Here is a 72,089-nt window from a genome sequence, read left to right as displayed (position 1 = left end):
TGAGAGGGCTTTCCTTTCCATCCGCCGTTTGAGGGTGCGAAGTGCTGGGGGATAATTCTCCAGCGCGGAGGCTCAAGCATAGTGCCCAGCAAAGCGCTCGGCAACTGCGTTTGTGTCAGTAGATAACATGCCATTGATGTTAATGCCAGTTACACCTGTTGGTGTCTGATAGCCACAAACACGTCTGATCTTCATCCAGACTTGGTAAGGTGACTTATAGAACCCAATGGTCGAGACGTACCTCTCCCACCATTCCTGTTTCCGTCTTTTTATAAGGTGGCGAACGCGGGCACAGAACTGTTTAAAAGCTATTGGGTGCTGAAGGGAAGGGTTCTGCTTATGTCGCTGTAGAGCTTGCTGATGCTCTTTAATGGCCTCATTGATTTCTGGGGACCACCAAGGTACTGACTTTCGCTGGGGACACCCTAAAGAACAAGTAGACGTCCAGGGGAATGGCACTGGGGGAGTGATAGGAAGATGGGAAAGTTGTTACTACCACACAAGTCATTGTGGGCTCTCCAGTGGACAGATGTGAGAAGTCCTGGGCAGCAGAGGGATAAATCAATGGCCGGGTAGGTGCCATGAACCACACTGAAATGCGTGGGGTCCCCGTATTTAAGAGGCAGTAGTTGAGCTGAGACAGGAAAGTTCTGACATCTCTACCTCGGCCGGTAAGCATGATGCCACCCCACAAGGGGTTATGGACATTAAAATCTCCCAAAAGTAGGAAAGGTTTAGGGAGTTGATGAATCAGTGCAGCCAATGCGTTCAGGGGTACTGCACGATCTGGAGGAAGATATATGTTGTAGACAGTAATTTCCTGTGTCGTCCTTATCCTGACAGCCACATCTTCAAGAGGGGTTTGAAGGGGCACAGGTTCACTGCATACTGAGTTCAGGACATAGACACAAACTTCAGCTGACACTCTATTATAGTCGCAATGGTTCTTGTAATATCCTCTATTGCTGCGGAGGGAAGGGGTCTGCATTGCTGGGAACCACGTTTCCTGGAGGGCAATGCAGAAAGCAGGTGTAAAGCTTATTAGCTGCCGTAGCTCAGCCAAGTGGTGGAAGAAACCGCAGCAGTTCCACTGGAGGATGATGTTCTCATGAAGCTGGGAAGGCATGAAGCACACGAGGAGGCACGTTACACCTCAGGGTCACCTGCTGCCACTGATTGAGTAATTATATCCATTCCTATTGTGGATGAGTCATCAGTGAGATCCAGGTCCTCAGGGGCACTAAGATATCCACCTCATCCTCAGGTGCAGAATTGGTAGGGAATGGTGGTTTTGGGGCCACTGGTGGGTCATTTTTCTTAGCAGACTTCTTTGTTTGCTTGGCCTCTCGCTTCTCTTTAGGGGCTTGCTGGGAGGACTTCTCTGAAGTAGCTTCAGGCACAGAGGAAGACCGTGAAGTTCTTCGTCCAGCAGCTTTTGGTTCCTTTAGCCACTGGTGAGTGTCTGCTGTGGCATTAGTAGAGGCCTTGGGAGAGAGGGTCCCTTCTGCACAAGAGGAGCTGGAGGAGGCTGTTGTTTCTCCGGCTGGGGAGAGGGGACCGATGTCCGTTGTGTTTGGGGAGACCTTGCTCCCAAAGTAGGTACTTTGGGAGCAATGGGAGGAGATTTTCCCCTACTGCCAAGGAGGTGGATGTATTCTGGAGGCCCAGACGGCCCACTGTTTGTGGTACAGAGTGTGGTACTTGTGATGGCGATGATAATGTAGCTGGAGCATATGTGGACGTCAACCGAACGGGGTGTAATCGTTCAAATTTACGTTTAGCTTCTTGGTAAGTCAACCGGTCCAGGGTCTTGTACTCCATGATTTTCTGCTCCTTTTGGAGTACTGTGCAGGTTGGTGAGCAAGGGGAGTGCTGCTCTCCACAGCTGATACAAGTGGGAGGAGGCGCACATAGAGGATCTGGATGCAGTGGACGTAAGAAGTCTAGACATGTGGTACTGGAAGTGCAGCAGGAAAACATGTGCCCAAATTTCCAGTACTTTAAGCACCGCATAGGGGGAGGGACTTATGGTTTAATGTCACAGCGGTAAACCACCACCTTGACATTTTCAGGCAATGAATCACCCTCAAAGGCACCAGTAGCAACCCTGTTGTCTTTGAGTCTCCTATAAATGTGCCGGATGAAATGAACACTCCATCGTTCTAGATTGGCGCGGAGCTCGTCGTCGGACTACAAGAGGAAGTCGCGATGGAAAATAATCCCCTGGACCATGTTGAGGCTTTAATGGGGAGTGCCGGAAATGGGAATATCACCCAGCCAGCCACAGGTGAATAATGCCCGGGATTTGGCTGGGGACACTGTCTAAATCAAGACTGCGCCGCTTCTCATCTTGTACAGTGCTGTCACTTCCCCACACTTATCCTCAAGGTGTTCAACGAAAAACTGAATCTTTGTAGGTAGAAAGGAGTCTCTGTCCATTCTGCTACAGACTAAATACCAAGATAAATATAGCTCTCTCCTTTCTGTAGCCCCACGTTCCTCCCATGGTGTAGTGAGGGAGGGAAACGATTTAGGGTCATATCTGTCAGCATTGTACTTGATGTTGCCCTTCTTAGAGACTGCTGGTGCTGTACAGTCACCAACAAGACATGAATTAGTCTGCTGCATTGCGGATCATCCGCCCTCATGCCACCCACTCCGATCAGGGGCTCTCCCCACGGGAACTACCCAGCCACAGCAAAGGTCACCTAGCAAGATGGGCATTACCGGTAGTCCTGATGCCCCAGGAAGACAGGCATCTACTCCTTGGCATATATGGGGAGTTTACAGCTCAGCCATCAGCAGTGTGATCCCTGTGTTGTCAGGGGGCTACCACCAAATGGGTACATGATGGCCCCACCACAATGGACTGGCTACCACACTGGATATTGGGCGCAGAGAAATACAATATTGGCATGGGGGTGAAAGAGGACAGGAGACAATGGAAGAAGATGACATACCCTGGAAAGTGTCCTCATCCTAATAGTTGAATTGCAGGTGGAGATGCAAAGCCATGACAAGAGGCTCAGGAGATCGAATCTAAGGGCACTATGGATAACGCATGCACCAAATATGGCGTCCTTCCCCATATGGCCAGCACTTCTGTAGAATTTGGAAAATGGCAAGTCAAACCATAAAATGGAACCTGAACTTATAGGGCCGAAAAGTGAGAGACTCCTTTTAGTTGCCTCTTATGACAGCAGGGATACTTCAGGCCTATTCTAACCTCCGGACCCACAGGTGGAGACAGATTCACTAGATACCCCCTATCAGTTTACTGTAGGTCACTGTGTTATTCTTTAGCATTCACTAAATAGGAGAAGAGAAGTTTGTGGCACAACTTGGCTAGAAGAAGGGATCAGTTGGTAGGACATGTTCTGAGGCATCAAGGGATCACCAATTTAGTATTGGAGGGCAGCGTGGAGGGTAAAAATCGTAGAGGGAGACCGAGAGATGAATACACTAAGCAGATTCAGAAGGATGTAGGTTGCAGTAGGTACTGGGAGATGAAGAAGCTTGCACAGGATAGAGTAGCATGGAGAGCTGCATCAAACCAGTCTCAGGACTGAAGACCACAACAACAACAACAAATAGCCCCTAGCAGGAAAATAAGCACCAGATCCCGCTTCTACCATAAATTTTTATTTGCATTATTGGGTGTCCTTTCTGCCAACTAGAGTGTAGCTGTTAACCTTGTGTGACGCTAGGTTTCCTTAAGTTTTTTATAGTAAATCAGTTATTAGCTAGATGGATAGGAACTGTGTCTGTTGTGTGTGGATCCAGGAGGAGTTGGCCAAAGTCCAAACGCAGCTTGAAGCTTTGTTGGTCACAGTCAACAAGCTCCAGAGTGCCACCTTGAGGTGCGGTGGGGATGTGATGCCTGGGGCAGCCTCTACTGTACTAGATGTGCAGGGGGGGGGGGGGGATGTCACAGCTTTCTGTTACTGAGCCCACCTCAGGTGCAACTGATTCAGCTGGCCCACTCTCACCTCAGTGTGGGTAGTAGACTGTGTCAAGGTCTCGAGCCTCTAGGCGAAGGCTGCATGTGGGAAGCAGATCCCATGCACTTTGCTAATAGATTCAGTGTGCTATCTGATGCTGGGGGGGAGGGGGGGGGGGGAGGCTGAGCCGGATCAGACTGCACCTTCTGCCAGGGATAGTGGCTGCTCCTTCAGCAAGGTCCAGACAGGCACATGGGGGTAGGGGTCTATTAGTTATTGGGAGCTCCAATGTTAGGCGGGTCATGGAGCCCCTCAGCAACATAGCGGCTAGGGCGGGGAAGAAGTCCAAAATTGGTGAAGGCAGCCTCCATCTCTCGAGGAGTGGAAGCCAAGCTGACAATCTGCAGCATCGTACCCAGGGTGGACCAGGGTCCTCTGGTTTGGAGTCGAGTGGAGAAACTAAACCAGAGGCTACGTTGACACTGTGATGAAAATGGTTGTAGATTCCTCGACCTACGCTATGGGGTGGAAGGTTGTAGAACGCCCCTCGATAGATCGGGGGTGCACTACACACAGGAAGCAGCTACATGGGTAGCACAGTACTTGTGGCGTGCACATGGGGTTTTTTTAGATTAGGTTCCTCCCCATGGGAAACAAACCGCTGGGCCAAAAAAATTACCAGTTCATGACACTGATGTGGGTGTGCCAACTGTAAAAAATTGTTAGTTCACCTAAACAAGTCATTCCAAAGGATTTAAATATGCTTAATCTCATGTTAGTAAATTGTTGAAGTGTCTGTAGCAAGATTCCCGACTTAATCTCCGAAATAAACAGTAGCAATGCCAATATTGTATTAGGTACCGAAAGCTGGACTGAAACCAGACATAAAAAGTAGTGAAATTTTGAACTCAGATTGGACAATGTTTAGGAAGGATAGGACTGATGCTATGGGAGGTGGTGTGTTCATTGCAGTTAAAAGCTGTTTAAACGCAGTTGAGATTGATACTTCATCGGACTGTGAAATAGTCTGGATAAAGCTGTCAGTCAGACAAGGATTGACCATTGTATTAGGATGTTTTTATAGACCACCAGCATCAGCAACAAATGTCGCAGAACATTTCAGGGAAAATCTTGAGTAGATAGGAAGTAAATATCCAAATTATCCATTAGTTATAGTTGAAGACTTTAATCTAGCATCCATTGACTGGGAAAATTACACGTTTATCACAGGGGGCAGAAGCAAAGATTCGCGTTAAGTCATTCCAGGAGCGCTCTCAACATACAACCTCACAGACCTCATCTTTTTGAGGAAGTTAATCTGGAAGAAGGTATTAGTCAACATAATGTCATTGTGGCTTCTATGTCGGTGGAAATTGCAAAAAAAAAACAGCGTAGTTTTCTTGTTTGGGAAAGCAAATAAAGTGTCATTAATGAATATCTTCATAGTCAGCTCCAAGCATTCACTGCGGGACACAAAGATATTGAGCATCTTTGGTCGGAATTGAAAGGTATTGTCCACCATGTGCTAGAGAAGTATGTGCCTAGCAAAAGTATAGGGGAGGGAAAGGATCCACCTTGGTACAACAACTATATTAGGAAGTTGCTGAGAAAGCAAAGAATTTTCCACAGTCGTTTTAAACGTAGTCACTGCCCCGGTGACAAACAGAAATTATGCGAAATGAAAGCAGCTGTCAGAAAGACAATGAGAGACTCTTTTAACAAATTTGAAAGCAATATTTTATCTGCAGGTTCTAAAAACAACCCCAAAAATGTTGGTCGTACGTAAAATCTATGAATGCTACAAATAATTCAATGCCTTCTCTTGCTGACAGTACAGGTAATGTAACTGATGATGATAAACAGAAGGCCGAAATTCTAAACCTAGCTTTAAAAAACTAGTTTACAATAGAGGACTGCAGCACCATTCCCCTTTTCAATTATCAAACAAACGAAAGGATGGCTGACATAGTGTTTAGTGTATCTGGGATTGTAAAACAGTTAAGATCCTTAGACAGCAGAAAGGCATCTGGCCCATACGGTATCCACATAAGATTTTATGTTGACTATGCTACAAATATAGCTCCATTCTTATCCACAATCTATCAGAGATCATTGGAATGGCGGAAAGTTCCACGGGACTGGAAGAAGGCCAAGGTCATAGCAATCTATAAAAAGGGTAGAAAATTGGATGCACATAATTACCGGCCAATTTCACTGACATCGATTTGTTGTAGGATCATGGAACATATTTTGTGTTCAGACATAATGACCTTTCTAGACTCTGAGAAGCTCATCTGCAGAAACCAGCACAGTTTTAGGAAACAGCGGTCATGCGAGACACAGCTGGCTCTCTTTGTGCATGATAAACAGGCTCTAGACACCGGCTCCCAGGTTGATGCCATATTCCTCGACTTTCGAAAGGTGTTCAACTCAGTTCCGCACTGTCGCTTGCTCCAAAAAGTGAATGCTTACGGTCTATCTGATGACCTATGCAGTTGGACAGAAAGTTTTCTAACAGACAGGGAGCAGTATGTCATCCTGAATGGGGTGACTTCAACAGAAACAAGTGTAACTTCAGGTGTGCCCCCCAGGGCAGCGTAATAGGTCTGCTGCTTTTTACAATTTACATAAACGATCTGGTTGATGGTATTGACAGCGGCATTAGACTGTTTGCCAATGATGCTGTAGTCTACAGGAAAGTAATATCACACGAAAGTTGTGAACAAATCAATGAGGATTTGCAGAAAATAAATGCGTGGTGTAATGACTGGCAGTTATCTCTCAATATTAGTAAGTGTAACCTACTGCGTATAACAAGGTGAAAATCCCCATTAATGTATGAGTACAAAATAAACAATCAGTCTTTGGAAGCGGTAACATCAGTCAAGTTTCTGGGTGTGACTATTTAAAATGATCTCAAATGGAATGATCATATTATACAAGTAACGGGTAAGGTGAACTCCAGATTGCGGTTTATTGGTAGAATCCTGAAGCGATGCAGTCCTTCAACAAAGGAAATAGCTTACAATACGTTAGTTCGTCCAGTCTTAGAGTATTGCTCGTCTGTATGGGACCCTTACCAGCTGGGTCTGATTGAAGAGATTGAGAAGGTCCAAAGAAGAGCGGCAAGATTCGTGACATTTAGCCATCGTGAGAGCATTACGAATCTCATAGAAAGTTTGAAGTGGGACACACTTGCAGATAGACGACGCACTAAACAGAAGGGCTGCCCACTAAATTCCGAAATCCAATTTTCACCGAGGACGTAGAGCATACATTATTATTAGACCGCGGATTTTAGGTAAACACCTATTTTGTTCCTGAGTTCCTATTTGCATAAAAATGTGTACTTATGCATTTCATGACTATTTACACTTACTAGCGTTAATTCTATAGGACCTAAAAAAGCCTATTTTGACGTTAGTGCCTATTTCGGCTTTAATATCCTAAAAAGTGCCTATTTCATCATATAAGACAGTGGCTCCAAGCTTTTCCACACTACACGACAAATGGAAAAAAATATTTTCTGCCCAGCGTGCAGCATGGTGGCTAGTTGATATGCGCTCATGCTTCATATTTGCCTAACACTTCGGTCTTTTTTTATATCGCTATCCCTGTTAATACCAAATACTCTTTATAGGTGTTTCATTATTCACATGTAAAAAATAGATCACGGATCATTAGGTTAAAACCTAATTTATTTCCTAAGCTCCAATTTGCATATAAGTTGGTACTTATGCGTTTCATGACTAACTAAACTGAATACAGTTAGTTCTATAGGACCTAAAATTGCGTATTTCGACGTTGACGCCTAATTTTGCCTATTTTGGCATCAAAATCCTAAAAAGTACCTATTTCGTTAATCTGACATAGAGTTCTTGTGTTTTCAAAGATTAGAAAAAGGAAGTAAACTTAGGGCTTTACGTCTCGTTGAACGCAGAGGTCGTTAAGAGACTGTTTACAATTCCTTTGCTTGCCTTACTACCAACAGCACTCGGCACAGTTGAATGGTCATCAATCCAAGTACGCGCCGAGCGCAACAGTGCTTAACTTCAGTGAGAGAATGGGAACTGGTCAAAGATTTGAGTTACACATTAGAATCGAACGTGGGAGTACTAAATGTTATAATTGAAAATATTTCGTTCGTACGATTCTGGCCAGCTGTGTATTTTCGCAAAGAAACGGTTTCATAGGCCTTAAGCTGAGCATGGATTAAAAAATCACAATGCTAATCGTAGACATCCTCTATAGCTAAATTACTGCCCTTCGCGCATTTTCTCGCTGCTGTCTACAGGTAGTCCTATCAAACTACTCTGTGTCATGAAAGGTATTATACGTGAATTTTCTGGTTCGAAAAATAATTTGCCAGTAGTGAGATGTTTTCATCTGAAGCACCGATAGATTCCATTCACTTGTTCAGAAGGGGCGGCCATCTGTCAGGTACCATATGTCCAGCAACGAGTACGGTACTTCCCCTACCGCTCCCATGCACCGCAGGGGGGGGGGGGGGGGGGGGGGGGGCAGGTAATTGTTCACTTTTTCCCAGCGAAAACAAATCAGTACATTGTGTAGAGACTGACGTTTTAAGTGTTACTGACGTTCTAAGTGCAAAATAAATTCTAGTTTCTGTGTGAGGATACTACACCATGCCGAAAACAGCTAGTTCAAAGTCTACTCATATAAGGCAGTGGCTGCAAGATTTTCCACATTATAAAACAGATGGGAAAACTATTTTCTGCCAAACATGCAACAAGGAGGTTAGTTGATGTTTTTCTTAGACTTCTTATTTTCCTGTCACTTAGGATTCTTTTTTATCGCTATCCTTTAGTAATACGAAATACTCTTTATATGCGATTCTAAACTGCATTTCCCTTTTCTCTCGTATTAGGTTTCGAGTGTTAAGAAATCTCACTTAACTCAGCATGGAATCACACATAAAGCTAATGTTGAACGAAAGTCAAAATTGAAGCAAACTCTTTTAACCAATAAATCTGGTGAATCCTCCGGAAAAAAAAAAAAAAAAAAATATCTGCAGTGATTTGTGTCATGCACTTGTGGCACCAAACATCCCCTTTCGGGAACTAGAAAACCCTATTTTCAGAGGTTTTCTTGAGAAGTACTGCCAGCAGTCTATTCCTGCAGAGTCAACTTTACGTAGGAATTATGTGGATTCAGCTTACAATGCTGCATTGCACAGAATCCTAGATGATGTTGGAGAATCTTGTATATGGATTTCTGTGGATAGACTACTGACAACCTCGGCTGTTACATTGAAAACCCGATTAATGGCAAGCTAGATCCAGATGCTCCATCCAGGGCTCATTTGATTCACTCAAAACAGCTTGCAAAAACTAACCAACAAACAATAGCACAGTTTGTGAACAATGGGCTTAAGGTGTTATACCCAAACGGAATGGATGAGAATAAGGTGCTTCTGGCCGTCACTGACGCTGCTGCATATATGATAGCAGCGTTTCAACTATTAAAAGTATTCTACCCATTGATGCTGCACGTAACTTGTGTAGTGCATGGGATCAACCGCATAGTAGAGCAAGTAAGGCTACAATTCCCTAAAGTAAATAAAGTAATATCTATGATGAAGAAAATTTTTGTTAAGGCACCATCAAGAATACAGGCATTCAAAGAAAAGCTTCCAGATGTCCCATTGCCACCAGAGCCTGTTGTCACCCGCTGGGGCATGTGGCTGATAGCAGCAGAATACTATAGTACACATCTCTCAGCTGTCAGAAGGTGGTTGAAAATATACCGGATGATGCTGCATCCGTAAGTGCAGCAATGGAGTTACTCAAAGATTCTTCTTTAAAACGGGACTTATCTTACATTACGGCCCACTACACATTTATGGCAAGAATAATTTCACAATTAGAAGGCTCAGGGAGACCTATCTACGACAATATTTCTTTGCTTGAAAAAGTCAAAATGAAAATTAATGAAGCACCAGGTGAAGTAGGGGAAAAAGTATGGGCAAAAATGCAAACGGTTTTGCAGAACACTGGCCTGAAGGAGTTGTGTGCAGCTGCCGACATACTTAGTGGAAAATCCAGCACTCCTGACTGCAGCATTCCTGTCCAACATGTGCCGAAAGTGAAGTACACCCCTGTCACATCTGTTGATGTAGAATGTTCTTTTTCAGCGTATAAATTAATTCTGACTGACAAGCGCCACAGTTTTTCACTAGAAAAGATTTTGGTTATTTATTGTGAAGCCAACTATGGTCAGAATATGTGAAACTACGAATGTATTAATTAAACCATTGCCACATCTTTTTTACGGAGATCTTTATCTTGCAGGAACTCAAAAATATTTGGAATTATGTCCAACATTAATGTTGTAGATTGCTGTGCTCTGTAACTGTGTAAATATTCATTCTCCTTGTTTTAATGACTAATAAGATGTTCATACCGTCAACACTGTGTATTTTAATTTATTTTTATTTTCTCTTCATCATTTTTATTATAGCCTATTTTAGGTGCCTAAAACACACTTTTTTACAACCTAAAAATCCATGGTCTAATTATTATCACCAACTTTCAAATTGTGTAATGATCATCATTCAAACATAAGGGAAGTAAGAGCTCGAACTGAGGCGTTCAGACAGTCGTTTTTCCCTCGCGTGATCTCCGAGTGGAACAGAGGGGGGGAAATACGACTTTGGCGCGAATTGTGCCCTCCGCCACACACCGCTTGATGTAGATGTAGATATGGCCCCATGGAAGGGACAAACTCCTTGACTTCCTTACACATTTGAACTCCATACATCCCAACATCACATTAACTATGGAAATTGAAGCAAAAGGGAGATTACCATTCCTGGATATCATGGTCAAGAGGAGCACTGATGACACCCGGGACCACTGTTTGTATCAGAAGAAACACACTGACCTGCATTTGCATGCACACAACTGCCACCACCCTTCAGAGAGAAGTGGGGTACTAAAAACACCAGTACATAGGGTGCGCACCATCTCAGATGCTGAAAGTCTGCCCCAGTAGCTGAAATGCTTCAGAATTGCATTCTGAAAAAGAAAAAACAGAATGGCAGATTAGGCATGCTCTCTGCCCTACCACAACAGTCCAACCTGTGGAAACAGAAGAAGTCACAGAGGAAGAGGCAGCCACTGCCTCTATACCATAGACTAGTGCACTGTCAGGAAAAATTGGAGTAAAAATTGTCTTTTGCTTGCACAATAAAGCAGCAGCACTCCATCCTTAGGCCACAAGTGGCCCGTCGGGACCATTCGACCACTGTGTCATCTTCAGCTGAGGATGCACTACTCAATACAACAAGTGCATTATTGGGAAGTATCAAAGATTATCTCTGTTTGTGAAAGGACAGTGTATACCAGATTCCGTGTCAATGCGGAAAGACATATATTGGGCAGACAGTGCACACAGTCAAAGATTGTTGCCAAGAACACCAGAAGCACACGCAACTGACATATCCCAACAAGTCAGCAGTTGCAGAGCACTGTCTGTCCAAGAATCATGTGATGGGGTATGAATGTACTATGATCTTGGTGCAGACTTATAAATACTGAGACACCGTCATTACAAAGGCCACAGACATTCGCACCAGGACAACGTCATCAACCAAGATCGCAGCTATAATTTTGGACCAACATGCCTCCACGACGACCATTGTGTGGTCGCAGACTGTGGAGGGAATGGCTCACAGGAGGGGACATAAGTCGGCTGCACAGCCTCAGGAGCTTAGTTTGTCAGCATATTTTATGAGGGTGATTGTTGAGTATTGTGCCCGTTGGCCACAATGAAGCGGACTGTTTGATCACGTCTGAGGAAAGTTGTGGTGAGGAGCACATGCTTTTGTGGGTTCGACTAATGACACAAAAGAATGAACAATAGAAAATAGAATTAACTACACAATTAACCATTAAGTTCAACCAAGAAATGGATAATCTAAAAATTAAATTTAACCTGGAAGTTAACAATTTGAAAGTAGTCATGAAAACTGAATTTAGTCAACAGATCACAAATATGTATTCTGAACTATATTCAACTCTATTCATGAATCCAGGGAGGAAAGATCTCAAATGAGATGGCCAAACTGAACTAGCTCGTAAGTATTGTCTGTGTAAGGAAATCATAAGAGAAAAGTATAGAATTGCAAGCAATAGTTTATCATGTCACAAAGAATTAGAAAATTTTAATTCTCTAAGTGCAATACAAGCCAGTATCATTAAAGAGCATTCATACTATGGGAAAGATCATGGGGCAGGGGGGGGGGGGGCGGGGGCGGGGGAAGCAGCTTTTATTAGGAAGGTTGGAATATGTACAGGGCTGTTTGCAGGAGGTTGGCAAACAAGACTGAGTTTCATATGCAACCAAGACCATGTATTACAGAGATAGTAGTATCAACAGTGAACAAAGCAGAACTAAAATGGTGGTAGACTTTTCAAATGTTAAGGGGGAGAGCACTGAAGCCAGAAACCAGTAAAAACTGGTTGCAGTGTTTCTGCCACCTTAAGGAGACTCAGTCACATTCACTGAGTGAATGTGTATATAAGAGACAAAATCATTAAAATACTGATAATCTGTAAAGATATGCTCAAAATGTAACTTTTTTTACACCATGTACATAAAATGGACAGAATTTCTTCATGTAATATACATGATGGGAAAAAATACAAAACAAAGTTCAGCGGGATTTCAACATGGGTGATCCTCAAAATATCCTGATTTTTATCAGGCATATTTCAGTACACTGATAAGCTTTGGTTGTGAGAACTGATTATGTGCTATAATCCAATTAAAATTACTTGACAGTTGACATCTGTCACTTGCTACTAGTGTTGTCACATCCGCTGCTGACTACCGCTCGGTTATACAGTTATACGTGACACACACACACACACACACACACACACACACACACACACACACACACACAGTGGGTCACTTCACAAATGCTATTAATGTGTAACACGGAGAAATGTTGGAAGTGGCCACTGTGAGGTATGAAGGAGATGCGAGATGCTTTATCGACAGTTCATTTTAAGTGGCCACTGACTGATCTGTGGGAGATGACACGTTTTGTAGCCCTGAATTAAAATTAATATCCTAACCCAAACACAGACTAGTGATGTGCAATGTATCTAACAAGGGAACCTCCCCATCGCACCCCCCTCAGATTTAGTTATAAGTTGGCACAGTGGATAGGCCTTGAAAAACTGAACACAGATAAATCGAGAAAACAGGAAGAAGTTGTGTGGAACTATGAAAAAAATAAGCAAAATATACAAATTGAGTAGTCCATGCTCAGGATATGTAACATTAAGTACAGTACAACCTCAGTAGTGCCGTGGTCCTGTGGTTAGCGTGAACAGCTGTGGAACCCGAGGTCCTTGGTTCGAATCTTCCCCCGAGTGAAAATTTTTATTTTTTATTTTCAGACAATTATCATAGTTCAGGCACACACACACACACACACACACACACACACACACACACACAATCAACGTCGTTCTCCAAAATTCCAGGACATGTTCAGATTTGCTTGGACATATGCAGGATTTGACGGTCTACACATGGAAAATTTTGAAAACGTTAAAAACATATGTTTTGACAGAGCACAGGGAAAACTGTGCGACTGTTGCAGTCATTTGTTGCAATTTATGTGACAAATTCGTACGTTTTCATCACTTTTTTGGGAGTGATTATCACATCCACAAGAAAACCTAAATCGGGCAAGGTAGAAGAATCTTTTTACCTATTCGCCAAGTGTACAAGTTAGGTGGGTCAACAACATATTCCTGTCATGTGACGCACATGCTGTCACCAGTGTCGTATAGAATATATCAGACGTGTTTTCCTGTGGAGGAATCGGTTGACTTACGACCTTGCGATCAAATATTTTCGGTTCCCCTTTCGTCTACTAATCACACGGTTTTGCGGTGCGGTCGCAAAACACAGCCACTAAACTTATTACAGTGAACAAAGACATCAATGAACGAACGGACAGATCATAACTGCGAAAATAAAGAAATTGAATTTTTCACTCGAGGGAGGACTTGAACCAAGAATCTCTCGTTCCACTGCTGCTCACGCTAACCACGGGACCACGGCGCTCCTGATCTTAGACTGTCCTTGATGTTGTATATATTGCACATAGACTACTCAGTTTGTATATTTTGCTTATTTTTTTCGTAGTTCCACACAACTTCTTCCTGTTTTCTTGATTGATCTGTGTTCAGTTTTTCAAGGCCTATCCACTGTGCCAACTTATAACAAAATCTGAGGGGGGTGCGATGGGGAGGTTCCCTTGTAAGAAAACAGCGATCAAATGGTTCAAATGGCTCTGAGCACTATGGGACTAAACATCTGTGGTCATCAGTCCCCTAGAACTTAGAACTACTTAAACCTAACTAACCTAAGGACATCACACACATCCATGCCCGAGGAAGGATTCGAACCTGCGACCGTAGCAGTCGCGCGGTTCCGGACTGAGCGCCTAGAACCGTTAGACCACCGCGGCCGGCAAACAGCGATCAACAATCTGTGGCAGAACTAAAATCATGATAGCTTTGTTCACGGTATTTAAGGCTAACCTCTATGCGCAAACTCGTAGCCATCTTCTGCAGCAAACATTTATATTTTGTAGTAAAAGCAAACTGTAATTTCTAACTGTCGTTGGTTACCTGAAACTATCCTCACACTGGTTACATAGGCCCTGCCAACCAATGAGCAGTACTTGCTGGCATTTGGTTGCAGATTATAGGTGGCACAAGCAAAGTCCAAACAAAAAAAGGATGGTAGTAAGAATAATAGGAGTGAATAAAAAGGTCAGTATGATGATGAAAATGACGTGGCAAAGTATTAGAAATAAAAAAATTACATTTAAAGCAATTAACTGAATAAAAATGATATAATGTTTTCATGGCAGTGTAATGGCATAGCATAGCGATCAGCGCATAAACGTACCATGTAGAAGATTGAAGGTTCAAATCTCATCCAATTATTGTGCAAAATTTTGAATTATTACAAAAGTTGATTACACTGTTTTCAAGATGTTAATTACATATAAACTTTTATATGAAAATCATCTTTTGTATATCATTGCTTCGAAGATATTCCTTCTAAACCTAATACAACAATTACCTTTTGGAGAGTATTTCACCCCTTAAAAGTGAAATTGGACACACACAAAAAAATACGTGTTGCATTACTTTGCCCCTCTACACACTCGTCAAGTATCATCGAGTTTCTTTATTTACACTTGGGACTGTTCCTCTTTGAGTTCTTTTCAGATAAGTGGAAAAAAAATTAATATGTTGTTATGAGCGGTGATCAGAAACTGGTGTTAAAAGGCCGATATTCCTGAAGTTTCATCTGTTGTAAGGAAATTAGTAGTGTGCAGTCATTCTGATATGTGATTGGCAACTGTGCAGCCACCCACCATCGACAGCACTAATTGTAGGTAAACACAAATGGTGACTCCTTTGAATTACTGGTTTTGTGAAGAAATACACTCAGTTATTTGATTTCTGTGGGCAAAACATCTAACAGCAGCTGAAATTCACCGGAAGCTGGTACAGATTTATGGAGAGACTAGTGCCTCATCTGCATATTGCAAAAAGGCGTTGAAAATTTAGGGCCGGTAGAGAATATGTCACCGACGAGGATCGCAGTGGCCAACCCAGCACAGCATCAACAGATCTGAGCACAGTTTGCGTGGAGTATCTGATTCAGGACAACAAGAGGATCACATTGCAGAATACAATGGTAGAATTGGGAATGTCGTTCGGAAGCATCTGTTTCACTGTTTACAACAACCGACATTAAGTTCGTGCCTCGAAGTGCTCCACAAGATCTGTACAACCTATATAAGAAGAAATGGATGGGAGCAAGTCTGAAACTTTCGCAATGGTTCTCCAGAGAAGGGAATAATTTTCTTCACCATACTGCCACAGGTTATGAAATATGGATCCACCACTACACCCTCAACAGTAAGTGATCATCAGTGAATTGGAAACAACTTTCTCTCTCAAGACAGAAGATTACGGTGACACACTCTGCTGGAAGGTGATGGCCACAATGTTTTGGGACAGTGTGGGTGTCACTTGTGGAGCTTTTGGAAACAGGGAATACAGTAACCACTGACTGACACTGCATAACCTTCACGTGACTGCGTGAAGCAATCGGGATGAAATGACCAGGTCTTTTCACTGAGGGTGTCAGCTTTCTTCACAACAATGTACGACCACCTACAGCCAAGAAGACCACCAAACTGTTGAAGCCAGTTTTGCTTCCTACGGCCTGGACCTCGCTCCGAGCGACTTTCACCTTTTCCTCACTTGAAGGAGCACCTGGAAGGCCGATAATTCACTTCAGATGAAGAGATGAAACACTTTGCAACAACATGTACAGACTGGAGTTTTACCAGGAGGGTATATTCAAACTCCCACAAAGCGCCACCCCACAAAGTGACTAGTGCTTAACCAGTGTGAAGGCTAAATCGAAAAATGACCTAACGTATGTACTATCAGTTGACTGTATTGGTTGAATGAAAAAATTTACTTGTTTCACTGCATGCTTTGTAACCCTAGTTGCTGTTCACACCTTGTACTAAAAGCATGTAGACAGTCATATGAGAGCATGAGAAGGCCAAGACTTTTGTAAACATACATACAAGTTTACAATATGACAATTCGCCATACCGGGGTCCAGTCAAAATGTTAGCTGTATGCTGTTGCCTGCATCAGTTTAGATGACGAGTTATGGTGGATGCTCTCGCTGCATCAATGACACAGCAGAAAGTTAATCTTTGTTGTAAAGCATCACTAAATAACTGACGCTACTTGACCTTGTTAGTAGATTTTGCTAAACATAATATACCAAAATCTTGGACACACAAAATCCACCACTATCCTGCTCACCATACAATGAGTAATTTTAAAAGATAGTAAATAACTTACAAAGCATGTGACTATGCTGTTTTAATAATGTACAATTAAGTACATATACAGGAGGTCCATAATTAAAGTTTCAATTTCAAAACACTATAGAAACAGACCCACTGCTCACAATGATGTAAAATCTAAACAGCATATTACTGATGCAGTGGGAAACGTCATGGAATACAAAAAAAGCTTGGGATTGAGATGCAAATTACATCAGCTGTCCTGTTAAAGTGCATGACAGCAAATTGTCTGCAATCAACAGCTGAGGCACTGCTGGTTAGGTAAGCCCATACATGACGGAAACAACTTGGATAGAAAACAACTTTTCTCAATTTTCCTGTTGTCAAAAATCAGATAAAATGCAAAATTACCTCAGTTTTTAATAGACCTATGGTCAAAGTCCACATAAAAAGCATAATGACATCGGTTTCTAATCGTCATGAGACAGGCTCAAGACGTTCACTATGCTGTCCACAGTTTTCTGACACAAACAGAAATCAAGAAACATATGTTTCACAACAGACTGGAGTGTCTTGGGTGTCACGTTCAGAATGTGTTGCACATGTATACCAACAATTCAACTGTGCTCAATCAGATAACACTACAGCCAGCAGTAACAAGGGTTAAGATTAGATGTATGGAAATGACAGCTGATAATTCTAGCATTTCTGAAATGCCTCTGCAGCAGCCACTTCACTGGCTGTACAGTGTGCTTCGGAACACTATCTTGCATAAAAATGATCCTACTCACACATCCATGCTGTTGAAGGGTTGGGTTGACACTGGTGCAAAAAAGACTCTCGTAGTGTTTACCAGTTATGGTACAGGTAACAGGACTCATCTCCGCCCAAAAAATACAGCCCTATGATAAACAATTCTATCGACCCACACCACAACTGTCACCTCTGCAGAATGAAGTGGTACCAGTTGATGTGTGTGGGTGCAGATTTTCCTTTGCCCATATTTTGTGATTCTGTGTATTGAAATGTCCTTGGCAATGGAATGACCTTCATCTGTCTACAGAACGTTCTGTGCCCATACATTGCCCACTTCCACATGAGCACGAAATAGCCAGCAGGTCAGCATGAAGCAGCTCATGAACATGTGTGATTTTGTATGCATAGCAATGCAGGATGTTGCATACAACTTCATGCACAGTGCCTCCAAACAACATTTGCACAAATCCCCATGCATTACATGTTTGCACACCTTCCTACAATGCTGCGGCCGCACGTTTGACAGATGCTTGATCAACTGCTTTCCTCCCTATGCCACATTGAACTTCAAAAGAATCTGCTGTTCAAATTTTGTAATCATTTTTTCCTGACTCTTAGTAGACATCGGACCAATTTTCTTTTTTCATACTGAAACTTTGATTATGAATACCCTGTACATGTTGAGTGTAAATAACGTAATCTACAGATCTATATGTAATTTGACACGGCATAACTACTTCTGCCTATATTGCTGTAAGTGTGCTAGTGGGGAGGTTCATTAACAGAAAGTACAATTAATTACTTTCAGGACATGAGAGAGATGTATATAGTCAATATAAGGCTCGTGAATGTTTAATTATTTTTTGGCACAGGAATAATATAAACTGATCTTATACTTGTAAATGACATTATATGCTTTGTGTTCTATTAGACATGTGACCAAGCAAATGACAATGTATTTAGGATAGAGGAGATAATGATTTAAAGTCAATAACTATGTTCTGTCTTGAAATGAAAAATATGAAAATTTATTTCCAAGTCTTTTTAAAGAACACTGTGTTAATGTGCTTGCATGGAACAACTTATGTGGAGGGAAACACTTAATACATTACTTTAGTAATGAGTTTAATAAAAACCTTACGATAATCTTTAACCTGAAGTTACATATTTATTAATATGTAGGATCTAGGCATTAGTGATAAGTAACACTGGGGCAGTGAAAACGGTATGTGGTGCAACAGGAAAATTAGCAGCGGTCACACCGGTATTTTTGCCACACAGTAGATACAGATGAGAGAGCATTATAACGTCTTTTTGTTATCTATTGTGGATTGTGATCTACAGAAGTATTTGTGTTTCTTATGTAAGACAACAGGAATGAGAGCACTGCAATACACCAACAGCAGCATCTTTGTTGCTGCTTCAGGGATGCTGTGCTTACCAGTACTGCGACTCCGGTGATGGCAAGAGATGGGAGGAAGGTGCCGCCGCCAACTATTGATCCGATCTGAGTCTCATTATAAAATTGATACAATAATTGTACTTAAATGTAAAATCGATGAAAAAATGTAATTCCAAATGTGCATGTAATGATAATGTGAAATGGTCTGTATTCTGACAACCATCAGCCAATATCTACCGTATAACACTTGTATGTTATACGACAACAATAAAAGTGTCACAATGTGAAATGTGTTTTTCTTCCTACTCATTCAAGAAGTATAATGAGATTCTTTAAAGTGTGGGAAACGATTTAAAGGCAGTTTACCTGCTGAATTACGTCGATTTTTCAACATCAGAATGAAATTATTTTACAGCTTGTGACTTGGTTGAAAACTGAAATCTAAGCCTGAGATTAAAATCAAAGCAATCTTCAAAAATAAACAGCATCTTTGACTTACTGCAAAATCAACAATTTCACAGGGAAAAAAAGAAAGCAATATTTCTCCAACTTAGTCTCTCTTGATGAAAAAACCTGCTAATTAACTACATTGATTTTAATTCAAGATTTAGATGTGGGGTTACGACCTGTCGAGAACAAATCCTAGCACAGCCAGGAAGATTAACTATATAAGTCATTTCTCCAAACTTTGTATGCTTGAACCAGGGATGTAATACTACAGCATCTAAACTGACCACAACAGTGGAGCATAGGTTTGCTGGTGGTTTCAATGTGAATGAAACTTAGCAATGTTAATCAACCATGTCAGGTATCTGTCCCTGTGTGCACTGTGCCTCATGAAATGCATCTGACTGACATGAACTGTGCCTTCAAGATGCTTCCTGGATGATAGCTGCAATAGAACTCATTCACCAACAGTCTGAATTAACAAGAAAGCCCTCAGCTGCGCAAGATAGGAACAAGGGTTTGAGAGAACTGGTATTCCATTCTCAGACCCCAGTTTCTCAACTCCCTTGTATGATGGAAGTGGGGTCCACATAGAAAATTAACAAGAGCAGCTGAAGAAAGATGACAATTTACATTGGTTCAGGAGGGCCCTATAAACACATAGTAAATAAATTTCCAGTTACAATATGTGATGAACACCTCGCACTGGCAAAATAAACAGTATCACAAGAAAATAAAATATGTAATCCTCTCAGCTACAAAGAAGATTCTAGAAGTCAGAGCAGCCCTCTCTACATTAATAAAGAAAGGAATAGGAAGTGAAAAAGAAAAGATATGCTGCTCAATAGGTGTGATAATTTCTATACAATAATGTACTTCATTTACATCATTATATTTAGACATCATTACAGCACATATTCGTTGTTTTTGTTATCACTGCTGTAGTAGGGAGTTTTCAGTCTGAAGACTCATTAGATTAAACTCTTCACACTAGTCTGTCCTGTGCAAGTCTCTTCACCTCTCTGTAAATATTGCAACCTACATACGTTTGAACTGAACTCTACTCAATCTTTGGTCTCCATCTACAATTTTTGTGCCTCACACTTCCATACATTGCCAAATTGACCATTCCTTGATGGCTCAGATTGTTAGTTTTCTTTTTATTCACTATTATATACCATGAGCATTTACTTCAGCTGTATTAAGATGTTGAAAAACATCTCTGATTATTTCACACAATAAGCATTTACATGATAAGATTGTTAACTGTGCAATGATGTAACATTTATTGGGTATATTGTGTTCAAGTACAAAATATTAATAATATCATTATTGAATTTTATGTGATATATTAAGCAATATTATAACATCGGTTCTGTGACCGAAACTCTATATTTTTCCATAAAATTTTTATTTTTTAGTGTTACCACTCAACAAAGCTACAGTTCATGAAAATTATATACAATAACTGTGAGATTTATTTTCTCCATATATATATAAATATCATTATTATACCTATATATACATATATATATATATATATATATTTCAACTGTCAAATAAAAATGAAATTATATATTATGTGATTGATTTGTACATTTTATAAATCACTATTATATTAAAATCTGTTTCTGTTCTATAAAGATAGGTAAATCTACCACCTTTGTCACACACTGATATGAGACAATGAAAGATTCTTGGCCCTTGTGGCGATATACAGGGTCCCAGCAACCCCCCCCCCCCCCCCTAAAAAAAAAAAAACATCCTGACAAGCTTTAGGGACAGGCTCAGTATACCAAAGCAAGAAAAAAAGTCTAGTAAATGCAGGCTCTAAAGCACGAACTATAACAGATGTGAGCCCTTATTCATCTTCGATGCTATGAAACACATCTCTTCTGCTGCAAGCTCTTTGGTTTTCTTATTTTGCGAGGAGGTAGTATTGATCAAAACAAGAAAAATAGCTAGTAAACATGGGGGGCTCTAAAATGCAATCTTTAACAGCTATGAGCACTTTTTCAGTACAAGAAATGTGTTTCACACTAGTGAAGATGAACAAGTGCTCCTAGCAATTACAGTATGCATTTTGGACTCCATGTTTATCAGACTTTTTTTCCTTGTTTTGGTCAGTACCTCCTCCCAAAATATAGAAAGCAAAAACCTTGCAATACAAGAGATCTATTTCATAGTATTGAAGATGAACAAGTGCTAATACCTCTTAAGGTATGCATTTTACAGCCCATGTTTATTAGACTTCTTTACTTACTTATGTATCAGGGACCTGTCCCTAAACCTTACCAGTGTTTTTTTTTTTTAGGACACCCTGTATACTACTCCAAAGGAGTGATGAGTATCCCTACACCTCCTTATCAACAAATGATAATCGCAACTGAAGAGTTACAAAATTTGGTGTCAAGTGTAAAGGTACAGGAGTTGTGTGGGGTTTTTACTTTTATTTTCATGTGGTGAGCCATGCCGAGGGACGACACACATCTTCAACACGAGATGGCAATTGCAGCAACTTTGTGAGAGGAAATATCTGCTCCTCCTGTACTAAACAGTAACTTAAATGCTAGAGTTTGAAAATGTTCTTACTGACGTAAATGTCAAGCTGGATATAACTAATGCTAAAGTATAACTTAATTACAGACCTGAATTTCAAATTGAATACAACTAAGCCAATAAGTCGGAAGAACATATTTCTAAGACTCAGACTCAGGATAAGGCTCAGATAAATCAAAAAATACTAAAATTAAAATCCACTATACAAAAGTTAAAAGGCGGCTCACAGTCTGAGATAATCAAGAAGCGTGATTTAGTGAGGAATGAGGTAAATGAACAGCTGAGCAAAGTAAATATGGATACAAAACAAATTAAAGAGTCCACTGATAAAAAAATTTAGCACAGTACAGAAACAAATTTCAGACACTAGTACGTGACTATTCAGGAGGGGAACAACGGAATTTGTCTTTCACTAATTTATGAGGAAAGTCTGTTTTATCCATTGTTGTTTTGCTGGTAACTGAACAGATTGATTTTGACACTTTCGATAGTCTCTTCAATTGCTGTTCATGTTGCGTCACTTGTTTAACCAAATTCTTTAATACTTCCAGTCTTAGATTGTGCATCTTTTCTATTACGGGTTTCAATTTTTCAAATTCCTCTAATTCACTGGCCAAATGGCATTTCATGGCCTTTGCCTGTGAAAAAAAATTAGTAATTTTATACTGCAAATACAAAATATATTCAATCTCTAATAACTAATTAAGACAAAGAGAAACTGGAGAAACAGAAAGTGAACAACTCAAACTGTAGTAAGTAGCTGTACAGATTCACAAAAAAGTAATCTGGATTGATTTAAAATGACAATTTATTGCAATAATTCCAATTTTATATGAGCAACTTTTCTGTAAGTAAAAAGGGAAAACAGCAAATAGAAATACTTCCGTTGTACACAGTAATGTGGCAAATTAAGAAAATTATTAAAAAGAATCCAGATGCATGTACATCCTGTCTGAAACTGACAGATCAGACAACAAAATCAAATCCATATGAAATATTGTTGAAAGGGAGACAGGGAAAGCAGCCACAGAAGGTTACATTTCTGTTAAATGGAAAGGGAGCATTGTAAAACACAGTTCATTTTTAACATATTTCTAGTAATTACTACTTAAAAAAGGTAAGAAATTGATATGAAATAGTCCTGAAGGAAAAACAAAACAGTCTTTGAAGAAGCAATACAGATGACATGACTTTACATGTGGCAAGGGCCTAATCAACCATATAACTGCTCTTGGGTGCATTCCTTGTTCATTTGTGTTAATGTTTACCCTAACTGTGTCCTCCTGGATGCTATCTTGCCACCTAATTCTGGGTCTTTCTCTTCCTCTAGTCCCATATTTTATTCTGTGGAATGCTTTCTAGGTAATATATTCTCCTTCGTTCTTGCTATACGGCCTGCCCAGTTAGACCTTTCTTTCTTTAGTACTTAATAATATTATGGTGTCTGTACAGTTCTCTTAATTCTGTATGTTTCCTCATCCTGCATTGCACAGCTCTCTTAACTCTTCACGTTTCCTTTCCTCCATTCCATTTTATTTTCATCATATACAGATCCCAAAATTCTTAGTATTTTTAGTTTGAATATTAACAGTTTTTCTTGATCTTTTTGTTCAAAATACTAACTCTTTACATCGATATAATGTTACCGGTATAACAGTCAATTTGTACAGATGTTGAAGTTAGTTGTAAGTGCTCTTTTCTCTTTTAAAATTTTGCTAAAGCTAAAAAGTTTTTTCTTTACTGTTGTTAGACAGGCATTAATTTCAATATCTGTTCTGTTATTGTTACTAAAAAGAGTCCCTAAGTACTTGAAGTGGTCATTTGTCATGAAAGTGAACCTACCTACAGCTAGAGGTGCATCACATTGGATTTTCTTACTTAGGATCCGATATTCCATCTTTTCTTCATTGACATTTAACCTTGTTTTCTCAAAAATTTTGTAATAATTTTACAGTATACTGATTAATTCTGTTCCGGAACAACTTATTAATGCTACACCAGCTGTGTAGGCAAGTCTAGTTATGCGCACCTCCTGCAAGCCGGATCCCTTGTGGATTAGTTTTAGTAAATTTTCTGAGAAAATTGATGACGTTTTATGCGTGCCTCCCACACATGTAGCGTCAGTCATTTTTCAACAAAGTGAGTGTAATACAAGAGCTGAGGCTCATACACTGCCAGTACGGGTTCAAACCCTGCCTAAATACCCTATTTTTTTTAAATCACAAATATCATTGCATAGTAAATGTCAAGGACAATCATTCAAAAATAGTAATTTTCACTATAGTGATTTTTTAAATCACAAATAATATCATTGCATGGTAAATGTCAAGCACAGTTATTCAAAAATAGTCATTTTTGCCATGGTAATTTCATTTACAAATCTATAATTATTGCACACTTTCATCAAGTATGTATTCCATTTGTGGTTCGTAGTTAAAATTCCAAATATTTTGACAGCTCCAAAGAGTTCTCAACAATGGACGAACTATTAGCAACTGTGAAAGGACTCATCCCTAATTTTGACACTGATTATGTAACTAATACTAATCAAACTGGCTGCCAGTACAAATCTGTGAACAATAGATCCCTTGCAGAACAAGGAGCGAAAGCCGATTTTAACAATGGTAGTCTCCTTCACAGCACAATATATCACCGCACCAGGAAAGATATTCCCTTCAGTTTTCTTACGTATGCACAAGTCATCCAGGAAATTTGGTGGGATTGTTCAAAAGAGTCGACTTGACTCATAAATTAAAAAATGTAATTGTGACTTGCTTGAAATCAGGGAAGTCGATGGAAGTGCTGCACGAAGGGTTTGTAAAATTTGTCGTTCTTCTGTACATGGGACACAAAAAATTCCTTTCCATTATTGATTTGTGTGGAGGGCCAGACTGATTAGACACTTGAAGATGAAATCTTTGTTGATGAAAGATAACCATGCACCTACACTGTAAAGATTATGCCTTCCGAATGTTCTCCATTCTGCCAACCATGGAATGTTTAGTTTTACACATAGGTTATAATTTTCACGAAAAAAATTCAAAATGCTCCAAACTTGCTAAATAGTAGACTAATAGAGAAATCGATTTGAAGGAAGATTCCATAAAAATACATTCTCTAGCTCTGCATCAATTTAGTGCACCTACTTCCACAGGAATGATACGAGGGTTGTTTTTAAAGTAAGGGCCGTTCGCGCATACAGTCCCGTAGTTCGCGCGGATGCCACAACAAGCCACCGCGCCACTTGCCGGCATCCTTCCCATTCACACTGATGCAAGTTGCAGCTCTGTAGCTGACGTGTACGCATCACTGTGCTACTTTATAATGTTTACGATTATTGAATCGCCAGCCACGTGTGAGATACGGTCAGTGATACGTTTTTTGACCGCGAGAAGCCTATCTGCTGCAGAAATTCATTGTCAGTTAACAGAAGTTTATGGCTTGAATGCAATGAGTGAAGGTAAAGTGCGTCAATGGGTTAGAGTGTTTAAAAATGGCCGTCAAAACGTCCATGATGAAGAACGCTCAGGCCAGCCCTCTGTGATCACTGATGATTTGGTGGCTGCAGTCGAAACAAAGATTCGTGAGGACAGAAGATTCACAATTTCCACTCTTTCTTTGGAATTTCCACAAGTTTCAAGATCGGTTTTGTACAAAATTGTGTCTGAAAACCTAAACTTTAAGAAACTGTGTTCTCGGTGGGTACCCAGACTCCTCACAGAGGACCACAAAGGGAAGAGATTAGCCACTTCATTGGACTTTTTGATTCGTTACGAGGAAGAAGGGGATGACATGTTGAGTCAAATTGTCACTGGAGAGGAAACATGGGTATCCCATATCACTCCCGAAAGCAAGCGACAATCGATGGAATGGCGACACACAACCTCACCCGTCAAGGTCAAAGCCAAACAGACGCTGTCAAAGCACAAGATTATGGCAACTGTGTTCTGGGACTGGCGCGATGTTTTGCTAGTGGACTTTATGCCACGAGGAACGACAATCAATTCAGATGCCTACGGTGCAACTCTAAAGAAGCTCCGCAGAGCAATTCAAAACAAAAGGCGCGGCATGCTGACAAAAGGAGTTTTGCTCCTGCACGATAACGCTAGGCCTCACACCTCTCAAAAGACTCGGGATTTGATTGATTCTTTTGGCTGGGAAGTTTTGGACCATGCACCATACAGCCCCGACCTTGCTCCTAGCGATTTTCACCTTTTCCGGCACCTGAAACACCATCTTGGCGGGCAACGCTTCAATGACGACGTTGAAGAGAAAGCGGCCGTGAACTCTTGGCTGTCGGAGCAGGTGGCCGAATTCTTTGAAGAGGGAATTAAAAACTTAGTTGTATGGTATGACAAGTGCTTAAATAAACAAGGCAACTATGTAGAAAAATAGGTAAAAGTGTGTAGAATCAGAAAATAAAAGTTTTTTTTACAAAAGTATTTGTATCTTTTTTTTAAAATAAAAACGGCCCTTACTTAAAAAACAAACCTCGTACAACGTGGTTTGCACTGAAGTTAATCTAAGAAATGAAAATACTTTTTAGTTTAAATGAACTGTGGTTTTTGGTATTACTCCTGAATAATCTGTGTTCCTACAAGACAGTAGCTATCATTAAATGTATGTGACGCTCTATGAATTTGTATTTCGGTTGCTTCTGCAACAAATACCATCTGGAACTTTGTTCTAGCATAGCATGGGACAGTTAGTAAGATGATTCTGTTATCTATTCTGTAACAAACCAAATACAAATTTGAAGAAAATTTGCTGTAATGATTGATTTATTAAAGAAGTTATTACAGCAAAATCTACACTATTTAATGATATTCTGGGCAGGGTTTGAAGCCGTACTGCCAGCATGGTAACTGTGGAACTTAGTCCCTGAACTATGTTCACCTGCTCACAACGTTTTTAATGTTACAGACATCGGCAGAATGCATAAAATTCCAACAACGATTTTCTCACAAACTAGGGACTGTCACATGAAAACCAGCTAGCCCTCAAGAGATCTACAACGAGACTCATGAAAAACGTGATTAACAGGTCTGATGGTCCCTTAGTAAGACTATGTCAAATAAAATAGGTGAAATGATATCCTCTCATCTTAGTACACCTTAAAATTGTGTGTGTATGCTATCATGGGCCTTTTTCAAATTTATAAATGGTAATGTGTGTGTGTCACTCTTGCACCTGCACATTTTGTAGCACTTTTCTTACTCTGAAATTATTTACATTCCACCAAAACTTTCCTTACCAATACTTATTTTATTGACAAGCAAATCAGCGACACTTGTATACATACCCTGGTTAACCTAGTCATCAGACAATCTAACTCTTTCTCAAGATTTTCAGCTTCTTCACTTGAATATTGAACTTTCTGTGCATTATCTTCAGGTAGCAAAACACCATTTGGAATTCCAAAATTCGAATCACAGGCTATCTGAAATAAATATATTTTGTCAATTCATTTCAGAATAAACATAATAAATTCTTATAATGGTATGAAATAATTTTAGTAAAGCACTTTAACTCCAGTAGTGTAGCTGATACTTCTTCACCCTGATGCAAGTGCTATCCCTGCATAATCAAAGTTAAGACTGTAGATGACAAATTCTCATAGAAAGCAGACATTAAGTCACCCAGTAAAGAGTCTGTTTAATCTATTCATTTAAGTCCCATAGTAGTTTATTAAGATAAAATCAAATATAATTTTGACCATGAGTTATGACAATTTAAAGCACTGAAACATGATTTGGCAACTTTGTTAACAAACATACGCAACTTTGTGATACAATGGCTGTGAGGAATGTCTGAAACTTCTCCTTCTTGAGGGACCCCCCCCCCTCCCCCTTTTTTTAACCTTAAACCCCCTTTAGGTTTCTTCTTGCTATTACAATTTAAGACAACCTGTCGTTTACTGACAGCTACTTTTAAACATGTAATAAGTTAGCCTGTGTCCATGGTTTAAGCGTCTGCCTCACAACATAGATGATGAAAGGGATCTTGGTCTCTCTCTGACTGCAGTTATGGCTTCTTTTCTCAATGACAGGCCCCTATCCTGCAGTGCCTTTTCAATTCTCTCTTCACAAATGCGTCCAAGCTGCCATATTCCTTCTTTATCTTCATTGAAGTCAGTGAATAATCATTTGAGATTTGCTGGACACGTTCAAATCACTACAGATCTAGCTTTTGGATAGTCTCCTCCTGTGGTTCTACAATTAATTTTTTCTGAATGGTTGTATTTTGAATCTCATCCTCCCTTGCCTGCTTATCTCCTATTTCTCTTCTCTGCTGTGTGAATCTCTCTCTCTCTCTCTCTCTCTCTCTCTCTCTCTCTCTCTCTCTCTCTATTGGATGGGGACTGGTAAAAGCTTGTGAGCAACACCAAAGTCAGCATACATCATACTATTGTTAACACTGTGACTTTCAGTTTTTTTATTCTTTTCTGACTGTTTTCCAATTCTAGCACTGAAATCTACAGGAATCTTACCTGATGCGTTCTGCAGATTTTCACAGGAACTTTTCAGCTCTCTCTGCCACTAATGTCATAAAACAATATGAAACATGCCAGTTCTTCATTTGGATGCACTCTAACAGTGTGAAATTTGTCCACTCTTCGATAATATTGAATCTGATAACTCCACTTCTATGAGATGCATGTCATTTCTCATTGCTTTTCATTTTTGTCATTTGTTCTGTCTCTTTCAGACCTAAAACTACAAACAATGTGGCTCTCTCAAAGCCTCAATTTATTTCCTGATACTGTCCCTATATTCTATGTTCCATCCCTCAAAATTCTTGTCAACTACCATGCTGGTATTGCATTTATCTGTCCATTTGACTCCATTTCTTTTAATATTTATTGATTTAGGTATGAGAAACAATAATAATATAATAATAATAATAACAATAATTTTATTGTTATTCAGTCATTACAGCAATAGACAACACCACACATATTATAAAATACAAATGACACTTGAAAATAAACAAAAAGATTGTTATTATTGTTACATTATTATATTAAGTTAAAATCTTCATTTATGTCACAGAATGGGTGGTTAACTAGCCAATCATACAGTATTTCTTTGAAATCTAGTATGGGTAATTCTTGTACAGATGGTGAAATCGTATTAAATAATTTGTGCTCCATGAGTTCGTAACTGTTCAGTGATTTTGAAAGTCTGTGGTATGGGGGATAAATGCATCTGTTCCCTCTTGTACTGTAACAATGTACATTCCCTCTGTGTTTTGCATCTGGTAACTTCTATTTTGTGTAAATTAAAAGATAGTACATGTATGAGTTTATTACAGTCATGATCTTTTGTTCACAAAACAATGGTTTACAGTACACCTTATAAGACAAACCAGTAATTACCCTCATAGCTTTTTTCTGCAGTATTAAGATGCCATGCACACAACTAGAGTTCCCCCATAAAATAATACCATATGTTAATATGCTTTGGAAGAAAGAGAAATAGGATGTTCTAACATACTTTCCAGGTACACAGTTAGTAAGTCACCTTATCAGATAAATTGCTCTTGACTGTTTACCACTAATATCTTGTACATGTTGACCCCAAGATAATTTATCATCTAAATATACCCCCAAAAACTTAACAACAAGGATCCTCTGATAGAAGCTTGTCTTTCGAGCTAAAAACCACGTGTTGTGTTTTATTGTCAGGCACTGAAGAAGCCTCGCATGCACATGCAAAAGACATTTAATAAAAACAGGCAAATTCAGTTGCAAAAGACGGAATTGTTATTTTCTATTGGAAAAAACATAATTGATCTAAGCAAAGTTGAAGCCCTGTTCACAAACGAAATTGAACAAAAAAACTGAACAAAAGAGGAGCAATACAGAAAGTGTTCAATGAATTTAAAAGTATACTCTTGCTATCGATGTGACGAAAAGATTTTCTGTTCTTTTCTTCACATCTTTCCTCTCTAGCCACATCTTTCAGATGAACCCTCTGTCCTTTGGAGGCAAGGAATTGCAGATTTAAAAAAAGGGGTGGGGGGGGTGGGGTGGGGGGAGACTGGTGATTTATAGTCTGACATTTGACAACTGAGCTACCAAGTCACACATTAGTAAAGGACGATAACTAGCTTGGACAAGAAGAGAATAGAAGCTTTCGAAATGTGGTGCTACACAAGAATGCTGAAGATTAGATGGGTAGATCATATAACTAATGAGGAGGTATTGAATAGGATTGGGGAGAAGAGAAGTTTGTGGCACAACTTAACTAGAAGAAGGGATCGGTTGGTAGGACATGGTCTGAGGCATCCAGGGATCACCAATTTAGTATTGGAGGGCAGCGTGGAGGGTAAAAATCATAGCGGGAGACCAAGAGACGAATACACTAAACAGATTCAGAAGGATGTAGGTTGCAGTAGGTACTGGGAGATGAAGAAGCTTGCACAGGATAGAGTAGCACGGAGAGCTGCATCAAACCAGTCTCAGGACTGAAGACCACAACAACAACATAGGAATATTATATGAGAACAGATTACTAGCCACCTAAAAGAAGAAGCATTAGCAATAGACAGGCAAGAGAAAAATAATTATGACTGCTATGCTTTTGGATAATTTACTTGGATGCTAAAACACACATGATTTTTATGTTACTCAGATTGTTTCTGGGATGGGGAAGGAAACCAGCCATATCATTTCAAAGGAAACATCCCTGCATTTGCCTGGAGTGATTCAGGTAAATAACGAAAATCTAAATCAGAACGGTTGTACTTCGGAATATGACAATAGTGTCCTATTCATTGCGCCATTTCACTCAGGAAAACAATTTGAGTTGTCATAATTATCATCATCAGCCACTGCTGGATATAGACCTTAGTATTCCTACACAAATACACCACTGGCGTAAACAAAAATTGATATTCTTAAGGATGAGATGCACACTAGATCAACACAACAGCAAGTGTCAGTTTAGAAGCAATGTCCTTGAAGTTTATATGTGATGCACAGAATCTTCTTCCAAAACACAACTACAATCAAGGCACGTTAAAACATGTGAAACTGTGATACGTTATTAATTTAATACTGCATGTTTTATGAGACATTTCCACACAACACCACAACTCTGCACCATCTAATAATACACAATAAATTGCACAGTGACTAACAGCTCAACAATGAGCAATGAAGTTCATGCAAACAATCACGCTACGAAAAATGTTCATTACAAAACAAAAATCAGGCAGCACTAGTTTATTTTGATTTTAAAATAATCTGTATGGGCTTATGAAGTATTGTTCAGTTATAAGAATGCCTATTTGACTTCAACAGTATTAACATTGCCCAAGATGCTATTACATAAATAAAAAAAAAGGTTCTTTGGTTAACTCTGGAGATGGAACTGGAATTTCCACAGGAGTATACAAACACAGGCAAAAACACACGGAAATTTTGAATTTCTTTTATCAAATCAGACAAGAAGTTAAGAGATGCTCTGAGGCAAAGATCTCTGTGTGCAAAATTTTCAAGTCATATTATTTTAATACCACAACAAAGAAGGCATGTGCCCAAATTAAAATGCTTTCTTGCATTTTTTGGAGAAAAGAGACAAAAATACATAAGAGCTGCCATAAGCACTGCGTGAAGTTGTGATGTTTGCAGTTTGAGAAGCAGTTAACCTTGAAACTTCACAAACATTATGCAGTATGGTCTGAAACTGCATGTTGCTGTTAAGGGAAAACGAAATCTCAGGTAGTTGCCAGACTAGATTGGTGGGTTACATCTCTATTAAGATAATTATGTTTATTTAAAAGTTTAATTTGGACAACATGCTGTAAACTTAGTTCATTTTATTTAGAAGAATAGTCTTCTTTAAATTTCCAAAATGAAAAACCTCACATAAAACAAAATTACAATCAATAAATATAAAAAACATAAATAATTTCGAGGCGCTGTTTGAAGAGATTTGGAATACAGAGAAGATTCCGGAGGAATGGAAGACAGCATTGATTCATCCGTTACATAAGAAGGGTGCCAAGACAAATGCAAATAACTACAGAGGTATCTCATTGTTATCAGTGGCCTGTAAGATCCTATCCAAGGCACTACAAAACAGGATTGAAAATCAGGTAGAGAAAGAACTGGGTGAATATCAGGCTGGGTTTAGAAAAGGAAGATCATGCAGTGAACAGATATTCAGTCTACTCTCCATAATACAACTTCGCGCACGCACATCGAAAAATCTAGTAATTACATTCATAGACTTCAAAAAAGCATATGATTCTATTGATAGACCAACTCTGATTAACACATTAGAAGAATTTGGGATTGATGATAAAAGCAGAAGTCTAATCCAGGACACCCTTACGGGAACAAAATCGCAAGTGAAGTTTTTGGGTAGATTGTCACAGCCGTTTGTAACTGGAACAGGTGTTAGACAAGGGGATGGGCTCTCCCCGCTGTTGTTTAACATTGTCCTTGAAAAAGTGGTCAGGGAATGGAGAAAGAAGATGGCAGAAGCTGGAGTGAAAAATGGGATAACGTTAGGAAGAAATAAAACAAAAATTGAATGTCTGGCATTTGCTGATGACATGGCAATATTGGCAGATGACATCGAAACAGCAAAGATTCAGATAGAAATGCTGCATGAGATCGCTGAGAAGACAGGTCTACAAATATCGTATGAAAAGACAGAACTGATGATACAGGACAAAACAGACCCAACACAGACATTGCAAACTAAATATGGAATAATTAAGAGAGTTCATAAATTTAAGTATCTAGGGGAATGGATTACACTGACAGGGTTACCAAATGTTTCACTACAGGAAAGAGCAATAAAGATGGAAACGGCATACCAGCTATGCCGAAATGAATACAATAAAAAGTCGATCTCCATCAATGCCAAGCTCAGGCACTACAATGCGGTAATAAAACCAGAAAGTTTGTATGCGATTGAATGCATCCCACTGAACAGAAAACGTCTGTTGGAGAAATTGGAAATAAAAGAGAGAAAAATACTGAGAAAGATCTTAGGACCTAAAAAGGATGGACAGGATTATAAATTGCGATCCAATAAAGAGTTATACGAGAAAATTGAAAAACTGACAACATCCTTTAAAAAGAGAAGACTGAGTTTCTATGGGCATGTCAAAAGAATGGCACCAGAAAGAACGGCAAAGAAAATCCTGGAATACATGGAAAGCAGAAAGACACAAATTAACTGGCTGAAAGAAGTAAAAGAAGACATTGCAGAAATGAACATTATACCAGAGACAGTTTACAACAGAATGGAATATAGGAATGCCATCAACAAAATACAGGGATTCAAAGACCGAACGCAATCAAAGAAGACGGGAACAACCTGGTCGCAAGAACGTAAAGAAGCCCACTCAGAAAAAATGAAGAAGTACTGGGAAGAACGCAAGAAAAAGCACAAGAAATGACTGATGCTTAGCGTAGTCCAAAGTTGACTGTAACGAATAATAATAATAATAATAAAAAATGAGGTCAACCTACCACTCATCTTTATGTGTGGCACAGAAATTTAAGTAACAGCTCAGAGACATTACTATATTGACAGCAAAAAAATTGCAACACCAAGGAGGAGTTGTGTGTGACATACACACATAGTAGGGGTGTTTCTACATCTGAAAGATGATGTTTAATCAAATTTCACACCAGTCACATAAGAGTGGCACTAGTGGCACCACTATGAGGATGCAAATCAAGTTTGCTTTAAATACATGCTGTAATGGTTGTGAGTGTTAATCACCTATGAGATACGACACAATGAGTTGAAATTAGTCAACAATGCCTTTAAGGCGACAAAGACACAATTATCAACAGCTCACCGAGTTTGAATGAAGCTGTGTAACACGGCTACGAAAAGCTGGATGTTCCTTCTGTAATATAGCAGAAAGATTTGGCAGGAATGTACATGACTGCTGACAGTGGTCATCGCAAGAAGACAGGGCTCCAAACAGCCACGCGGCACTACTGAGAGGGAGTTCAGCATATGGCTCCACCGAATCATACTGCATCTCCACCAACAGTTGGCACTGCAGTGACAAAATGAACTGTTGTAAACGGTTACTTCAAGGACAGCACTGAGCCAGATGCCCTGTAGTGTGCATTCCATTAACCACCACCATTTGCACTTCAATGGTGTCAAGTGAGAAATGATTGCAAGGCAGGATGGAGGTTTCTTGTGTTTCTGATGAAAGCTGGTTCCACCTTGTTGCCAGTGATGGCTGTATGCTGGTTAGGAGGCCAGTTGAGGGCCTGAAATCAACCTGTCTGTGTGCTAGACACATGGACCTACACCTGGAGTTACTGTCTGAGGTGCGATTTTGTATGACAGCAGGAGCTCTAGTCGTCATCCCATGCTACCTGACAGCCAATTTGTATGTCATTCTGGTGATTCGACCTACTGCCTGCCACTTATGAAGATCATATCAGTATTCCAGGGGATGTTTTCCAATTGGACAATCGCCCACATACCGCTGTTGTGCTCTACAGAATGTCAACCTGTTGCCTTGGCCTGCTCAATCAAGTAAATATGGGACATCATCAGATGACAACTTATTGACCGACTAAGTGCAACATGCATGGAATTCCATCCCACTAGCTTACATCCGGCACCTGTACTACACAATGCATGAATGTTTGCATCCTTGTGTTCAACATTCTGGCAGCTACACCAGTTATTAATGTAACAGCATTTCACATTTGCAGTGGCTTACCTCATGCTTACATTAACCTGTGATCTTGCAACAGTTAATCACTTAAATACGTTAACTAGACAAATGTATTCCCAAAATTTAATTACTCTACACTAATTATTTTTTAGTGTACCAATTTTTTCCATTAGTGTATTTTTCAAGATATCTCTAGTTTTTTTATCTAGCAGCAGTAAATACATTCACATGCACAAAGCAGATACCCCAAATGCCCCCACCCACGGGCCATAGCAACACTGGCTAACTATGAGGAGTGCTCAGGCTGACAGTGGTAGGGAAAGAGGTTTGCAGTGTAGGACTAGGAAGGGGTAGAACTACAGGAGAGGAACAACTGACTATAAGGGAGTTGGGAGGATATTAACAGAGTTTTGCGCCATTGAAACTGAACAAACATGGAAAGTGCTGGATGTACAATCCTGTCTGTACAGTTGAGAAGAATAGGTGTTGCATGAAGAAGTTGATCCAAACGTCACAGGTTGGTTGGTTCAAATGGCTCTGAGCACTATGGGACTCAACTGCTGAGGTCATTAGTCCCCTAGAACTTAGAACTAGTTAAACCTAACTAACCTAAGGACATCACAAACATCCATGCCCGAGGCAGGATTCGAACCTGCGACCGTAGCGGTCTTGCGGTTCCAGACTGCAGCGCCTTTAACCGCACGGCCACTTCGGCCGGCAACGTCACAGGTCCTTACTGAACTAATTAACAGGTCCTTACTGAACAGGTCCTTACTGAACTAATTAACATTGTGGCGTGAACCATTTTCAGCAACTAATGGGCAAGTTTGAGGTCAGCCACAATCTGAAGATAGCTATTCTTGAGGACGAGTGGTGGTTAGTTGTCACTCCTACAGCTCAGACAAGAATACAGCACAAAATGGTGAGTGGGTGTAAAGGAAGATATCGTATCTGGGTCATCCACGACTAGTGTGGTGCATAAGTTAGATGGGTAATATAATACTATTTTAGACAGTGGGGTTGAGCCCATTTCCTAATGACACAAAGAGGCAGCTGAAGTTTCAATGAAGGAGGTGATCAAGTTTTTCAGGTCCTGGATGATTTACGGTGGTAAGAGGACTACTGATTGGTGACTGGTTAAGAAGGACGATGGATCTGTTGGTATCTGTGGCAGGGGAAAGCTTTTTGGACATTCTGGACAGGACATTGCCTGCAAAAGCTATGGCATGGTTATCAGTATACTTTGGTAACGCTTGCTTCCCGTTTCATATACAGTATCTACAGGAACAACAATGGTAGGATAGGGACTATTTACTGACAAAGTGACAGTATTCAAAATGGAGGGACTGATGGTGATTTGATATCAACAGAGCTGCTTTCTAGATGTTCATCTTCATATAATACATGGTTCCATAAAAATAATCCAGTTTCTTCAACAACTATATCAACAATATCCATGGCATTCTGGTAATATCACCATTATCTGCTCCTCGGAACTATGCAGGGGGCAACTATCTCCCAGTGTATCTGCCATTTTTGCAAATCCCCCAACCCTAAAATTCCGCTATTCCCTGGCCACACACTTACCCTCACCATTTCCTCTCCTATCGTTTTCCACACCATTCATCTCCTGTTCCAACCTTGTACCCCCTTCTTCTCTGTTCGGTCCCCATTTTGTTACTACCACTGAGAGCCACTTGTCAGCCCTCCATCTCCCATTACCTCCATACCCAGCCCTTGCTCATACACCTAACTTCCTCCCTGTTGTTACACTCACTTTATTTCCTCCAAACCTGTCAACCAGAGCAACCACTCAGAAACAGCACATATGCTCTAGATATGTGTGGGTACATCTAGCTGTTTATGTTGCGCACTTGAGAGTACAAAGAAAGAGTGGTAACTTGTGCATATCGGACCACTTCTTTCAAGTCTGACTATTACTGTGAAAAATGCTGAATTACATCATTAAACTGTAGGCTCCCCTATAAGTTCGAAGGTCGGAGGACGGCAAGGGCATACCACATCCAGTAATACAGCACTGTGGTGTTCAAATGCACCTTTGGGTTGAAGAAAACTTTACATGTGCCACGCACCAATGAACTACAGGTGAGTGATTGCCTTTTCTCACTTTGTTCATTATTTTTATCCCAGAATTTTTATTATTGTAATAAAAATGAAAACTGCTGCTCATTAGCAACAGACAGGAGGCAACCTCTGAACTGGAGGTTTCTTCATTTAACAAGAGTGAGAAATGTCAAAAGGAAGACTGTTAAGGTATTACTCAGGGAGCATTAATTTCTCTCATCTTATCCTCCTGTGTCTCCCTCGATCTGGGGCCCTGGGTGTCTTTCATACATCACCACCGAATAGTCATAATTTAACCAACGCTTCATCCTCTTTTCTGAAAGGAAGATGTACTAAAAGTTTGTCGATTAATATTCCTTGTCTTCCGCTGAATGGACAGCTGGATGAACGCTCATCCCCCCCACCCCCACACACACTATTTCTTTTCTTCCCCCAGCTCTTTTCATTGTGTGTATCGTGTCATAAACACAGAATCTGAATGTAAGGATGAAGGTATCCATCATTAGATTACATGGATTAATTTTAATTAAACTTCTAGCTCCAATATTAACTCCATCTATCCACTCTTTCTGCAAATTTATGATTGGATTGGCGTGACAGAGGTAAAGGGACCAAGCTATGAGTCCCTTCATTCTATATGCATCAAGGCTGGAAGACTCCGTAGAAAGGAAGGACACAGCAAACAACAAAGAAACAATAAAACCAAGAGAGAGGAGCAAGTAGAAGTGAGAAAAGTGTAAGAGGGTGGGCAAACTACTCCAATCACAAGACAGTTGGAGGCCCACACGACATGTTATGCACTGGGAAACACACCCTCTGCACGCGACTGGCACTTCCTCACCTTCCATTATCACAAGAAAACTTGCAACGAGGACATGCTGTCAAAATCCCAAGAAACAGAACAATGACGATGAGGCAGTAATGCAGTGACACATGGAAAGGAATACAAAGAATTAAAAGGGTTGGAAGGGCAGGAGCCAGACCAGATCACCAAGCACGGACAGCCACGGGCCCGTTGGGTCTGAGAAGGCTATGATGCAAAACCAATCCGTGGCCTCTGAGGCCAATGTACCCTACCTCACAGAGAGAAGTAGAAACCACTTTCACAGGCAACACATAAAACCAATTCATCTGTTGTTTTGGCACCATAGGAAACGTGTCAGCAAGTTAAGGTTTCACCATCAGGTGGCCAAATTAGGGCAGTCCATTAGGATGTGGGCCACTATCAGGCGAGCACTACATTGATGGCTGGATGCATCCTCATGTCATAGAATGTGGCTGTGGGTCAAGCGAGTGTGGCCACCATGGAGGTGACAGAACGGTAGATTCCCTGCGAGAAGTATGCTCGAAAGACTTGAGACATGCACATGATTCTCTTTGTTGCCCACAATTTCTTCTGAGAACCAGACCACAAGAATTGGTTGGGCTGTCACTGTACAACACTTCTGAACCTCAAAAAGCATCAAAAATGACCAGGAACAAGTGGTGAAAAACCATGGGGGTCAAAAGATTCTTTTTGTCCAAAGGACATGTCAAGAAAGATCCAAGGATGAGGTACGCACCATGGGAGAGTATGCAATTGCTCCTGTACAGGAAGCAATAATAGGGGAAGCTGGAGTTCGGAGTAGACACACTGTATGTGAACTGCAGTCTGCAAGTCTGCACTACAGCTGTTGTTACTGAGGCAGTGAAGAGTATTGAAGTGTAACTAGCACACTCACTTAACATGGTGAAGATGAGAAAGCCCTGTGAACTGGGCACTGAGACCATTTCCAGAAAGTGAAAGATATTCCACCATATTGAGCAACCGGTCGTTGAGGTCAAGTTCCAGTTGCAGATGGACATTACAACGGTGACAGACGTGCATGATGTATGTCTTGGCGTCTGAAAACCGGAAGTCATGGGTGAGAGCCCAGGACTGCATTTTTTGTATGACACCCTGCAGTTGGTATTCAGGAACACCTACAGCGGAGGGACAATGTTGTTGCTGTTGTTGTTGTTGTTGTTGTTGTCTTCAGTCCTGAGACCGGTTTGATGCAGCTCTCCATGCTACTCTATCCTGCGCAAGCTTCTTCATCTCCCAGTACTTGCTGCAACCTACATCCTTCTGAATCTGCTTAGTGTATTCATCTCTTGGTCTCCCTCTACAATTTTTACCCTCCATGCTGCCCTCCAATGTAAAATTTGTGATCCCTTGATGCCTCAGAACATGTCCTACCAACTGGTCCCTTCTTCTTGTCAAGTTAAGCCACAAACTCCTCTTCTCCCCAATTCTATTCAATACCTCCTCATTAGTTATAGAATCTACCCATCTAATCTTCAGCATTCTTCTGTAGCACCACATTTCGAAAGCTTCTATTCTCTTCTTGTCCAAACTATTTATCATCCATGTTTCACTTCCATACATGGCTACACTCCATACAAATACTTTCAGAAACGACTTCCTCACACTTAAATCTATACTCGATGTTAACAAATTTCTCTTCTTCAGAAATGCTTTCCTTGCCATTGCCAGTCTACATTTTATATCCTCTCTACTTCGACTATTATCAGTTATTTTGCTCCCCAAATAGCAAAACTCCTTTACTACTTTAAGTGTCTCATTTCCTAATCTAATTCCCTCAGCATCACCCGATTTAATTTGACTACATTCCATTATCCTCATTTTGCTTTTGTTGGTGTTCATCTTATATCCTCCTTTCAAGACACTATCCATTCCATTCAACTGCTCTTCCAAGTCCTTTGTTGTCTCTGACAGAATTACAATGTCATCGGCGAACCTCAAAGTTTTTATTTCTTCTCCATGTATTTTAATACCTACTCCGAATTTTTGTTTCCCTTACTGCTTGCTCAATATACAGACTGAATGACATCGGGGACAGGGTACAACACTGTCTCACTCCCTTCCCACTGCTTCCCTTTCATGATCCTCGACTCTTATAACCGCCATCTGATTTCTGTATAAATTGTAAATAGCCTTTCGCTCCCTATATTTTATCCCAGCCGCCTACAGAATTTTAAAGGAAATATTCCAGTCTACATTGTCAAAAGCTTTCTCCAAGTCTACAAATGCTAGAAATGTAGGTTTACCTTTCCTTAATCTTTCTTCTAAGATAAGTTGTAAGGTCAATATTGCCTCACGTGTTCCAAAATTTCTACAGAATCCAAACTGATCTTCCCCGAGGTCGGTTTCTACCAGGTTTTCCATTCGTCTGGCTCTCCCAAGGCCGTCAGTTGTTCCAATGGAATGTTATCTACACTCGCGGCCTTTTTTCGACTCAGGTCTTTCAGTGCTCTGTCAAACTCTTCACGTAGAATCGTATCACCCATTTCATCTTCATCTACATCCTCTTCCATTTCCATAATATTGTCCTCAAGTACATTACCCTTGTATAGACCCTCTTCCACCTTTCTGCTTTCCCTTCTTTACTTAGAACTGGGTTTCCATCTGAGCTCGTGATATTCATACAAGTGGTTCTCATTTCTCCAAAGGTCTCTTTAATTTTCCTGTAGGCAGTATCTATATTACCCCTAGTGAGATAAGCCTCTACATCCTTACATTTGTCCTCTAGCCATGCCTGCTTAGCCATTTTGCACTTCCTCGATCTCATTTTTGAGATGTTTGTAATCCTTTTCGCATGCTTCATTTACTGCATCTTTAAATTTTCTCCTTTCATCAATTAAATTCAATATTTCTTCTGTTACCCAAGGATTTCTGCTAGCCCTCGTCTTTTTATCTACTTGATCCTCTGTTGCCTTCACTACTTCATCCCTCAGAGCTACCCATTCTTCTTCTACTGTATTTCTTCCCCCATTCCTGTCAATTGTTCCCTTTTGCTCTCCATGAAACTCTGTACAACCCCTGGTTTAGTCAGTTTATCCAGGTCTCCTTAAATTCCCACATTTTTGTAGTTTCTTCAGTTTTAATCTACAGTTCATAACCAATAGATTGTGGTCAGAGTCCACATCTGCCCCTGGAAATGTCTTACAATTTAAAACCTGGTTCCTAAATCTCTGTCTTACAATTATATAATCTATCTGATACCTTCTAGTATCTCCAGGATTCTTCCATGTATACAACCTTCTTTTATGATTCTTGAACCAAGTGTTAGCTATGATTTAAGTTATGCTCTGTGCAAAATTCTACCAGACGGCTTCCTCTTTCATTTCTTACCCCCAATCCATATTCACCTACTACGTTTCCTTCTCTCCCTTTTCCTACTACCGAATTCCAGTCACCCATGACTATTAAATTCTCGTCTCCCGTCACTACCTGAATAATTTCTTTTATCTCATCATACATTTCATCAATTTCTTCATCATCTGCAGAGCTAGTTGGCATATAAACTTGTACTACTGTAGTAGGCATGGGCTTTGTGTCTATCTTGGCCACAATAATGCGTTCACTATGCTGTTTGGAGTAGCTTACTCGCACTCCTATTTTTTTTTATTCATTTTTAAACCTACTCCTGCATTACCACTAATTGATTTTATATTTATAGCCCTGTATTCACCTGACCAAAAGTCTTGTTCCTCCTGCCACCGAACTTCAGTAATTCCCACTATATCTAACTTTAACCTATCCATTTCCCTTTTTAAATTTTCTGACATACCTGCCCGATTAAGGGATCTGACATTCCACGCTCCGATCTGTAGAACGCCAGTTTTCTTTCTCCTGTTCACGACGTCCTCTTGAGTAGTCCCCGCCCGGAGATCCGAATGGGGGACTATTTTACCTCTGGAATATTTTACCCAAGAGGACGCCATCATAACTTAACAATACAATAAAGCTGCATGCCCTCGGGCAAAATTACGGCTGTAGTTGCCCATTGCTTTCAGCCGTTTGCAGTACCAGCACAGCAAGGCCATTTTGGTTAGTGCTCCAAGGCCAGATCAGTCTCCCCACCAACGGCAAGGTCCACGGTTCATGCGAGGGGGGAAGGGGGGGGGGGGGGGGGGGGGGAGACAATAGTAAATGTGAAAATCATCAGTTTACATGGAGGGCAACAGTGTTGACCCACAGTTGCAGCTAAAACACTGAAAGCTACTACACAAGGGGCACACTCAATACAGAGCCCTCGGGTACCCCATTCTCCTGTGTATGGTGGGTATCATGGGAAGCATCAATGTGAACCTGGAAAGCACAGCATGACACATAGTTCCAGAGAAAAATCCAGAGCGGGGCCCCGGAGGCCCTACCCACGGATGAAAACAAGGATGTGATGACACCATGCGGTACTCTAAGCCTTTTTCAAGTCGAAGAAGACAGCAATAAGGTACTGATGTCAGGCAAAAGCTGACTGGATAGCAGACTCCAGGCAGACCAAACTATCAGCAGTAGAATGGTTTTGGTGAAAACTGAACTAGGACAGAACAGAAGACCCAGAGACTCAAACGTAGTAACAATGTCACTGGCTCATCATATGTTCAAGCAACTTGCAGAGAACATTAGCGAGACTAATTGGGCAACAGCTGTCCATCTTAAGGGCGTGTTTACAGTTTCAGTATCACAATGCTCACACTTTCTTGACACTGAGCCAAGAAATCACCCTTGCTTCCGATACAGTTGAAAATGGCAAGGATGTGGTGTTGGCAATCCAGTAAGTGTTTGAGCATTTGGCTATGGATGTGGTCTGGCCCTGCAGCCCTATCAGGGCAAAGAGCTTGGTCACCGATTTCCCAATCACCAAACAGAGCATTATATGGCTGCACATGACATGTTGCAAAAGGTAAGTGAATTTGCTCCAGCCCGTTTGAGGATATGAAACACAGGCTGATAATTCTCAGACACAATGGCTCAAGCATAATGTAGAGTAAAATGTTTGGCGACAGCATCTGGGTCAGTGTAGCGAACACCATTCAGGGAGATACCATATACACCTGTGGTGGACTGGTGTCTACAGAAGCATCAAATCTTTTCCCAAAATTGAAAAGGAGGGGTATGTAGTTTAATGATAGTAACATGTTTCTGTAATTTTATGAGGTCGCAGACCCAGGCACAGAGCCAATTAAAGGCAATGAGGTGCTCCATCGATGGATATTACTTATGGCACTGGACAGCCCCGATGGAGGGATCTCAAGGAATGGCAGTTGCTAAGTCTGCTACTGAAAGAATGGCTATGGTTGTGCTCTCACCAATCGCATCAATACCCCCACATGGTGGTGTGATTATGGTGACGGCAGAGGCAAAGGCATCTTGGTCAGCACTTTTGGAGCCCATCTGTGTTGACACCCAGGTGACTGATACTGAGGAAGGGAGGAGACGATCCAAAATCACTGACACAAAGGTTATCATGGATCGTCCAAAAGATGGAGCGGAAAAGACCAGGGCTGCAAATGGAAAGATCAGTGGCAATAAGATGTGTGAGGGGGCACCAGTATTCAAGAGAAGGACTGAGCTCTGTGCCGAAGTTTCGATAGCTGTACCACAGCCAATTTTCAGTAGCTTTACTGCAGCCAGTGGTTGTAGTTTCATCCCAAACAGTGTTGTGGGAATCGAAGTCACCCAAAATGAGAAAGGGTGGGGGAGCTGAGAAATCAATGCAGAAGACATGGTCTGAGACACATCATCATAGAGAGGGCGATATACGTCACAGATGACAAAATTCAAAGACCATCTCACACAAATAGCCATAGCCTCCAAAGTCTTATCAAGCTGCATGGGTCTGCTGTAGATGGAATCCAGAATGCAGATGCAAACTCCATCCAAGGCCTAGTTTCCAGAAGGGCAACGCAAATTGGTATTCAGTGGGGATGTGAAGGGATCATGGAGGTAGGTCATGCCCAAGGATTACCTGCTGCCACTAGGAGGGGGGGGGGGGGGGGTTATCCAGTACCATAAACGTCACCAGGAACTCTGCCTTGGGTACTGTGGTAGTGTCCAGAGAGCTTGATGACACAACAAAGTCGATAATGTGAATTGATACCACAGACATTAGCAAGGGCTTGCTGCAATCTCAAATGAAGACCTCACCCCCATTTCAGCACAGCAGTGCCGTTGCACCAGAGGTCAAGTACGCAAGAGCTCAGCCCAGTTCGTGACCTCAGCTACAGCAGTCTCAAAACATAGTGTAGGTCCAAGTTCTTAAGTTTCTGATGAGGTGTGCCTCAGCAAAGTTTTAACATTGTGCATCAAGAGAACAGTTTGCTAATTAGTGCATCAAATGATGCTTTGCTAGTCAATGACAGTTTTAAATTATCCAGTACTCCTGTGGCAAAGGAGTGTGTCAAAGTTAGGTAAATCTTTTATTCATCTATGTAATTATGTGAATTAATATTCATTTGTTCTAGTTTGATGAGCCTTCTCCCAGAACAATCAAAGGAACCACATTCATGGCTGGTCAAAAGTAGTTTCATCTGGTCACAACAGGTACAGAGTCAGAGTCTCGTGGCACAATAACCACTTGAACCTCCTCTGTCGAAGTGGGCTTCTTTTTGTCCCACTTCTCACTGGATGGTTTCAGTGTCTGTGACAGTTTGTCTGCCATAGTTTCAGGGACAAAAGGAGGAATATGAAGCCCTATGACCAGCAACCCATGGCTCCTTCAGAGGCTGGCTGGTATCCGGTTGCAGATCAGCAGAATCCTGGGAAGTATCCAGGAGAGGTAACATTGCAGGTCACATCCCTCAGGGTTGTAGTAATTCTTTCCTTCAGAAGAAATTACTGAGACCATGCAAACACCAGTGAAAGAAAGTTTACATTCCTTTATTTGCGAATCATCTGCATGGGTGCCACTAAATCCAAATGGGGGCTCGCCCCACGGGTGCCACCCAGCCACAGCAATCTGGACAGTTAACCACTGCCTGCTATCCCTGCTCACTGCATGGTCAAGGGGTTACCTCATTGTAGGTACTTGATGAACAACACCCCTCCCCCCCCAAAAAAAACAACAACATAGGATGGCTACTGTTACTGTGTTGGGTTCATTACTCTATCCAGAAAGGAAGGGTGCCAAGACAGGAAAGAACAAAAGTTGGAAAGTACAAAGTACACTGAAATGTTTGGCCTTCCCAACAAGATTCAACTAACAACAAACTTTGGAAGAGGAATGGTAGGACAAATTCAGCAAAGGGGACCATGTAGTGAAGGATGGAAAGTTTTATAGCAATGGGGTGATGGGGGAGAGAGGGGTGGTGGGAGGGTGTTTAGGTCACCTATTGTAGAATATTTCCAGTTTTATGCTTTTAGGATTTTGCTCAACAGCCAGTTTATTTAAGAGTGTACTACTCAGTTGCTGCCTCATCTTCTATTTATTCTTCTATTTATTGCAGATCTCTTTGAAAATAAAAAGAAGTTCCTACAGTTTCCTCATTATGGCAATAAATATTTTCACTTGTCCATCAAACTCTCTTGCTAGTCTGAGTCAGCAGTGAAAGCTACTATCTCTTCCCCCTCCCCCTCTCCCTCCCTCCCTCTCTCCAAGGGCTGTAATGCACTAGGCAGTCTGGCTGTGGCTGCTAATAAAACAGTGACAGTTCATTGCAGCCTATGCACTAGGAAACCATGATCTCCTGTGTGCGGCAGCCATCAGAGCATGTTTTGTTGCACAGCAGCTGGTTGGCTCCGCACAGTCAGTTGTGAGCAGGTTGTCTTGTGGAGAACGTATGCGGCTGCCTTCAGTCTACGCGCACTTGTCAAAGCAGACAGACCTGGTTTGCATCCCGCAACAAAATTCGCGATGATTCTAGACTGCTTGAAGAATCTGGGCAAATTTCCACTTCTGGAGGGAAGTACAATGTGTCTTCAAATTTACAGTCACCTCTTTCTCACACATAATTACGTAAATCCTTCTCGAACATCCACTAGTCGATGAAATATTCTTAATTTATTTACCAGAACGATAACTGTGCATTCTACTGAGACAGTTGGTATTAAAAATATGAATGCATTAAATTTTCAATTATATCAACTGCCTCGCCACAGATGATGGTGTATGGCATTGGTACTCCATTGTTTGATATTGAGCTTTTCTCCGATACTAGTAAATTTTAATTGGCGAGTTTTTCATGCAAAACTGAATGCTTAAAAATAGATTAGTCACTACACATTCCATATGCTTGCCCATCTATGTATGCCATATGCTTGCTCATCTATGTATGTGTAGATATCATCTGCGTCAAATAAAGAAAGTAAAATGACAGAAAAATAGTTTTTATAATTACATTAAAGTGAGCCTGAATAATGTGGTTTTGGGTTTATTATGAGACAAAAGGTAAACAATTACAACACCCTCTACATCCATTTCTCTCGGCTCATTGGGGATGACTGACCGTTAGCTGTCTGTTCATTCTGGTTAACTCAGCTAGGCTACTGCAGCCTCATTGCCTTGTGAGCTTTAACCCTAATGGTACTCAGGAGATTCCATATTGGACTCATAAACTGCCACAAGGAAGTAATGAACTGCACTAACAGATCACGCATTCTTGAGTAATACTAATTCAATACCTCAAAAACTCTTTTGGAAACTCTTGTGATAAGTAGTATAATGGTTTAAGAATACGTACAGAAATTAGTTGAGCAGGTAAGTTATTTTCTTAACTCTTCCTTACAACAATAATCCACAGTAAAAAATGCATTAATTATATTTCTTTCATCTTTTTATGTTACATCCTAAAGCACATATTCCCAGTATTTTATATTATTAGATAATGACTAGTTTTTCCTTTTTTGTTTACCTAATTAAAAAGTCATTTTATAAAGAAAATTAGAAATAGAACACACCTGCAAATCATCACTATGTGCTTGAAGAGCACATTCACACTTACGGATCAACATGTCTGTTGCAGATTTAGCTTCATTTTCATCACATCCCCGTTTCTTTATCAAGGAATCTTGTAAACTTGTTGCATGACTACTAAAAATATCATTTATGCAGTCCTTCACTGAAATTGCAAAACCATGAAACACATTACAAATTGTACCATATTCATGACACACAAGAATGTAAACATTTCTTGACAATTTTAACATCTTAGCAAAAACAGTGCTATTAAAGAAAAGCATATTCTCAGATTAATGAAGGAAGCAATTACCTCGCTGTTTCGTCCTCTCCCCCATATCAACCAATCACATTAATTAAGAAACGGAAAGGTTTGGTTACATCTATATTTTACAAGCTACTTTACAGAATGTTGTGGAATGTATTTTTAACACCTCTTTCCTGCTCCAGTCATGGAAAGGAAGACTGTAAGTAAGCCTAAATATGAGCACAGCTTTTTCTGATTTTCCCATTACAGACATTTTGCGAGATGTATGTAGGAGGAAGTAATATATTGCATTAATGTACTTAGAAATTTAGCAGTACACCTCTTTATCATACACAACTCTCTTGTAATGTCTGCCATTGGAGTTTGATGAGCATTTCCAAAAAACTCTGCAATTCAAATGGTTCAAATGGCTCTGAGCACTATGAGACTTAACATCTGAGGTCATCAGTCCCCTAGAACTTAGAACTACTTAAACCTAACTAACCTAAGGACATCACACACATCCATGCCCGAGGCAGGATTCGAACCTGCAACCATAGCGGTTGCGTGGTTCCAGACTGAAGCGCCTAGAACCGCTCGGCCACACCAGCCGGCCTCTGCAATTCATCTCCTCTATTAATCCCAGGTAGTAGTGTCTGAGACTGACAAGTAACAGTCACAAATTGGTTAAGTCTTTTGTAAGCCATTTTTTTCTTGAATGAGTTCCATTTACATATCTTCCCAGGAATAACATCTGCTTTGTCTACAATTTGTTTTCCATTGTTGTTACACTTTAGGCCATTGCAGACAGACCTTCCTAGAAGTTTTCATTTGTGCTGTTTATGGTGATTTATACCAAGCAGTAATGGGGTACGCATGTGCAGTACCCTACATTCTTTACATTGAGTTCAGCTTCCAATATTTGTGTCCAGTCCTCAGCATATCTTCCTGCATTAAACTACATGAACTGTTGTCGGATCTTTTTTTTTATATCCAACAGTATCACCATGAAGCTTCATACACACCTTAGGGTGCTCCAGAAGTTACTTTTACATTTATTAAAAATGGTGTGCCAAATTCTATTTGCTGATGTGTGAACAGACTCTTCCAACGTATACAACTGATGAAAAGCTCTCACATTTCCAGCTGGATCATAGTGTTCAAATATCTTTATTTAACACTGCCACCTGACTAGAAGCTATAGAGCTTTCATCAAGGGAGAATTGAATTTTTCAAGAGCTTTGTTTGCAGAATCCATACAATTTCTGATTGAAATTTTTACTCTCAGAATAAGCCCTAACAAATAACCAAAAATTTTTTTTTGTAATTTTGTAACAAATTGAAATCAGGAGGTCCCAAGTTAAGGGGAGCCGGAACGAGGAAAATGACAAAATTAACGTTTTTTGTTTCATTTTCGTTATAAAATTATTTGGTGGTTTCTGAATAAAACAAATCAAGTTTCACCCTTCTAACTGTGTTTTTTATCATTGCAAAGTGGACGTGCCGCGTAAACGGTTGTAGCGAATTTGGTGCGTCACCTCTGATGGCACTGCTCGCTGGCTGCAAGCAGGGTCTCTTTGTGGAATTAGACAGTGTTTTGTTTTCCAACATTGTATGGCTTTATCTCTGTGACATTCATATCAGTAAACATAAACGCTATACCATGTGTGTTGACTGTGGAGTTTGCTTTGTGTTGTTTAGCTGTTCAATTTTGCATATTTGACGAATTTTGCACGTACCTGTTTTAGGTATTTGGTTTGTGGATATCAAATTACCCCATTTCAGCAATCGAGTGTTTAAGAATAGGCATAATGAGTGGAAGAAGAAATCTTTAGTTGTTTCGTAGGGAGATGCTGCTCAGACTGCTTCATCAACTACTCCAAATGAATATGATAGAACTTCTTCCAGCAAGAAACTTTGTGACAGCAAAGAAAAATTTGAAAACTGTGAAAGTGACAGTAATGATGTGAATGAAATAATTAACATTTCCTTGCTGTCTAATATTTTGAAACATAGCATATTATGCCAAGTTTGCAAAAAAAGAGGACTGGAATTGAAAATAACTTCACACATTGGTTTAGCAAGTAAAATGTTATTGAAGTGTAACAAATGTGCTGCAGAAGTTTCGTTTTCTAATTCTAACAGTACTCCTCGTAGTGGTAATAGTGGAAAGAAGGTGTATGATATAAATGTTAGGCAGTGTATGGCTTGCGTTGCATTGGCAAGGGCAGTGCTGCATGGGCAATGTTATGTGGAATTATGAACTTGCCAAAACCACCAAACAATTTTGGATTTTATAATGAATTGGTGAGATCTTCTGCTGAAGAAAGTTGTGAAGCAAATTTTCACGTCACAAGTGGAGCGATGGAAGTAGAGGGAAGTAGAGGGAGTGAAAGGAATTTTTTCCAGATCACAGGAGTGGTACAATGTATGATACACTAACTATCTAGGAGATGGTGATTCTAAGGGAAATAAAGCTGTAGAGGAACTCGAACCTTATGGCAATGAAATTCACATTAAAAAACAGGAGTGCATTGGACATGTGCAGAAGTGCATGGGGGCTTGCTTGCACAAACTAAAGCAGACATTAGGATCCCAGAAGCTTAGTGATGGTAATACCCTTGGAGGAAGAGGAAGATTGACAGATGAAGCAATTGATAGATTGCAGAGATATTATGGGTGTGCAATTAGGCAAAATACAAGAAGCATTGAGCATATGAGGAGAGCAGTATGAGCATTATTTTTTCCTACTGCATCAACAAATGAGCACCCACAACATGCACTGTGCCCCACAGATGATGACTCATGGTGTAAGTACCAACCAGGAAAAGAATATGCCCATAAAAAACAGTTTGCCAAATGCTGTAATTGATGTAATTAAGCCCATATTCAGAGATTTATCACAGCCAAGTTAATTGGAAAAGTGTTTACATGGGAAAACACAAAATCCAAATGAAAGTGTAAATAATTTAATTTGGATTAGGATTCCCAAAAACAGTGTTAGTACAGATAAAAAACATTGCATTTTGGACTGTATGGTGTAGTGGCAACATACAATGCTGGAAACATTATAAAATGTGATGTGCTGAAACATTTAGGTTCCCAACCAGGACACAACACCATTTCCACAATGTGCCTAGTTGATGAAGAAAGACTGAGAGGTGCAGGAAGAAGAGACAAAAGCTTACAACGTGCAGCAAAAGAGAAGAAAAGACCAGTGAAAAGGAAACTAACACTGGAGAAAGAAGAGGATTCTGATAATCCATCATATGGGGCAGAAATGTATTAAAAAACTTTGCAAGCCATTTCCTGCAACTTTAAAATTTTCATCTTTGAGGAACATTTTCTCAAAAACTGCTACTAGTATATCAATGAAATTTATACACAATATTGTTTACTTCTTTTCCTTCATTTTTATAACAAATTGTAAAAAAAAAAAATTGTATAATTCCAGAGTTATAGAAGAAAAAGTGCAAAATTTTAGAGGAAAAAAAAGCATGTTTAAAAAAATTGAAAAACAAAAACCAATTATTATTTCTTAACCTGGCACTATAACTTTGTAGAGAAATATTCACTGAACAAGTAGCCCAAATTTCACAGCAATATGTTAAATGGTTTTAGAAAAAATGTTCCTTCTATCTGCTAAAATTAACATGGAGGAGATGGATCGTTTCGGTTCCCCTTAAAGGGAAAAAAAGATACTTTCACGAATCAGTGAGTATAATTCTATGGTCACCTATATAGAATAGGCAAGAAGATAAAAAAACAAAATTTTAAACTGAGCCTTATTGATCCTTTCGCAATCCTGGGCACCCCAATGTGGCTGGTTACAGTGCCCCCACCGAAAGTATCTCAGCTGTTCAATCAATTGTCCATAACCTAGCCTCCCACATTAAAGATACCAACCACTTCCTGCAATGGCTCTCTCCTACCCCCACACCCTTACCTCACGGATCCCTACTCGTCACTGTAGATGCAGCCTTCTTATACACCAACAACCCTTATGTCCATGGCCTTGCAGCAATTGTACAGTACTTCCCCTAACACCCTGCAGATTACAAGCCCACCACTTAATTCCTCATACAGCTAACCAACTACATCCTAACCCATAACTACTTCCCTTCGAAGGAAAGGTATACAATCAAATTCGTGGCACAGCCATGTGCACCCACATTCCACCCTCCAGTCCAACCTCTTCATGCGCCACTTACAGGAAACATTCCTAGCTTCCCAGAAGTCCAAACCCTTGGTCTGGTTCAGGTTTATTGATGACATCTTTATAATCTGGACCCATGGCCAGGACACCTTAGCCTCATTCCTCCACAGTCTCAACACCTTCTCTCCCATCCACTTAACCTGGTCCTCCTCCACCCATCGTGCCACCTTCCTAGATGCCCATCTCCTCCTCCAGATGGCTCCATCCACACCTCAGTCCACATCAAACCCACCAATCACCAACAGTACCTGCACTTTGACAGGTGACATCCCTTCCACACCAAAAAATCCCTCCCACCATGCAGCCCGGTCAGCCATGGCAGACGCATCTGCAGCAATGAGAACTCTCTCATCCAGTATGCTGAAGGCCTCACAAATACAACCGATCTCCCATGCCCTATCCACACACACATCTGATCCTCACATCCATTCTAAGAACCAACCACAAAGAAGTGCCCTCCTTGGCACCCAGTACCACCTGGGACTGGAACAACTGAACCACATCCTACGTCAGGACTTCGATTATCCATCACCATGCTCTGAAATGAGAGATATCTTACCCAAGATACTTCCATCCCCTCCCAAAGTGGTATTACGTGGCCCACCCATCCTCAACAACATAGTCCATCACTATGCCACTCCCACCCCATATCTCCTGCCACAGAGATCATTCCCCTGTGGAAGACCCAGCTGCAAGACCTGTCCTATCCACCATCTCCTACTCCAGTTCTGTCACAGGCTTACCCTACCCCATCAGGGGCCATTCCATCTGTGAAAGCAACCATATTGTATACCAGCTCTGCTACAACCACTGCACAGCATTTTACGTTGGTATGATAACCAACCAGCTGTCAACCAGAATGAATGGTCATTGTCAAACTGTTGCCAAAACAAGGTGGACCACCCAGTGGCACAACATGAAGCAGAATACAACATGTGAGAATCCAAAGGCTGCTTCACAACCCATGCCATCTGAATCCTCCCCACCACCACCACCAGCTTTTCTGAGCTGCACAAATGGGAGCTATCTTTGCAGCACATGCTTCGCTCCCATAACCTTCCTAGCCTGAACCTAAGGGAACTTGCTGTCCCCCTACCCCACCAAATAGAGTATGTGTGTGTGTGTGTGTGTGTGTGTGTGTGTGCGCACACACACCACCACTTTCCCATTACCGGTGCCCAATGCGTGTCAGATAGTAGTGTGCTGCCATCTCATGCCCTAGTCTGTGAAATCGGGTGCTCAGCCGTCTGCCACATGCCTCCTCTACCTGCATCCCTAGCTAGCCCATGGATGACTCCCCGCTCTCCCAAGAGTCACTTCCCTGCAACCCCCCCCCCCCCCCCCCCCGACTCCTGCCTCTCTCCATCCCTTACCCTGCCCCACACAGCACCCACACCTCATCCCAGTACACTCACCAGGCGCCAGGAAAGAGCTGGCAGTCAAATCAGCACAATGTAGGGAGACAGGCGCCCGTGTCTGGGCGTGCATGCGTGCACGCACGCGTGTTTCTCCTACAGCTTGAGAAAGGAATTCCATTTGGAAAGCTAGTAAAGTAAAGCTCTATACCTATCCTGTGTGCATCTGACGATGACGCAGTGCTTCTGTCTTTAGGTGAGCCGCCTCCTTCATTCCTACATCTACATCTATGTGATTACTCTGCTATTCACAATAAAGTGCCTGTAATTCAGTATTTCAATTGCTCAGATAATCTGCAATCTTTTTCCTGCCACACCTAATAAGCAAAAATGTTGTACAACCTTTTTTAGCATTTATTTTAACTTATGTAATCACTGATTCTACATGGACTTTAGTCTTACAATCAAAAATCCAGGACTGTTAGTTACTGGGTAATCTAAGATAGTGACCTCACTGATCTGTTCTATGATGATGCATGTTCTCTGACATCAATGTGGCTAATCTACTTTCTATGATCATTGCATGTAATGCATTTGTGGGGGGAGGGAGTGGGGTTGAACATCAAATGTACTCATCTAACTGAGTAGGCTCTTGCTATAAGCAATGGAGGTAAAGAAATCCAATCCAAGATCTAAGTATTGTCTGAGCAGGACTATCTTTGTTAAATGCTCCATTCAGTTCCAAACCAGAAGACTGCAGTTGGTTTTGGATACAATGCCATGGACAGTGAGTTAAGCCATCAAATCTGTGAGGCAAGCTGTTATCACTTCATTCAGCCATCTAAAGGAACAGAGACAATCATACTGAATGCACACTTTACTTCCTTTCCCCCCTATCTGCCAGTTCTTTTCTGAGGGACCCCATTACCCACCAAATCTTGGAGCCACCAGTGACAAACATAACCATTCTCTGTATTTATCATGACATAGCAGGACAATCGGCCACAGGCCCAAGAAAAAAAGGCTTCATGTGCTGGTTCATGTGATACAAACAATGGGCAGCACCTTTCATCTGTCATTAAAGAATAAGGGGACAGCCATGTGGCCAGTACTCACATTTGCCTTCTGCCCAGTGACATGCAAACCCACCATTGTCCATCATTTATCTTTGACATGAATAATGAAGATCCAGCCAGATCTTGCACATCAATAAGTGCAGCAACATCAGGATTCCTAATGGATTCCAGAAGCACCAAACCTTGCACTAAATGTACCTGCAGTTCTAGGCACTAGCCTTAATCCTACTGACCATGGCAGACATCGGTGCTAGCTGTTTCTCAGTGCTAGACAATTGCCCTTTGGTTCCAAACAACAAGCACAGCCCCAATTTATTTCCTGAAAAGGAGAATACTATAATAATAAAAATGATGGCACTAACCCAAACAGCTAAAAGCAGACCACGACAACAAGAGATCACAACGCACTACAAAAAGGCAGCCACTAAGCAAAGAAAATTATTGTTACTGCCATTTTAGTTTTATTACTACCATCAAAATGAAAAGATAGATTAGTTTAAAGTGGCCCCCAAGCAGTCAATAATATTGTGTAATATTACTGAAGTGCTCCTTAGACTGTTCAATAAAATGTACAATTATAGTTCAGAATGTTTGTGGTAAAGACATTGTTGCCTTGCTAACTAGTCTATTTTGCTGGGAAGGGGAAGGATTCATGGACAAAAAATTGATACAAGGAGCATCAAAGATTCACTAATGAAACTTGAGAGAACTGAGGTTGAACAGAAAAAAATCATAGCATTTTACATGTTAATGGCCCAATATTTGATACTTTATACAAAATGGCTGTAACCATGACCAAAAAGCCAAATATTCCAATGAGACACAATTCCAAACCAGCACCTATCTATTATGCTACAATATCTGGTTACTGGCAATTCTTTCTATGGCTGGCCATTCTTGCAGATCAAAGTACTGGAGACAAAGCTACGGAAATATGTCATGCAATACTATGTGCATCAAAGGATTGTATTAAAAAAAAGAAGAATCAGGTGATATAGTTGTATGCAAACAGACTTTGGTTGTTAATATTCTGTAAATACACAAGGTTTCGTGTAAATTTCAACAACCAGAGAGAATGGGTCAAATTAATCAAAATGTTGATGTAGCCTCAACAACACTTTCCTGTGCAACTGAAACAGTCACAATATGCAAAGTCAAGTCAAGGAAGAATCATTAAACAAAATGACAACGTGAAAGCACATGTCGATGCGCCTTGCAGGCATCAATGGGTGCAATATCAGAAAATTAAAAATAATTTGCAAATTTGATCTGAGATACATACATAGCATGCTTCAACGAAGGTGATGTGTAAAAGCAATGGGTTCAAATGACATAACGATTACATCGAGTGAGGTGGTTTGGAGTGCCACTGGATACTATGCACATTCTTCACATTTGCATATGAAGGGGGATCTTAACACACTGTGGACAGGTTCTGAGTTTACTCGAGTTTTCTATACGCCATCTGTAGATGCCACCTGCTGTGATATTTTAACCACTTTATCTATTTAAGTATTTACATCAGAAGTCAATGTATTAAACTTTATTGCCTTCATGTACTTTTTGCTTACTTAGCATTTTGATATGTCAAACAGTACCCTTTAGTCTCGACATTCCTCCTGCTTTCAGAGAAAGTGCTATTCAAGAAATGAACAAACGTGAAATACTTTAGGAGTTTTTTGACGACAATTACCAGTGACGGTCACCTCACTAGAGCTGCAAAGAAATGTAAAATGGCAGTGTTTTCAAGCGACTCCAATAATAATGATGAAAGTGATTCTGTTCTTGTAAGTGATTCGTTCTGTAATAATGAAAACCTGTTTGAGACAGAACCTGAGTCTCACTCGGACACTGTCTATGACAGCACACGAGTGAGACACTGGCACCGTCTCTAATGTGTTACCACCAACTGCTGCATCCAGGAAGGTTTAGAGTCTGAGGTTACTGCCCTCCTTCAGCCGACTGTACATCACATTTCAGCAGAATAATACGAACCTACATGTGCGATGAAAGTGTGAGCCTTCTTGGAAGGATAGCAGCTGAATCTACTTCCTTCACATCCCATTTTGTCTAACATGTATAAAATGTCCAAGATAGGGGTTATCACCAACTTTTTCCTCACAGTTCTCCATTAACCACTGTTGACAGTCCTTGGGCTGTTGTGCAGAATCCAGCTGGGAGGAGATTCAGTAGGAACATATCCAGTCCTATTTTGATTCCATGCTATGACTTTTAAGAGGTTTTAACTGTGGTACATGTTACCTCCGTACCTTACCTAATTATCAGACAGGAATAGTGTAAAATTCTATAGGCCTCAATATATGTTTATTACTACCAGTGTTGGCTCATGCAAAATTTTAACCATGTGCTGCAATATTACAAAAATAAACAGATTGTGTTTCACTGTGCCGTCGTGATAGGCAGACTTAATATTTTTGAGACCTTAGCTTTACCTAATGCAGTGAGATCAAGTATATTGTTTGTATGCTTATTATATCCACAATGCTTTGAATGTCCTCATATATCAGACTTTTTTTTATGCCATCATCTGTAGTGTTTTGACTTGGAGGGTAGTACTCTTAACTGAATATGTTAATTTTACGTATATAAACTGAAATGTTTAAATATATTTAAATTTTATAATCAAATGTTTACCATTGTGAGGAATAAAAAGAAATGGAAAAAAAGTTGCAGTAGCACAAGCAATCGAACCAGAACCGATGAATTGTCAGCTGGTGTGCTTTAGCATTGGGTCAGGGAACCTATACATTAAATATTTCTCAAAAATCTCTCCTACTATACACTTGTACATTTCTTTACATGCAGTTTCGAAGAAAACTACCAACCTGGCGCTGTGAATGACAGCACTCAGTGCCAGAAGGGATGATGTCACATTAGAGCACACGCATTGAAAGCAGTCAACGGTGTCCCTTCTTTGAGTTGATCATAAGGTCACTGACCATTTCAGCATCAGATATTGGTTTACAGTTATCACTGACAGAGTGCTACAAAACATATTTTCATCCATTTCATGTGCATACCAGCATGCATTAAAAGAGAAATGGCACAATTTAAGTGCAATATCTACCATGTGCTTTATTACAGTCACAAACAAATGAACAGAGCTGGAATAAGATTTTATGGGAAAATCTCACAGAAAAATAGATTATATTACTACTAGAAACATGAGAGTAAGAAAATATGTGAAAGGTACCTGCTCTCTCCTTGTTCAAGTCTACAGTACACAAGAACAACAATAAACAACATATTGAAAAAGATAAAAATCAATGGAAAACTTGTAAAGAAATCCAGCCAGTATCTTATTGATGCAATTTTTTACTTTGACAGTGTACAACCTGAAGTACTGTTTCATTATCAGCAGATTTGTTACAAGGGAACCTTCACAGCAGTCAACATGCAAGAAATGTTTAACTGTGAATTTTGCCGATTTCCGTTGCATACAGGCGCAATGAAGTAATACCCATATGTACATGTAAACATGTGGAAATTACTTCATGTTACAATGTCATATACAAGAGAAATCCACAAAATTCGGAAATATCTGTATCTGGTGCACAGGTTCTTGCACAACTAAAGCCATGATGCTGAAGCTATGCTTTGTAATGTCCAGTGGTGAAGTAAAAATGTCATCAATACGACAGCAGATTGAGTTTATTAAATTTTCCATTCATTTTACAGTCCCGGTTTAGCCAAGAAAAGCCATGAAAGAGGTAGCTGAATCCATTGTATTCATTTGCTAGTAACATTTTATTACCCGATTCTGAAATTAATTATACATTAAGAACTTTGACAGATAGCCTAATCAGACTTGAGCTAAACACAAATAAAACTATAATGGTCATAGATAAATTATAGCCCAAATGTCAGAAATAAAATCAAAGTGAAGTAGTACTTGAAAATGGGGATTAGTATACGTGATACCGCACCAATCGAGTGATGTCATCAACATGGTGATGAAATGACCACTAACTGAAGTCAACTACATCGGGCAAATTTTAGCAAAATAAAATCTGACAAACCAGCTGACCTCCAAGGATGCAGATGAACTTTGCACCATGAGTTTTCTTGTTAGTAACATTTTCAAATAAATTAAAACTTTAAAACAACAGATCACAGTGGATTTTTAACGAGCATGTTGCTACGAAATATGCAATGTATACTGGTATTAAAAAAAGCATGTCTTGACACATACACTGGCTTCACCAACTCACAACGTACCTAGAACTCGGGCTACATTACAGATCTTCAATCTGTAACCACAACTTACACCATAAAAATTAATATTGATACAAAGTAAATATAAATAGACAGTTATCTTTCTATTTATGGACATACACTATTTCCAACACCATATCACCTTAGTCACAAGACAAAGCTGACATTTAAAAAAAACTGACATAAGCTTTGACCTGTAGTTAAGATGATATGGTCTTTTTTTCCGTTCCATAGACCCAAAAAATGAGATGATTCTCGTGAGTGTGGAACATGTCAGGAAGTGTAACGTAAAGACCTAAAACATTTGAATATAATACTTACTACCCTGATTATTTGTTAGGAGACAGTCGAAATAGGTTAATACAGTGCAGTAAACTGGAACTTCAAACTGTTTAAACTATGCTTTATCTGAAACCAATTTTTTTAATGGTTGCTGACAATTTATTGAAAACGTGTGTTCCTGAATATTGCACCCCTTTTTGGACCAAGTTAAATGATTTTAGGTCTTTATGTAGATTGTTCTTACTCCTAGTATTGAGCTATTGATTGGAAACAGAGACGTATTACTTGCAACAAATTTCATTAAGGAATAAATGTACTGAGAAGCAGTGGTTAGAATACAATGTTCCTTGAACAGGTTTCTACATGATGTTCTTGAATTTACGCCACAAATGATTCTTATCACACGCTTTTGCATCCTAAAAGCTTTTGCTTGGTTTCATGAGTTGCCCCAGAATATGACCCCTATGACATAATAGAATGAAAGTAAGCAAAAAGGCATTTTTTAAATATTTATATCTCCTACATCTGACGCAATTCTCATGGCAAATACAGACTTGTTTAGGCGCTTGAGCAATTCTGTGGCACACCCTTCCCAAATGAATTTATTTTCGAGTTGTAATCCCAGAAATTTAACACTGTCAACCTCTTCGATCTGCATGTCTTCATATGTTATACTCATGCTGGAAGGAAATCTCTTATAGGTTCTGAACTGCATTTAGTGTGTCTTCTCGAAGTTTAATGACAGTGAATTAGCTATAAACCACTTTTTAATGACAGTGAAAATTTGATTAGCAGCTGTTTCTAAATCTGTACTTGACTTGCTACTCATTACAATGTTTGTATCATCTGCAAAAAAAAAACAAAAAACCGCCTTAGCATCTGGCAATGTAACAAATGAGAGGTCATTATTGTACACAAGAAAAAGCAATTGATCTGATATGGAAACTTGAGGAACACCACATGTAATTAATTCCCAGTCAGATGAAAACTGACTGCTTACTGCTCAGGTATTTCGCTATGGCACCCTTTGTTTCCTGTTGGATAGATAAGACTCAAACCATTTCACAGCATTGCCAGTGACACCATAATATTCTAATTTACTTAAGAGAATGCTATGGTTCACACAGTCAAAGGCTTATGACAGGTCACAGAAAATGCCAGTTTTGGAAATCATATAGGTGCACAGACAGAAATAGAACAGTACATTGACAATTTCTGTTTTGTTTTGATATTAATTTCTATAATGTAAATTGTGATCTGTAATGCACACAGGAGGTTGTCGTGACAAACTAGTTGGGTTAACTGAATCTGCTGATACCAGATGTCAGCTTTGACATGCTACTATATAATGCAGAACACTACTCCCCTAAACAGATTGCATTTCCACCAGATTTACACTGAGGTTGCAAAAGTGATGGGATAGTAACACACATACATAGATGGCAGTAGTACTGCGTACATAAGGTATAAAATAGTAGTGCACTGGTAGAGCTGACACTTGCCCTCAGGTAGTTCATGTGAGGGGGTTTCCGATGTGATTATGGCAGCATGACAAATTAACAGACTTTGAATGCGGAATGGTAGTTGGAGCTACACACATGGGTCATTCCGGTTTGGAAATTGTTAAGGGATTAAAAATTCTGAGATACACAGTGTCAAGAGAGTGCCGACAGTACCAAATTTCAAGGCTTAGCTCTCACCACAGACAATGCAGTGGCCGACAACGTTCATTTAATGACTGAGACCAGTAGTGTTTGCATAGAGTTGTCAGTACTAATGCATGAAACAACAACAAAAGGCAATGTGGGACTTAGGAGAAACATATGCATTAGGACAGAGCGGCGAGATTTGCTGTTAATGAGCTGTGGACAGCATATGCCGATGCGAGTGCTTTTATTAATAGCTTGACATCACCTGCAGCGCCGCTCTCTTGCTTGTGTCCATATCAGTTGGACCCTAGATGATTGGAAAACCATGGCCCAATTTCAGTTGCTAAGAGCAGATGGTAGGGTTCGTGTGTGGCACAGACCCCACATAGCTATAGACCCAAGTTGTCAACAAGCCACTGTGCACTCTGTTGGTGGTTCCTTAATGCTGTATGCTGTGTTCATATGGAATAGACTGGGTCCTCTGGTCCAACTGAACTGATCATTGAGTGATAATGGTTATGTTCGGCTACTTAGAGTTCATCTGCAGCCCATCATGGACTTCACGTTCCCTAACAACAAAGGATTTTTTATGGATGATAATGCGCCATATCACCGGGCCACGACTGCTCATGATTGATTTGAAGAAAATTCTGGTCAATTTGAGACAGTAATTTCGGCACCCATTTTACCCAACATGTCTTCCATCGAACATTTATGTGAACAATTAAGGAGGTTAGTTCATTCACAAAATGCTGCACTGGCAACACTATCGCAGTTATGGACAGGTATAGATGTAGCATGGCTCAATATTTCCACAGGGGTCTTTCAACAACTTGTTCAGCCCATACCATGTCAAGTTGCTGAACTATGTCGGGCAAAATGAAGTATTCCATGACCTGTCACCTCGATGTATATATGTATAGTGAACATGAGCTAAGCCACCATCAACAAGAAAAACAATAATTACAAACAGAACATACTACTGAGATCTACAACTGAAGCCAACACATAAAAACATCCTAGACACCATTTACGTACTGCATGATGACACGATTTACTTATGATGACATAATTCAAAGAATATACCTAATGATTGTTTGCATTATTTACTAGACTAAAGTTAAGTTCATTATGTTACGCCAATAGGACTGTTAAGAATATAAAAAGAATATAATAGCAATTACTAAAAGGCTACAGAAACAGAATATTTCTATCAAAAAGTGATGAACTTGATAACACTTAAGAAAAAATATTTAAATAATTTGTTATTAGTAATTTAAAATACAACTTTGAGTCCTGGACCCTTGGAAAAACCTAGAAGTATACTGAAAGCAACAAAGAATGAAATATGACACTCTACATGGGGAGAAAATCCAGTGACTTAGTATTAAAGAAAATGAATAAGAACAGGATTGTTTCACACAACAGACACTCAAGCCTAACAGAACCTGGTTAACTTTTCAGGAGAGACTAGCAAATAATTTGGGGCGGGGGGCTAATGCGAGAGGTGAGGGGGATATGCATGGGGGGGGGGGGCGGCTAATGCAAGAGGTGAGGGGGATATGCATGGGGGAGGGGATTGGGTAATATAGGCTACAAAATATGGCAAGCTTATGAACATTTTGGTGGTTTCTTTCAATCAGTTCAGTCACATTCTGCGGTATCGCAGGATGTTATTCTTTCCAACATCTTCAGCCGACTGTTCCCCATAAACCATAAAATACATACACCGCTGAAAGGAAGTAAGAACTTCGGTGTTAGAAATGTCAAACTTATCAACAAGCGTTCAGAGCAGTGTTTTGACTCGATTAGTTTCCAAAAAGGCGATTAAAAAAGATAGACTTCTTTTTAACTTAATAATGGTACTCTGTTCAACCGAAAACGTCACATTTCGCTATACTTCAGCACAACAAACCATTTAAAATATGTTTTGCAGTGATCTTTAACGCGGTTTATCACTGAATGTTTTTGTAAGAAACAGGGGTAAATAGGAAATCCATCGAATACGATATTTTTTAAGTGTTACGAAAGTATGCAGTTTACAAGATACGCTGTATTAAAGATCTACCCAAAGCATTTTCAATGTAAGTTGTTGCACTTAAGTGTCGCGAAATGTGACATCGTCGGCTAAACACGGTAACCTACGATAGCAAATAAAAAATAAATTGCCACTGTAAAACGACAGCCAAAACACGGAATTTAAAGCCACTTTTGTATACTAACTACATGTAAAACAAAGTGAACTTACGGTGCACGAATAAAACTCTCGAGGAAAATCCGAAAAATTGTGTCTCATACTCTCCTTTCAACAATGCTTGGCTGTCTAGATATTGTGGAGGATCCATTTAAATTACTCTGTACGATTACAAAAAACAAACTTTACGTGTTGACAAGCATTTTAGATACTAAATCATCACACACAAAACTGGTGGTTTGTAAGTCGTATACAATCTTGAAGCAACAGTCACAGTTGTTATCAACGGCACACACTCCTCGTACCACTGACTATTGCAGACTGCAAACTAGGTTGGATAAACATACAACCAAATCAAAACACCACCCAAACAAAACTGGCGGTTTGTGAGCCATAGATAATATATGAGTTGAAAGTCGAAGAAACTATCGATAGTTCGTAGTCTCATAGCTATTACCAAATAATCCCAGACTGCAATAACGTCAGCAGTTCGCACGGAACATCAATATAAAGGTGGATTCACACTTGACGGAACCTCACCGCCATGTCCGTCACGTCAAAAGATTCTCCTCCTTTGTTCAAAGGGTGGTATTCACATACGCCGTCACGAAACGTCATGGACACGTCACGTTACGGAGAGGTTTCTCGGGAATCAGACGGACCACAGTGAAGCCTACTTGGCAAGCAGCTGTAACAACTCATCTCGGGAATTTTTGTAAAAGTTATTAACAAGTTCGATGACAAACACAATTAAGACGCCGCATACTATTTTGCGACTGTAGATATACATGTTCACAGATAATTTTTGTAGCCTCGATGCTATTGTTCAATATGCAAGACGGTTATATGAACGAGGGATAATTAAAAATCTACTTCGCCGACAGTTCTTCACTGCCGGAGAAAAGCCGGTTAAAAGTGACAACAGAAAGCTTATTTTTGTGTATTACTGAAACTGTCCGATTATGTTTCCTGTGCAGTTCTTATAGTCCCGTAATTCCCACTCATTGCGACGCTTAAGTTTGAAATTTGGCTAAAAGGAGCATACAACCTACCTCTGTAATGATGCATAAGTGTGGCAGGCTCTGACGTTGCTCTTGGGTTCGACGAAGCTTCAAATAGCAACGCGTCGGGATATGTGAACAAAAGGGCACAGCTCAGAAATTCATACGACGTGTAAGGTGGGTTAACCACAATTCTGCCCCTTGCCGCCGAGGACGTATCAAACGATGGGAAGTTCGTCACAGCCCCTCTTACCCAAATTTCAACCTTTTTTTTGTTTTATGCCTTTGCGATGGAGGTTAGAACCATGACACCCAGCTTTGAAATCACGCGGTTTTCTTATGGGTGACATAGGAAAGCATTTCAGACACGTTGCCATTCAGAACCGACGAGAAAAGATCTCAGGGACGGCTTAAAGGACCTCAATGAAACCACCTCTTTCCCTGGGGCGTTGATTCCCAGTCATCTCGCGGTTTAAAACGATAGTTCGCAGTGCGATGAGGAACAGGAAGATGTTCTTGTCGACCTCTGAGACCCTCAGACGTTTCAACTCTTCTCTAAGGACATTGCAGGGCTCCATTCTCATGAAACGTGATCTGACCCATTTGGAGTGCAGCACAACCACAATTTTTACTTTTGTGTACAGGCTGGAACCACTAGGGACCATTCAACACCGTTTGAGGAAATGTCAAGTAGCAAAGAGTGCTTATGCTTTTTCACCCATCCTTGTCCATTACTTGTGCAGTCTGATAATTCCATTTGAGATCATTTCGAATAGTCACACCCAGAAACTTGACGGATGTTACCACTTCCAAAAACTGGGCATTTATTTTGTACTCATACATTAAAGGGGATTTTCGCGTTGTTATACACAGTAGGTTACACTCATTAACATTGAGAGATAACTGCTAGTCATTACACCACGCATTTATTTTCTGCAAATCCTCGTTGATTTGTTCACAACTTTCGTGTGATATTACTTTCCTGTAGACTACAGCATCATTGGCAAACAGTCTAATGCCGCTGTCAATACCATCAACCGGATCATTGACGTAAATCGTAAAAAGCAGCGGACCTATTACGCTGCCCTAGGGCACACCTGAAGTTACGCTTGTTTCTGTTGAAGTCACCCCATTCAGGACGACATACTGCTCCCTGTCTGTTAGAAAACTTTCTGTCCAACCGCTTATGTCATCAGATAGACCGTAAGCACTCACTTTTTAGAGCAAGCGACAGTGCGGAACTGAGTCGGACACCTTTCGAAAGTCGAGAAATATGGCATCAACCTGGGAGCTCGTGTCTACAGCCTGTTGTATATCATGCACAAAGAGAGCCGGCTGTGTGTCGCATGACCACTGTTTCCTAAAACCATGCTGGTTTCTGCAGATGAGCTTCTCAGAGTCTAGAAAGGTCATTATGTCTGAACACAAAATATGTTCCATGATTCTAAAATAAATAGGTGTCAGTGAAATTGGCCAGTAATTATTTGCATCCGATTTTTTACCCTTTTTGTAGATTGCTATGACCTGGGCTTTCTTCCAGTCCCGTGGGACTTTCTGCTGTTCCAATGCTCTTTGATAGATGATGGATAAGAATGGTGCTATATTTGTAGCATAGTCAACATATAACCTTGCAGGGATACAGCCTGGGTCAGATGCCTTCCTGGCGTTCAAGGATCTTAACTGTTTTACAATCCCAGATACACTAAACACTATGTCAACCATCCTTGCATTTGAAACTTCCTGGCAGATTAAAACTGTGTGCCCGACCAAGACTCGAACTCGGGACCTTTGCCTTTCGCGGGCAAGTGCTCTACCAACTGAGCTACCGAAGCACGACTCACGTCCGGTACTCACAGCTTTACTTCTGCCAGTACCTCGTCTCCTACCTTCCAAACTTTACAGAAGCTTCTGTAAAGTTTGGAAGGTAGGAGACGAGGTACTGGCAGAAGTAAAGCTGTGAGTACCGGACGTGAGTCGTGCTTCGGTAGCTCAGTTGGTAGAGCACTTACCCGCGAAAGGCAAAGGTCCCGAGTTCGAGTCTCGGTCGGGCACACAGTTTTAATCTGCCAGGAAGTTTCATATCAGCACACACTCCGCTGCAGAGTGAAAATCTCATCCTTGCATTTGTTCGATGAATGAAAGAGGGAATAGTGCTGCAGTCCTCTACCGTAAACGAATTCTTGAAAGCTAGGTTTAGAATTTCGGACTTATGTTTATCATCATTCATTGCATTACCCATGCTGTCAGAAAGATAAGGTATTGAATTATTTGTAGCGTTCATCGATTTTATGTACAACCAAATTGTTTTGGGATTATTTTGAGAATCTACAGATAAAATATTGCTTTCAAATTCATTAAAAGAATCTCTCATTGACCTTTTGACAGCTGCTTTCATTTCGCATAATTTCTGTTTGTCAGGAGGGCAGTGACTACGTTTAAAACGACTGTGCAATGTTTGTTGTACCAAGGTGGATCCTTTCTGTCCCCTATATTTTTCCTAGGCACACACTTCTCTAGTGTGTGGTGGACAATACCTTTAAATTCTGACCAAAGATGCTCATTGTGTCCCATGGTGAATTCTTGGAGTGGTGTAGTAATTTACAAGTTAACAAGAACGATAGGGGCTGATGGTCACATATATTTTTGTGTGTTTAGCTCAAAAGAAATATTCAAACTTTTTAAAGGACCAAATTACAGCCAAACTCTCCAACCCTGTACTGCAAATGAATATGAACATTCAGCTTCGGATAAGGTGTGGCTGATGAAGCTAATTACTTTAGGGTTGAAATTTCCCTCTTCTTCTACCATTTGGAAAAGGCATGCATCCAAACCTTGAGAAGATGCGTCTGTGCATAAAGAAAAATCCTTCTTCATGTCGGGTTGAGATAAAATATTAGGATTTAATAAGGATTGCTTGATGTTCTCGAAATCGGTTTGACATTGCTTGCCCCATAACCAAAAACTATTTTCCAGAGAAGATTGATTAAAGCATTACTGTTTGTAAGTTGTTTAGGGATGAATTTCCTAAGAAATGGGACTAGGCCTAAGTATGCCTTTTAACTGCCTCTTGCTTTGAAGTACAGGGCAGTTCCTAATGGTATCAAGTTTTTTAGGTTCTGGCAGTTTTTCTAACGAAGAGATCATGTGTCCTAAAAATTTTAGCCTTTCTTGTCTGAAATTAGATTTCTTGAGATTTGCTGTTACACCATATTAGGAAAAGCGGCTCAATACTCGTTCAGTTGATCTTAAGTGTTCTACCCAAGTGGGTGTAGCGACTATAGAGTGGTCCACATATACTGCTACCTTACTCAAAAGTTCAGGCCCTAGCACTTTGTCCAGTGAAGAGATAAATACACCTGCTCTTATGTTCAATCCAAATGGTAATACTTGAAATTCGAAGCTTCTGCCTCCACATATGAAGGCAGTATACTTCCGACTTTTTCATGTAGCTTTATTTGCCAATATGAGGACCACTGATCGATTATAGTAAGAAATTTTGCATCATCAAATTTCATAAGCTGTTCCTCTAAATTGCCTGGACGTGTTTGGACTGGTACAATAACCTTATTAATGTTATGTGCAATGAGGACCAAGCGTACCTTGCTATCTGGCTTCCTCCTGGCCAAAATAGGACTACAATAAGGAGAAAATGATGGTTATATTATGGCCCATTCAAGCATCCTGTTAATGTCTTTTCTGACTGCTTCCCTCTTTGTCCAGGGTATCAGGTATGAAGTAAAACAAAAAATTTCGTAATGATATACTTCCATTTTGTACACAAAATCCTTAATTATACCTTTTTTTTCAATTACATGTATATAAGCAAAGATCAGTTTCCTAATTTCGGCTTGGGCAACAGCCTTGCCGCAGTGGATACACTGGTTCCCGTGAGATCACTGAAGTTAAGCACTGTCAGGCATGGCCAGCACTTGGATGGGTGACCATCCAGCTGCCATGTGCTGTTGCCATTTTTGGGGTGCACTCAGCCTATTGGTGCCAACTAAGGAGCTACTCGAACGAATAGTAGCGGCTCCGGTCAAAGAAAACCATCATAACAACCAGGAGAGCGGTGTGCTGACCACACGTCCCTCATATACGCATCCTTCACTGAGGATGACACGGCGGTCGGATGGTCCCGATGGCCACTTGTGGCCTGAAGATGGAGTGCTTGAGTTCGGCTTGCTGTTCTTGAGACAAGCACCTTGATTCACTTACCTTTGTCTTTATTGTGTTGACATTTACCTCTTCTGCTGCAGACTGTTTGTTATTGCATGTGTTGACAAACATAATATGGGACTTACCAACTGAACCTCGAAGTTGTGAGTAATTTCAGTTTTACAACTATTAGTACTTCCTCTGATTAGGTCTATTGCAAATAATTGGTTATTTACAGTGAAATGATATTGGCCCTTTCCTATATCAATTTCTATTTGGTATGTCCTAAATCTATCCACAGTGATTAAACAATCAACTATTAATTTCTCTACTATCAAAAAATTGCATCATTCAGAAAATTGTCCTGATTCGATGGGAATGAAGGCCTGTATTTTGACTCCTTCCGATTTCTGACAAGTGGCGGTTTGTACCTTGTAATTTTGCTGTGGGAGTGTGGCTATATGTCCACGTTTCTTCAGTTCTTGACAGAATATTTGTGACTTCAAATTAGTCGTAACACCTGTGTCAAGCATGTTGGGTACACAAAGGTAAAATATTTTAACTTTAATAGTAGCTTGTACCTCACCCTTTGTCAAGTTTTTCTGTGTACCCTCATTACCTTGATACAAATCATCTCTCATGTCACTACCATGATCGAATCTGATAAAGCAAATGTCGACCAAGCTGATGCTCCCACTCTCCTCCCAGGTCACAGAACGGGGGCATACTGTGACCGGTTCAAGTTTTCCAGCATCACGGTGGCATCGGTCTCTGGGTTAGGCGTAACTTCTACTATATGGACTGTTGGTGTTTGATTACGCCAGTTAGTATCCTGTGAGGCTCTCGACTGAAATTCTCTTTCTTTTTGCATCTTATTCGGCATATGTGCGTCACTTTGCTGGCCGAATTCCGCTGTCTGTGGATTATTCGGCTGTCTGGTATTGTTTTGTGTTTTCCAATCGATCGGCTGATTATTGCTGGTAGCTTGTGTCTGTACATATTGTACAGGATGGCCATACGGTACTTGCCTGTTGCAGTTGTTTTGTTAAATTTTTGCCCATTTCTTTTAGATCCGTCCTTGGATTTATGGCTTTCTCCATTGCCGTTGTGATTACCGTTACCGTTATTGTATGTCTGTGTCGGGTAACGTTGCCATCCGTGTTGTACTACGAATCCATTGTTCCCTTGTTGATCCGTAAATCCCTGTGTCACTATTTGCGTATTAACAGGCTTGGGTTCTACTGGTCTCTCTTTGTACATCAAATATATTGAGTCCAGTACAGATAGAAAGTATCCAGTGTCGTGTTCCAGAATGGCAATGAGTTATTCCCTAATGCAGGCAGGAAGACGGCTCATTAAAATTTTTAGCACGTCTGCTTGAGATACCGAGTTCGTCCAATATCTGGTTTTATTCAAATATTTTTCAAAATAGCCCTTTAATCTTCCATGTTTGCTATTGAATGGAGCTGGGTTGAATACTTCACGTTTGAGCCTCTCTTGCATGGCCTCAGACCAATATTTACCCAGAAAGGCTCTCTCAAACTGTTCATAGCAGTAGCAACGTTCCGCTATGTTCGTAGCCCATAGCACAACGTCAGCGCTGTGTGTATCCAACAACAAATCTAATTTTCTGGGCTTCGGTCCAGGAAAGAGGTAAAACGTTTCGAAATGCTCTGATAAAAATACCACAGGGTTTGTTCTTTTCCCTTCGGAGGTAAATGCCGGAAACTGTTGATGCCTAAGTAATACTTCATCTGGAAGTAACGTTGACAAACACGACGCGCTGTCAGTGACAGGCGTGTTTGTGATCGCTTGTGGCGTAGTGCGTGGCAATTGCGCTTGCTCGACAAGTACAGTTGCCGGCAAGTGTTGTTGCACTGTGCAGCCTTCACTATTTTCCTTCGACAGGCAACCCACGTATTGTGGGTAACCAGGGAAATTATCTAACTTCTCTAAAAGCATGGGTTTGTTTTCTGTCAAATGTTGTTTTGGAATGTCGGTAGTTTTAGCAATACTGCCTCATATCCTTTCATCTGCTTCCTTTAAACCTGACACTATTTTAGCTAGAAATTGACTTTCTTTCTATTCTAGAGCTTCTTCTACTATATCTACATAAATTTTGCACTCTGACACTACCTTTTCAGCAAGGGTGCTGCACTTATCCAGCATCCCAGTTTCCTTTACATCTGCACATACCTTATCTCTCTGTTTTCTGGCAAATTTTGACTCTAAACTTGACTGTTCTACTCTTATGCTTAACTTTTGCACTTCTGTAGGTAAGTTTTTGCATATGTCTTGCAGCTCGTTGACTGCGTCCATCACAATTTTTACAGACGCATCCACTTGGGATGAATTTGAGTATCTATGGCTTCACTAAGGTCTTGTGACTCAAGCTGGGTTCACGCAGGAAACAAAAGTATCGCCACTGCTAATGACGAACTGCAGTTGCTGTGTAGTTTCATGTGTGAACTCCTAGTTTTCGGTGGCGCCATTTAAGAAGCGCAACTTTTGTCACGCCACAAAAAGTTGAACTTGGTTCTACTTTGTTGCGGCATTTTGCCTTCTCCACAATCGAATAACGTCATTCGATTGCTACCTCGCGGCTGGATTCAAACCTTCCTAGTGCATATTCGTTCGCAGATAGTGCTTTTGTTTGTGCGTTTGTTACTAATATGTCGAAAAAGTGGTTAACAGCGACAATTATGAGATTCTTGGAGGTGTATCAAGAACGAGAATGCCTTTGGAACCACAAAAGCGAATCATACAAAGGCAGAAATTTGAGAGATGCTGCATTAATTGAAATAGTAAACAGTATGTGTGAATATGTACCTGGAATTGATGTAGCTACAACAAAATTAAAAATTCGAAGCATTCGAAATGCTTACATGAATGAACATAAAAATGTAGTGAAATCAATTAAGAGTGGTGTGACTACAGGCGGTATTTATAATCCCAGCCTTGCTTGGTTTGAAGCTGCAGACCGGTTCTTAAAACATGTAGTCGAGACAAGAGAGACGAGAAACACTTTGGTAAGTAATATTTTACATTTTTTATGTTTCCAAAACATCTTATTTAGTAATATGTACAGCCGTTTAATCTGTATAGGAAATCAGGTCGTAGTGTGTGCTGTGAATCATTCCCTGTTGCGATGAGACTGAAAATCTTGCCCCCAAGTAAAGTTCTGTACCGTTTACAGATCCATTTACGTTTCCATTTCTTTGTTGTTAACTCTTCGCTCAGTTTTAATGCCGCAATTTGCGCTACAACATTATCGCGGCCCGAATCATTTCAGCTGAGACAGGTGACGCCATTTTGCAAACTGCGCAATTACGAAGAATTTGTGGCGTCCTGTGTGAACGGTAGCTCACAGCGCCACTCCAGAATGACTTGACTTGTGGCGATACTTTCGTTGCGTGTGTGAACCAGGCTTCACCTGCAAGCTGTTCCTGTTACTGTTTATCGTCTACGGATGATACATTTTCCGTGAACGTATTTACGTTGCGGGACGTGTCGGTAATTATTTCTTGTTTTAGTTGTTTACCTAGCTCTGTCAACCTCCCCGATAGTTCGTCAGATAATTCGGTGCGTGTAGTTTTGCTCACCGCACTGAACTGTTGACTAGTATTATTCTTGAAATAGTTAAACGCCTGATTTTGGTGTGTAAACTGTTGCCCTGTATTTTCCCGATGTGAAGTTGTTGTGCTACACTTTTCTGAAATTGCTATTGTTTTGTAAACTGTTGTGCTATTTCTTGCATGAGTTATATCAAATTGTGTGTCTCACTAGTATTTACATTATTTTTACCAACTGTTTCTTGTTCTAGCGTTTGCAATGTCGTGAGCAAGTAAAGGACTTTACGCTGTCACACCCTTCAGTTTCACTATTTGAAGAAATGTTTCCTGGTGAGAACTGAGAAATAGTCTCATCGAGCGTCATAAAAGTGACATCATGATTAGTTATATTACCAGTATCATCATTTTTTGACAATGGGACGCCAACCTCGTTGTTTTGGTTGCCATCGGCCAGTTCACGAGTTGGCGGATTACCTTCAACTGTTGCCAACAATGGCCATTTCCTTTGACGCCATTGTGTATAGTTTTTACAAAATTATGATAATTTTTTTAATTAAATTTTGTAGGTATCGGTACTTTCCAATTAAAGAACACACACACAAAAAAAAGTTTTGCATCACCTCAGTTCTGCTGCGCGGGGTAGCCGTGAGGTCTCAGGCACCTTGCCGCGGATCGCGCGGCTCTCCCCGTCGGAGGTTCGAGTCCTACCTGGGGCATGGGTGTGTGTGTTGTTCTTAGCGTAGATTAGTTTACGTTAGATTAAGTAGTGCGTAAGCCTAGGGATCGATGACCTTCGCAGTTTGGTACTCTAGGAACTTACCGCAAATTTCCAAACTCTCAGTTCCGAGAGTTCCGGAACCTGTACATAAAACTGGAATAGAAATCAACATAAACATCATTTCCGCCCTTTTTATTGCTCATGAAAACCACACATTGCTTGGTGTACCACAATACAATGAGGCCTTCAGAGGTGGTGGTCTCAATTGCTGTACATACTGGTACCTCACCCAGTAGCACGTCCTTTTGCATTGATGCATGCCCGTATTCGTCATGGCATACTATCCACAAGTTCATAAAGTCACTGTTGGTCCAGATTGTCCCACTCCTCAACGGCGATAGGGTATAGAACTGTCAGAGTGGTTGATGGGTGACATCGTCCATAAACAGCTCTTTTCAATCTACCCAGACACGTTCGATAGGGTTCATGTCTAGAGAACATGCTGGCCACTCTAGTCGAGCGATGTCATTATCCTGAAGGAAGTCATACACAAGATGCACACGATGGGGGCGCGAATTGCCGTCCATGAAGACGAATGCCTAGCCAACGTGCTGGCGATATGGTTGCACTATCGATAGGAGCATGGCATTCACGTGTCATACAGCCGTTATGGCGCCTTGCATGACCACCAGCGGAGTACGTCGGCCCTACATAATGCCACCCCAAAACTGCAGATAACCTCCACCTTGCTGCACTCGCTGGACAGTCTGTCTAAGGCGTTCAGCCTGACCGGGTTGCCTCTAAACACGTCTCGGACGATTGTCGAGTTGAAGCCATATGCGACACTCATCGATGAAGAAAACGTGATGCCAACCCTGAGCGGTCCATTCGGCATGTTGTTGGACT

The 72,089-nt window shown here is 40.5% G+C and overlaps 1 protein-coding gene and 1 pseudogene across 1 annotated transcript; one reads left to right on the top strand and one right to left on the bottom strand.

Annotated features, from left to right (window-relative positions):
* Positions 1 to 21,685: 21,685 nt before the first annotated feature.
* On the bottom strand, positions 21,686 to 62,148 carry LOC126457102 (protein MIS12 homolog). The gene is made up of 4 exons (XM_050093139.1): positions 61,792 to 62,148; positions 46,485 to 46,645; positions 27,306 to 27,443; positions 21,686 to 22,641 (listed from the first exon to the last, which is right to left on the bottom strand). The coding sequence occupies exons 1-4, from the start codon at positions 61,886 to 61,888 to the stop codon at positions 22,381 to 22,383; spliced, it is 657 nt and encodes a 218-aa protein (XP_049949096.1). The 5' UTR covers positions 61,889 to 62,148; the 3' UTR covers positions 21,686 to 22,380.
* Positions 62,149 to 66,589: 4,441 nt separating this feature from the next.
* Positions 66,590 to 66,706, top strand: LOC126459253 (5S ribosomal RNA; annotated as a pseudogene).
* Positions 66,707 to 72,089: the final 5,383 nt, after the last annotated feature.

Source organism: Schistocerca serialis, chromosome 2 (assembly GCF_023864345.2).
Source record: "Schistocerca serialis cubense isolate TAMUIC-IGC-003099 chromosome 2, iqSchSeri2.2, whole genome shotgun sequence".
Lineage (NCBI taxonomy): Eukaryota > Metazoa > Arthropoda > Insecta > Orthoptera > Acrididae > Schistocerca > Schistocerca serialis.
The sequence above is the reverse complement of the archived record's forward strand: the minus strand, read 5'-3'. Positions and strand labels throughout refer to the sequence as shown.

Bases quoted from the DNA above. Each gene is read 5' to 3' on its own strand.
- LOC126457102 (XM_050093139.1), bottom strand. From the start codon at position 61,888: ATGGATCCTCCACAATATCTAGACAGCCAAGCATTGTTGAAAGGAGAG. The intron at 46,646-61,791 runs GTAAGTTCACTT...TTGCAATTTCAG, and splicing joins GAGAGTTTTATTCGTGCACC to TGAAGGACTGCATAAATGAT. The intron at 27,444-46,484 runs GTGTGTTCTATT...TATTTATTTCAG, and splicing joins CACATAGTGATGATTTGCAG to ATAGCCTGTGATTCGAATTT.